The sequence below is a fragment of the Oncorhynchus kisutch genome, linkage group LG5 (genome assembly GCF_002021735.2).
Source record: "Oncorhynchus kisutch isolate 150728-3 linkage group LG5, Okis_V2, whole genome shotgun sequence".
Lineage (NCBI taxonomy): Eukaryota > Metazoa > Chordata > Actinopteri > Salmoniformes > Salmonidae > Oncorhynchus > Oncorhynchus kisutch.
In genome coordinates, this window is record NC_034178.2 from 5,503,668 (window position 1) to 5,570,494 (window position 66,827).

Sequence of the window (66,827 nt, forward strand, 5' to 3'; positions counted from 1 at the left end):
TGCAGAGACACAGATTAGACTCTCATTCTCCTGAACAGACTGAAGACCAATGATAATGTGCTGGATATCCTGATAATGACTAATGAAACCACAGACTTCAGTCTGTTTAATGCAGAACCAGGCCAGGGAAGATTCAACAATACTTACAAAAATACAGTCGACTCTATGTCATTCTATGCTATTTATTTATATTATATTTGTCTCTCTGTCTTTGTGTGTGTTTCTACCTGTGTGTATATGTGTGCGTATGTGTGTACTTCGTCTGACTTTAGATTCTAAAGGGCCGAGGTTCCCATGGCAACTGATTAAAACCCTAATTTAAGCAGGGGGTTTAATTCATTAGCTGGTGTGTGTGTGTGTGTGTGTGTGTATCGGTGTGTGTGTGTGTTTGTTTGTTTGTTTATTTTCCAGAACCAAATGCAAGAGACTAGAGGTGAGTAGAAGCCAGAGCAGAGTGTCTCATCTCTGGCTGGGTGGAGTCCACAGAAGAAGAGAGTAGGGAAAGAAAGAAAGAAAGAAGAGGTATTTGTCAGGTTTAATGGTGCAGAGGAATGAACAAAAAAGAGGAAGAGAAGAGAGGTAATGCAGTCAATTTCAGCACTGGACAGCTCTTAACATAGATACTACTTGAGTATAAATAGACTACCTATTTTAGAGGCTCCTCCAACAGTCTAAAAAGTACACTCACACACACAGTGCACAACTCTACCCCCAGAGAATAGACAGAGGTATCTGATTAGCATCTCTGTTGGCTCCCTTTATGATTTATTATTTTTGATTAGGATCCCCATTAGGTGATGTCAACGGCGATAGCTAGTCTTCCTGGGGTCTGATACATAACAAAAAAGACATTACAGACAAAAATACTTTAGAATTTACATATATTAAAAAAATGTACATACACATTACAGACTTATTTATAAACAAATATTTTTTAAACTACAACTAAAGGGTGTGTGTGTGTGTGTGTGTGTCTCTATGTGTGTGTGTCTATCAGTTATGTCAGTACATACACATACAAATTAGGTCACATGGGGGAGAAGTGTTGTGCCGTCAGGAGTTGCTTTATTTGTTTTTTTAAATCAGATTTGCTGTTCAGTTGACCTATATGACAAAAAACAATTGATGCAGTAAATCTCTCCTCTGCTTTGAGCCAAAAAAGACCGCCATGGATATTGTTGACATTGACCTCTGGGTACATTGAAGGGTATGACGTGCTGCTCTGTTCTGGTTCCAGCTGCAGCTTTTCTAGGTCCTTCTTTGCAGCATTTGACCACCAATAGTAAAAATGAGATCAAACGAGAGCCTGCAGAACTTGTGGTTGACTGTGGTGTTAAAAATGCTGATCATCTCTTTATCACAGACATACCTCTCAACATCTATACAACAATTGAACCAATATGCCTTGACCATGACAAATTACAGTCTAACTCTTTGTTTAGGGATGCAGTGATTTCACTAGCTGTGGTTCCTGACAATATAATGTTGAATCATCAGCATACATAGACCCACAGGTTTTGTTAAATGCCCGTGGTAGATTATTATTAAAAATAGAAAACAGTAAAGGAACAAGACAGCTGCCTTGCGGAATACCACACTTTACATGTTTTACATTCGAGAAGCTTCCATTAAAGAAGCCCCTCTGTGTTCTTTTGGATAGATAACTCTCAACCCATGATATGGTAGATGTAAAGCCATGACAATTTCTTTCAGCCAATCATCAGTCATTTGTGTCAGTGCAGTACATGTTGAGTGCCCTTCTCATGTTGAGTGCTCTGTGACGTAGTAGAGTAGTGGCCGGAGGGCACAGACTTAATGTATTGTGAAATCTGTTGTAAAATGTATTTTAATGTTTAACATTTTTATTATAATGTTGTCCCTGCTACCGCTTCCCCTTCCTGGCGCTCGAGAGCGCCAGGCTGCCCGTCATTACGCACACCTATAAACATCATTACGTGAATCAGTGCACATTGGCCTCACCTGGACTCCTTCACTTTGTTGATTGCCCCCTCTATATCTGTCTGTTCCTTAGTTTGTTCCCTTTGTCAGCATTATTATCGTATTGTCATTTTATTTTTCCCCTGTCCAGACACTGTTCTGGTTTGTTTCATGTCCATGATTTATTAAATGTTCACTTCCTGTACCTGCTTTTCGTCTCACAGCATCTGTTCCTTACAAATGTATACTGCTGCCTTAATTTTTGCTGGACACCAGGAAGGGTATCTGCTGCCTTCGTATCAGCTAATGGGGATCCATAATAAATACTAATACAAATAAGAATGCTGAAAGTCTGTTGTTAAATTGTTCACAGAGAAATACAGTGGCTTGCGAAAGTACTCACCCACTTTGGCATTCTTCATATTTTTTGCCTTACAACCTGGAATTAAAATGGCTTTTTGGGGGGTTTGTATCATTTTATTTACACAACATGCCTACCACTATGAAGATGCAAAATATTTTTTATTGTGAAACAAACAAGAAATAAGACAAAAAACAGAAACTGAACCTTTGTCCCAGTCTCAAATCCCTGGAAGACTGAAACAGGTTTCCCTCAATAATTTCCCTGTATTTAGCTCCATCCATCATTCCTTCCATTCTGACCAGTTTCCCAGTCCCTGCTGATGAAAAACATCCCCACAGCATGATGCTGCCACCACCATGCTTCCCTGTGGGGATGATGTTCTCGGAGTGATGAGAGGTGTTGGGTGTGCGCAAGACAGTGTTTTCCTTGATGGACTATTTTTTTTGGTCCAAGGCCCTTCTGCCCCGATTGCTCAGTTTGGCCAGGCGGCCAGCTCTAGGAAGAGTCTTGGTGGTTCCAAACTTTTTCCATTTAAGAATGATGGAGGCCACTGTGTTGTTGGGGACCTTCAATGCTGTAGAAATGTTTTGGTACCCTTCCCCAGATCTGTGCATCAAAACAATCCTGTCTTGGAGCTCTACGGACAATTCTTTCGACTTCATGGCTTGGTTTTCGCTCTGACATGCACTGTCAACTGTGGGACCTTATATAGACAGGTGTGTGATTTTCCAAATAATGTCCAATCAATTGAATTTGCCTATGGTGGATTCCAATCAAGTAGAAACATCTCAAGGATGATCAATGGAAACAGGATGCATCTGAGCTCAATTTCGAGTCTCATAGGAAAGGGTCTGAACACTTATGTAAATAAGATTTTTCTAAAAACTTGTTTTCGCTTTGTTATTATTGGGTATTGTATGTAGATTGATGAGGGAAAAAAGTATTCAATCAATTTTATAATAAGGCTGTAATGTAACAAAATGTGGAAAAAGTCAAGAGGTCTGGATACTTTCCGAAGGCACTGTATCTGGTCCTATACCATGTGTAAGCGTACAAGTGCGTGTGCACGTACGTGTTTTTGTGTGTGTTTCCATTGTTTGTGCATTATAGCTTTGTGGGAAAACTGTTATCATACACTAATGCACCTGAGAGCTCTGAAATCTATAACCATCATCTAACACACACACACAAACAAACACACACACACACATTGACATTACTGGAAGTGCCTCAGTCTCTCCCTCTCTGATAAACATCTACGAGGAAAGATTCTCATTTTTTTTATCTCTGTCAGGAGAGAGAGAGAGATTGAGAGAGACATAGTGAGAGAGAGAGCGAGAGAGACAGACAAGAGAGAGACAGACAGAGAGAGCGAGAGACAGAGAGAGACATATATATATATAGATATTACCTACGGGTAATGGAGTAGTACTTACATCTATCTATCTATCTATCTATCTATCTTTCTATCTATCTTTCTTTCTCTCTCTCTCTCTCTCTCTCTCTCTCTCTCTCTCTCTCTCTCTCTCTCTCTCTCTCTCTCTCTCTCTCTCTCTCTCTCTCTCTCTCTCTCTCTCTATATATATATATATATATATATATATATATATATATATATATATATATATATATATATATATATATATATATATATACATACAGTGGGGAAAAAATCCTACAATGTGATTTTCTTGATTTTTTCCCCTCATTTTGTCTGTCATAGTTGAAGTGTACCTATGATGAAAATTACAGGCGTCTCTCATCATTTTAAGTGGGAGAACTTGCACAATTGGTGGCTGACTAAATACTTTTTTGCCCCACTGTATATATCTATATATATATATATATATATATATATATATATAAGTAGAGAGAGAGAGAGAGAGAGGTAGATGTAAGTACTACTCCATTACCCGTAGGTAATTCACATTAATGTAAGCTGAGATCAATGTGAAATTGAACTGGAAATGGTTATAATGGTATGTAGGCCAGGCCTGCATGCACATGTTGTGATGTGCTGTTAGGCCCATACTGTAAGATAAAACGGTCATTTATACAGTCGTTTTTGGCATTATCAACAGTAAAATACCTTGAAACATTTCACTGCAGCATACTCTAAATTATGGTTCATAGTGGGAAAATGTTGTGACCAGGGATAGAAGTCCTGTATTTCCATATTTTTGCAGCGCAATTTTTTGGGGGAACACTAGTGGGTGCATGGTATTTTGTTCTGGCTCAGTAACATATTTTGAGGCGTGCCTTGTCAGAGGCTATGTTTGTTGCACCTGTTAGTGGGAGTGCTGTACCAATTTAACTGGTATGCGGTAGTAGTGCCCCATCAATTTAAAATGTATAGGGGACAGATTGCAGTGGCAGTCTTAAACCATTAATGGTTGAGCATTCTGCCATGTCATGTTGGTCTGTTCGGCCTTTTAGTTGCTGCCAGTTTGGAAGCTGGCCTCTAGAAGTGTAAGTACTAAAAAACACCATATATTCATTGACATGCTGTAACCTGCTTGCACCAATTACAATAAAATACTGTGAATATAGAAACCCCATCTCCCCTCAATGAATTTAATTAATTCACTCATTCATTACGATTACAGTAGCATTTACTTTGTTACTGTATAATACAATCAATTATACGGTATTGTACTGTCTCATTACACAGTTCTTGCTTTGATTCTGTATTTAGATTACAGTAGATGTACTGCAATATGAAATACAGTAACTTACTTGCCAATGAGCTGCTTTGAAGTTACTGTGTCCGATGTTGGCTATTATGGCCAGTCTTTCTCCATACATTCCATCACATTATTGTTCAAGCCCAATTCCCAATTTTTATTATTAACAAGTGTGTGTGTGTGTGTGTACAAACGGTCTATACAGTAGATTCTGTATATACAGTACAGTAGAAGAGCAGGAGATAAGTCAGTCTACCGAGGTGTGCAAGGATGCTGCAAGGATGCCGGCTGGCGCGGGTCGCCATGGTAACTAAAACACCGGTTCTCTAGAAATCCGTTGTTGGTGCTTAAGGGCATGAGCAGAGATGAATAAAGTAATGAGATGATGAATTATTGTCGGTAAAGCTAAAGGCCTGGGTAGGATGATTTACATCTGTACATGTGAAGATACAGTAGATAGCCCGCTAGGCCAACCGTGTAGGTAACCTAATGTCTGCGTGGTGTCATCTGTCAACAACCCTCGATTGAGGAATAATTCAAAACGAAGAATATTTGGCCACTTTTACAGACCTACCCGTTTTTAACGTTTAAACCCTTATTTACAAATACCCCAATGGACACCGATTACATTTACATTGGCTGCAGGACCCACCACTCTAGTACTAAACTGTTTCTTGGCGAAGTAACCTACCCTGTAGCCCTATAGGCCTACTGTGGTTTGTTTTAGGCATGTATAATTCAAATAGAATTAAGCATGGCACTAAATCCAAACCAGCTTCTTCTTCGAATACTTCCCCAGTTTCCCACTTCACTCCACTCATTCCTCCTTTCTTTTATTGTCCTTTAGGCTACTTCGTTTTCTTTACTTTAATTAGGCTACCCGGTTATCAAAGACGGAGAGACAAGTCATCCTCCTAAAATATTCCACGCAGCATTATGCGCGTGTTCGGTGGCAGCCCCGCGCCGCAGCTGAGTTCCCGCGGGCAGCACTGTTGAGCGCTGGAGAGGGGAAGCGGTGCGCTTTTTCTACGGTTCTCTCTCTCTCTCTCTCTCTCTCTCTCTCTCTCTCTCTCTCTCTCTCTCTCTCTCTCTCTCTCTCTATCTCTCTCTCATCCACATTGCAGTCCTGTCACGTTCCCTCTGCTCCCCCCATCCGCCTCAACCGCTCCAGGAGAGGCAAGGAGAGAGGGAAGGAAGAGTGCAGCTGAAAAGCAAACAGACATGTCGACATCCAAAGCATAAAGTCTCCCATCGGCTGTTCGTGGATTTCTTCGCGGGACCTGAGTGAGTAAAGACCCCGTCTCCCCACTGCCGCTAAACGGTTCTTAGCGCTAGTGGGAGGGGAAGCGGGAGGCAGACAAAGGCGAATATAAATGGTTTGCGTTAGTGCCAAGGATTTAGTGCCTTGATAGGTTATATTAATGACTATTTGGACATGCAGTAATTCTATAATTACAATTGTGCCCAGTAATGTTACTAATTGACGTTATTGTATGGATGTAGCTATTAATTAACATAGTCTTGATTTTGGAATGGTAGGTTGTGTTTCTAGGGAAGAGGGGCCGGATTGCGCCAGGCAGGGAGAGCTATGTATCGGCCCTGGTTGGACAGTGGGTTCGTGAGGAAAGGTAGACGCTGGGATTATGTGACATGAATATGTGTTGTAGTAAGCAGCTGCCGCGGTCATTGCTGGTTGGTTTGCGCCAGGGTGCAGGGCCGTGGGATGGAGAACAGGGGGAGGAAGGTAAGAAGGAAGGAAACAAGGAAGGAAGAGTCACGAAAGAAAATCAAAGTAGGTCTAACCACACCTGTTCTGGATGCATAGATGAATGGATAGATGAGTGGATGGATGGATGAATAGATTTCTGTGCGAGAGAGAGATGAAAAATGAGAGAGGGTGACAGGAGAGAGAGGGGCCTGAGTTATTAGCCAATCAAGTGGCTAGAGGAAGTAAACAGCGTTGTCTTGTAGGTCAGACAGTCATTATCCAATGAGGACCAAATTGCAATACTTCAGTAGTGTCTATTTAAATATTGATCCAGCACAATATGTTTAACCTCATAATTATAGTGTGAAAAGGATACTAGAGTCCACTGAATACAAACCTGCATGTATTTATCCACTGAATACAAACCTGCATGTATTTATCCACTGAATACAAACCTGCATGTATTTATCCACTCACTCTACAAACCTCTCTACTCTCTCTCTCTCTCTCTCTCTCTCTCTCTCTCTCTCTCTCTCTCTCTCTCTCTCTCTCTCACACACACACACACACACACACACACACACACACGCACACGCACGCACGCGCACACACGCACACGCACGCGCACGCGTGCACACACACACACACACACACACACACACACACACACACACACACACACACACACACACACACACACACACACACACACACACACACACACACACTATCTCTCTCTCTCTCTTTCTCTCCTTCTATTTCTCTCCAGCCAGGGAACACTGTGTGCAGGGTAAAGGAAGGCTTTTGATACAATCAATATCAATAGATTTGAGCCGTTTCACTTGGAGCTCTCCTGTGTGTGTCTGTGTGTGAGAGAAAGAGAGCAAGAGAGAAAGCGACACGATAGCCTTGACTGACTGACTCATGGTTTCTCATCGTTACGCAATCAATCCTCTCTCTTCAGCACAACATTCTGCTCCTCCTCTCCTCTTCCCAGTCCTCTCTTTTGCTTTTCTCTCTCTTCTGCTCCCTCTGCTCATTTCCCCCTCACTCCAATCTTCTATTTTCTTCTCTTCCCCGTCTCTCATCTTCTTTTCCCTGCTCTCAGTCTTCTTTCATATCTATCATCCTCTCCTCTCCCCCTTTCTTTTCCACTCCCCTTCTCCTCTTCTCTCCTCTTGTCCTCTTCCTCTCATTCCATAATCACCTCTCTCTGACATCTCGTCTCAGGTTGTCTGTTTATCGTACTGCAGTATTTTCCCAGCCACTGATTCACATCATTAGCTTTTATTACATTATCCTTACTGTTACATTATCATTACATTTTGTTGCATGGTCCTTGTTGTTACATTACCACTGCACTTTATTGCATTATCCTTATTGTGACATTATCGTTGCATTTGATTACATTGTCCTTATTGTTACATTATCGCTGTTGTAGTTGCTGTTGTTGTTATTATTGCATTATTCATTATTCTTTTTTTACCTTCATTATCATGGCCTTCTTCAGTGCGTGCTAGCTGCTTCTAAACTAATCTCGTCCAGCAGCCAACCGGCTCTCTGTCTGTCTATATGCAGGAGCAATTGAGCCTGAGGACGGCTCTCTGTCTGTCTATATGCAGGAGTAATTGAGCCTGAGGACGGCTCTCTGTCTGTCTATATGCAGGAGCAATTGAACTGGCTAGTAGCTTCTGATTGTTATTGTTTTTTGATTAGTAGCCCATTACCTTCTGCATGGTGGCCTCCAAGTTACATGAATCAGGCAAAGAGAGACTCCTTCTCCTGATGTAATTTCCTGGTTAAAGACAGCATAGAATTATACTGCATCTCTTGTTTTCGAGTGCAGTCTTCTCCTCTCATCCATCCGGCCCTGTGTTTATAATCTATTATTTTATTGTCATCATCAGCATCACTCTGACTGTCATTATGATTTTAAAGCAGCCTCTTATGTCCCGAAGAGGTTTTCAGATCCTCTCTCATGCTATCTGCTGTATTATCATGGTAATCAACCTAATGTATTATAATGGACTTGGATTGCTGTTGTTTGTTCCTTGTTGATGAATGTAATGTGTGTTTTCCACATCACTGTCTGGTATGTATCCTGAACCGTGCTATAACCTCTATATAAATATATATACTATAAATGTCAATTATATTATATTATAATTAAGCAATAAGGTCAGAGGGGGTGTGGTATATGGCCAATATACCAGCTAAGGGCTGTTCTTACGCATGACACAACGCGGGGTGTCAAGACACAGCCTTTAGCCGTGGTATATTGGCCATATATCACAAATCCCTGAGGTGCTTTATTGTTATTATAAACTGGTTACCAAGGTAATTAGAGCAGTAAAAATAAATGTTTTGTCATACCTGTGGTATACGGTCTGATATACCACGGCTGTCAGCCAATCAGCATTTAGGGCTCGAACCACCCAGTGTATAAGAATATTTACTCTGCATTGCGTTGTGCCTAAGAACAGCCCTTAGCCGTGTTATATTGGCCATATACCACATCCCCTTAAATATAGCACTATAACTCATATATCTATATACGATATAAAATTATATTTTCACTCATGTGAAAACCAAGTTTATTCTGGTACCAGTCCAAGTGTTGGTTCCAGGATGTGAAACCAGAGTACTACTAGGAACAGTAACGTTAACGCGATGGTGCCAGTAGTTCACAAACAAAGGGACATGCATAAGCATCATTTTGTTGGGTCTGATAGGATCCCATTTAACAGTAGTCATGTGTGTGTTTCTGTATGCAGTGTGGTGAGGGGTGGGTGTGTGCCGCTGCCCTGGGCTGGGCTGAAGGCAGAGGAGGTAGGATGCTGTGGTTCTCCCTGCTGTCTGTGGTGGTCCTGGGTTGTGTGACCCCGACCCAGACACACACTCACACACACACCCCGACGCCCACCTCCACACACACCCCTATGGTGGACAGCTCGGAGGAGGAGGTGGACGAACCGTGCTTCGAGCCGTGCACGTGTGAGGTCAAAGAGGGAGTGTTGCACGTGCACTGTGATGGGCGGGGCTTCACTAACGCCAGCCAGGTGACTGCACTGCATTAGCTTAATCTAATGTACCTAATTTTATAATATACATACTGCAGTAGTATATTAATAAACAACCCTGTTCTGCACTGTACTGCATTACTGCACTAAATGTAGTGTTTCTGTTTTGGCATATGTTTATTTGTATAAGATTAAATAAAGTCAACCAACCAATCAATCAATCAACCAATCAGGTGTCCCAGTCTTGGCTCCGCCCCTTCAAGCTCAACCTGCAGAGGAACTCCTTGAGGCGTCTCTATAGCAATGGCTTCCTGCACCATAGCAATGCCGTGGCGATAAACCTAGGCAACAACGCGCTGCAGGACATCCGTGCCGGGGCGTTTCATGGTCTGGGGACACTGAGACGCCTCTACCTCCACGAGAACAAACTGGAGGTGTTCCGCAACGACACCTTCTCTGGCCTGGAGGCACTGGAGTACCTGCAGGTAGGCCTGACATCATTACTACCCATTAGAACCATCAATAAACACTGTGGTCAATCCTCATCAATAATCACTGTGATTAGTCTACATCCATACTTACTGTGACAACGATAATCAATAAGTTATGTGTGATCTCCCAAGCCTGATGAGTTCCTGTTTGTGTCAAAATGTCACATTTGAACACTTTGACTTTACCTCTATCCCCTCTACCTACAGGCCGACTACAATGTCATCAAACGCATCGACAGTGGGGCGCTACGCTACCTGCATAAATTACGAGTGCTCATCCTCAATGACAACCTGATCCCTGCTCTGCCTCCTCATCTCTTCAGGTATCTGCTTATTAAACTTATTAAACCTGCTTTACCATGTCCACATCATGGGTCTGTTTCTCACTCTGACCAAGGTAACTGTCTGAAAAAGTTGTTTTCAATCACATTTATAACATGCATCAGTCATGTTCCTTATTCTTCAATAACATGATCACCAATACCAATTCCAATTTTTCGCAGTGTGGAAATGTCATTCCTGAATTGAAATGGAATTGACCCCAGCCGTAATGATCCCTTCCACCCCCAGATCTGTGTCTCTGACCCACCTGGACCTGCGGGGGAACCGTCTGAAGAGCCTGGCCTACGCCGGGACCCTGGAGTACGTGGGCCGCAGCCTGATGGAGCTCCAGCTGGAGGAGAACCCCTGGATCTGTGGCTGTGAGGCAGTCCAGCTGCAGACCTGGCTGGGACACATTCCCTACACCGCAGTGGTGGGGGACATCACCTGCGAATACCCCTTCCACCTGCACGGGAAAGACCTGAGGGAGATACCACGCAAAGAACTGTGTGCCGGAGAGGTGGAGGGAGAGGGGGAGAAGGAGGGAGAGAGGGAGAAGCACGGAGGGGTACAGCCTCCTCAGCATCCGCCCTCTAACCCAAAAGCGAACCCCAAGCCTGGGAGGCCCAGACCAACCAAGCCGTCCTCCATGGTTCACCATCAGAACACACATACCTCATCTTCGTCAACTTCATCATCGGCAGAGCGGAGGGGGAGAGAGAGGTCCCCTCGGCCCACCAAGCGTCCCCGGGCCTCCAGGACGCCCCCCACCCAGCGTAGCCTCCTCCCCAACCAGCCCCCTCCCATCGCAGGGTACCAGACTCGCCCCCCCATCCCTATCATATGTCCTCTGGGGTGCACCTGTAACCTCCACATCTCAGGTACAGTTTGGATGGGACTTCTTTGGCTCAGCAGTATGACATCACACACAGCAGGGTGACTTCCTGATAACAGATATAAACAACATCAAGATTTGAATTTGCCAAGACTGCTACTATTGTGCTATTCACAATGTGGGCAAGCCACAAGGGACACAAACTAACAGGGACAATCATGGCACTATGCACAGGGGACAAATGTGATTTATGTGGTTGTCTGTAAACAGGAAGTCGCCCCACTGTGTCTGATAATGTCATACTGCTGAGACTAGCTTTGCATACTGTATGTGCTCAATGCAAAACACTTTGGGCTGAAATGTATGAAAGAGCTGAACAAAAGTTGATTCAGTATAATTGTTCCAGACCTAGGATTGACAGTCAACTGTAAGGAGAGCGGCTTCAACAACGTGTCCCAGCTCATGCCACGCCCCCTCAACGGACGGAAGCTGTACCTCAGCGGCAACCTCATCCAGCGGATCTATAAGTCAGATTTCTGGAATTTTTCCAGTCTGGATCTACTTCACCTGGGAAACAACCGGATCTCCTTTATTCAGGTTGTCATTAGCCAGAGGATCTCATTTGTTCATGTTGTCATTAGCCAGAGGATCTCCTTTATTCAGGTTGTCATTAGCCAGAGGATCTCATTTATTCAGGTTGTCATTAGCCAGAGGATCTCATTTATTCAGGTTGTCATTAGCCAGACGATCTCCTTTATTCAGGTTGTCATTAGCCAGAGGATCTTATTTATTCAGGTTGTCTTTAGCCAGGAGATCTCCTTTATTCAGGTTGTCATTAGCCAGAGGATCTCATTTATTCAGGTTGTCATTAGCCAGAGGATCTCCTTTATTCATGGTGTCTTTAGGCAGAAAATCTCCTAGGGTTCAGATTGTCTTCAGCCTGAGGCGTCATACACCTGGATAACATTGAGGGGCCCTGTGGCACAATGGACATGAAGTCCCTGTATTTACCTTCTTTTTCTCTCTCGCTCTCTTTCTCTGTCTCTCTCTCTTTCTCGGTCTCTCTTTATCTCTCTCTCTCTCTTTCTGTCTATCTGTCTCTCTATCTTTCTGTATCTCTCTCTGTCTCTCTCTCCTCTCTCTCTCTCTCTCTCTCTCTCTCTCTCTCTCTCTCTCTCTCTCTCTCTCTCTCTCTCTCTCTCTCTCTCTCTCTCTCTCTCTCTCTCTCTCTCTCTCTCTCTCTCTCTCTCTCTCTCTCTCTCTCTCTCTCTCTCTCTCTCTCTCTCTCTCTCTCTCTCTCTCTCTCTCTCTCTCTCTCTCTCCTCTCTCTCTCTCTCTCTCTCTCTCTCTCTCTCTCTCTCTCTCTCTCTCTCTCCTCTCTCTGTCTGGTTCTCCAGGAGGGAGCGTTCTCCAGCCTGCCGACCCTGAGGAGTCTCTACCTGAACGGCAACAACCTGCAGAGGCTTAGCCCACACATGTTCCTGGGTCTACTTAACCTCAGGTAGGACTGACTGTCACACACACACTCACTCACACACACACGTTCCTGGGTCCTGTATGATCATGTCTCCTTGTAGGTACCTGTACTTTGAATACAATGAGATCGGTGTGGTGGAGGCGGGAGTGTTCAGCCCCATGCCGTCTCTCCAGCTGCTCTTCCTCAACGCCAACCTGCTGAGGTCACTTCCTGTCGGAGTGTTCCAGGGCATCTCCCTCTCTCGCCTCAACCTCCGCAACAACCACTTCCTCAGCCTGCCTGTAGAGGGGGTGTTAGAGCACCTTACTGGACTGGTGCAGGTAGGAGGAAGGGATGGGGAGGGGTGTTTGTAGGGGGTTAGGTGTGTGTGCAGACAGGGTGTGTAGCGGGGTGGTGTGTATGAGTATAGATGTGTGTGTGTAACGTGTATGGGCACAGGTGTGTCTGTCAGTCTGTCTGTAAAGGGGATTCTAGAGCATCTAATTTGACTAGTCCAGATGTTCCTCATTTTGTATGACACCAATCACATTTCTATGGAAACAGACTGAAATAAAGCTTTTCCCATCATCTCCCAGGTGGACCTGCAGCAGAACCCATGGGAGTGCAGGTGTGATGCGGCCCCTCTGAAGCGCTGGCTGGAGGGCCTGAGTGCGGTGGTGGTGGTGGGGGAGGTGGTCTGTCACTCACCAGAAGAGACCACAGGTACCGGGGTCTAAGGCTCATGGCAGCACAGTTAACATTGTAATAAAAAGCATAAGCTGGCGCACACCCAGAGAACATTATTTTGTGTAGAGGTGCTTAATAACGGCGAATAAACTGCAAGCTATAAAAACAAAGAGAGACGCACACTCTCTATGTATATAAACGCCCAGTCATTTATTGGGTAAAACAGCAACATCTGAAGGCTCCCGAACGTCTGCCGAAACATTGGTGTTTTACCCAATAAATGAAAACGAGTTTATATACTGTATATATAGAGTGTGCGGCTCTATTTCTTTTTCTAGCACAGTTAACATTACCACACCATTCACCATTCCTCTCCCCTTGACACTTCCCAGGTGTAAAGGAGTGTCTATGTGAATTCATTAATCGGGCACCACTTGTTTGTTCTGAGTCAGCACTTAGCAACAAGGGATAAATACAATGATCACATAATTCTATCTGAAGGTAATTGAGTACTGTTAAATGGCAAGGCAATGCATTCATGGAGAACAGTAGATACTTTATGAACAACGGATTTATTAGGAAATAAACAGGATCATTGTGCTGAATGTAAAGGATGAATGAATAATACAGGTGTTTGTATAATGCTAAATGAAATGAAATGAAGGGAAAAGGTGTGGGGTATTTCCATAGTATTTGATTAAATGGTAAAACGACCAGGAGTTTGAAAGTCCTGAATATGAATAGAGACAGGAATGTTCAGGGGAAAGATAGCCATTAATAACAGATACAAAAGTAACAAACATAGAATACACACTCTTCCTCACATTCAAATCTGGGAAGATGAGATTGAGCTGGACAACTGTTTTAGATATCTGTCTGGAACCAACGGTCTTCAGAAAACTCTCCTTGCACGCAAAGTCCAAAACAAAGGATTTCAGAAGCCATGTTCCCTATAAACTGACGCGCAGAGGAAATAGAAACCTGTGCGAGAAGCACTAGATTGAGCTATACTAGATTTTGCCCCGTTAGTCTACACCGGGGGTGTCAAACTCATTCCATGGAGGGCGTAGTGTCTGTTTCCTAATCAGTGACCTTAATTCATCAATCAAGTACAAGGCCTCCATGGACTGAGTTTGACACCTGTGGTTTACGCTATTAGCGTTTCCTTCTGCTTAGGGAAATGTGATCGAATCAACATATTAGCCGCATTCAATGAAACATACCAAAAACACAAGATTTAGTTTGTGATTTTATTTTAAGCAGAGCGCACCGGAGGAGGATTCTATTGCATTGACAGACACGAGCGTTCGCAAGAAGTTGTGTTTGTTTTGAGATCAATGCATGTAACGTAAACTCACGTAAACACCTACATCGCCTTGGTCTGTACAATTGCCCTTATTTTAGCCCCCCAAAACGTAATACTTCTTGTAATGTCAATACCATTGTAAAGCACAATTTCTCCCCTTTCCAACAGAATCAATTACATGACCTAAACACTGCCCGTTTCTGCATAATTCAAGCAGGCAATGAGCCCTGTCAGGTCTTTTTTTAAATTGTGGGTGGGGAAGCGAAACTAATGCGTGATAGTGAGATGGAGAGATGTAGTGTGGGAAAATTGCTTTTTTCACTCGATCTGTCCAACTTATCACCTTATCGCCTCTAAAATGTAAATAAAACACTATAAAGAGTTTATATAATGTGTCATTACATACCTCTTTGAAGTTTTTTTTTTTTTTAGGGCGGTGCTAAAGTAATCTTAGAAGTAAATAGCGGCTTTGAGAATGATGATCGCATGCAATGATGATGAAAAAAATGACTAGGTATCCCCCCTTACCTCATCACTGTCCATTTCTTGTTTTTAAACGCTGGGAGAAGTGCTACACCTGGTGGAGAGAGATTGTAAGACAGAAATAGTTGCTTTATGCGTGCTGTACGTTATGACATGACACGTTTTTTCAACTTTTCTCCAATACTATAGAGCCATCACCATGTCGATCAACGCTTGAATAGAAACCAAGTTCACACCCCGATTTTGAAGTCAACACAGTCGCTACAGTCCCATAAGTTTTCTTTGTAGCCTCGTTTGAATGTTGCGGTTGTGCACATTTGTACGGAATGGGGTGAGTTTACGTTAGCCACCTGTGCACATTTGTTCATATTCTATGCGCTAGTTTGTGAGTTATTAGCCCAGTTGTGGCTCATTTCTGGTCAGCAATAAGGGAGTGAACGCTTCCTACAAGACCACACAACATGTACATTTCTAGTCAACGTTGAAAAGCGAGTCAGGTAAAGAGCTTTTTTATATCTTAATGGGTGTTGTATTTTGAGACCGGCTTGAATAAGCTAAGAAGCCAATAGGCAATGGGTAGCATATGTTTTTGTCTGACTCTCTGTAATGATAATGGTATGGGAATAATAATGAATTGTATTTTGTCTTGTCGTTTCTTGCATCATACAACACAATACAACAACATTTTCAGTCACATACACAACATGACCAAAAGTATGTGGACAGCTGCTCGTCGAATGTCTCATTACAAAATCATGGGCATTCATATGGAGTCTGTCCCCCCATTTGCTGCTATAACAGACTACACTCATCTGGGAAGGCTTTAAACTAGGTGGGACATTGCTGCTGCTTCCATTCAGCAACAAGAGCATTAGTGAGGTCAGGCACTGATGTTGGGCGTTTAGGCTTGGCTCGCAGCCGGCTTTCCAATCCCAAAGGTGTTCGATGGGGTTGAGGTCAAGGCTCTGTGCAGGTCAGTCAAGTTCTTCCACACCGATCTCAACAAACCATTTCTGTATGGACCTCGTTTTATGCACGGGGGCATTGTCATGCTGAAACAGGAAAGGGTCTTCTCCAAACTGTTGCCACATAGTCGGAAGCACAGAATCGTCTAGAATGTAATTGTATGCTGTAGTGTTAAGATTTCCCTTCACTACAAATAAGGGGCCTAGCCCAAACCATGAAAAACTGCCCCAGACTATTATTCCTCCTCCACCAAACTTAACAGTTGGCACTATACATTCAGGCAGGAAACGTTCTCCAGGCATCCACCAATACCAGATTTGTCTGATGCCAGATGATGAAGCATGATTCATCACTCCAGAGAATGCATTTCCACTGCTCCAGAGTCCAATGGCAGCGACTCTTGGCATTGTGCATTATGATCTTAGGCTTGTGTGCGGCTACTCGGCCATGGAAACCCATTTCAAGCTCCTGACAAATAGTTATTGTGCTGACTTTGCTTCCAGAGGCAGTTTGGAACTCGGTAGTGAGTGTTGCAACCGAGGACAGATGATTTTTGCATGCACTCCCATTCTGTGAGCTTGTGTGGCCTACCTCTTCGCGGCTGAGCCATTGTTTCTCCTACACGTTTACACTTCACAATAACAGCATTTACAGTTGACCGGGGCTGACTTGTTGGAAAGGTGGCATGTTATGACTGTGCCACTTTGAAAGTCACTGAGCTCTTCAGTAAGGCCATTCTACTGCTAATGTTTGTCTATGGAGATTGCATGACCGGGTGCTTGATTTTTATACACCTGTCAGCAACGGGTGTGGCTGAAATAGCCAAATCCACTAATTTGAAGGGTTGTCCACATACTTTTGCATATATAGCTTACTTGTTTGAAGGACACGTGGCTAAAAAGGTAAATGCTTTCAAAAGTCTCATGGAATGTATGCCTCCGTTGAACACTACACATTGGCTGCTACTGTAGGCTGTATCATGGTAATGGTGCCGACGTTTTTTGGGCTCTTAACCAATTGTGCTTTTTTTGTGTGTTTATTTCGCATTGTTTATAACGTATTTTGTACATAATGTTTCTGCTACCGTCTCTTATGACCGAAAAGAGCTTCTGGATATCAGAACAGCGATTACTCACCTCGAACTGGAAAAAGATTTGTTCTTTAATGAGTCTAACGCGAAGGATATTCTCTTGCTCCTGGACCAGGCCCAAATCCCCATCATTCACATGAAGAAAAGACATAGATGCAGATCCGGGTGCCTTGTGAGAATTCGTCGGCGAGTGGGTAACCCACCTCTACCATCCGTTCTATTGGCCAACGTGCAATAAACTGGATGAGCTCCGTTCAAGACTATCCTACCAACGGGACATTAAAAACTGTAATATCTTATGTTTCACAGTCGTGGCTGAACGACGACACAGAAATTATACAGTAGGCTGTTTTTTCTGTGCATCGGCAGGACAGAACAGCTAAGTCCGGTAAGACGAAGGGTGGTGGTGTGTGTCTATTTGTCAAAAACAGCTGGTGCGCAATGTCTAATATTAAGGAAGTCTCGAGGTATTGCTCACCTGAGGTAGAGGACCTCATGATAAGCTGTAGACCACAAACTCTCTTGGTAGATACTATCTATATTTTTCGTAGCCGTCTATTTAACACCACAAACCGATGCTGGCGCTGAGACCACACTCTACGAGCTGTATAAGGCAGTCTTGAAGAGGGCGTGACAACACCTTTTCCCGCTCAGGAGACTGAAAAGATTTGGCATGGGTCCCTAGATCCTCAAAAAGTTCTACATCTGCACCATTGAGAGCATCCTGACCGGTTGCATCACCGCCTGGTATGGCAACTGCTTCGCATCTGACCGTAAGGCGCTACAGAGGGTAGTACGTACGGCCCAGTACATTGCTTGGGGCCAAGCTTCCTGACATCCAGGACCTATATACTAGGCTGTGTCAGTGGAAGGCCCAAAAAATTGTAAAAGACTCCAGTCATCCAAGTCATAGGCTGTTCTCTCTGCTTCCGCACAGCAAGCGGTACCGGAGCGCCAAGTCTAGGTCCAAAAGGCTCCATAACAGCTTCTACCCCCAAGCCATAAGACTGCTGTACAATGAATCAAATAGCCAAATATTATCTATGCATAGTCACTTTACCCCTACCTACATGTACAAATTACCTCGACTAACCTGTACCCCTGCACATTGACTCGGTACCCCATGTATATAGCCTCGTTATTTGATTGAGTTTGAATAGTGGGACAGGGACCTTTTCAGCTATACAAATACACAAAATGAACCTTTAATCAATTCAAATGTATTCTCCTTCATTAGATATTCTAAAATACATTGAAATATGTTGTTTTAGTTGTTCATAACAGCTCTGAATCGGTGCTATATAGCAAATAAACAGCATAGGATGACAGTGGAAGGAATCAGAGGGTTGTGACCTGTAAGAATGGGAGGATGGGGAAAAAGGCTACATTTATGAAAGGGGACAGAATGTGAAACCATATGACACCAGTTAGCTTGAAGAAAGAAGAGAGATTGGATGCACTTTTGTTGCTCTCCACTGTTCTCCTTGGAGAAGGAGTCTTCCTCGGTCTTCATCAGGAGCCTGCTGGGTCTCTGTCTCCTACAGGCGTCTGAGTACCATTTGGAGGTGCATGCCGCCCTTTTTGCAGCAAGAAGGCTGGTTGTCCTATGCTGGAACAGGTTTTTTTTTGTGCTAAATTGTTAAAAAAAAGATATCACATTCACATAAGTATTCAGAGCCTTCACTCAGTATTGTACAAACGGGGGTATGGCTCCTGCTGGGAACTTGCTGTGAACGTGGCCCCCCTCTTCTTGTGTTCTCTGGCCAGTGAAGGGAGGTTCTTGCGTATCTTCAATGTGGTTGATGTCTGGCATGGATGTGTGAAGTTGACGCTCCTCTACACAGGTGTGCAGTGTAGGTGAATGCATGGGGCTCTTCCACTGTTGTTCCTTTATTTGTTTGGTTTGTTGTACTTCAGTGACTTAAAGAAAGTGCCTTTCTTTTCATTGTGTATCTCCGTTGTAGGTACAGACCTTCGCTCTCTTTCCCTGGACCTCCTCTGTCCAGAACTGGACACCCACCAGGCCACAGTGGAGAACCAGGGGGAGTGGAACAGCTCCACAGCCCCAGACGGTGATTTCTCTCTGGGCTACCCCGTGCCAGGCAATGGCCCCCTGGGTCCCATCACCAAGGCTTCCATCCCTCTGTCGGTGTTGGTGCTCAGCCTGCTGGTGCTGTTCGTGTCGGCGTTCTTTGCGGCAGCGGCGCTGATCGCCTATGCCCTGAGGAGGCGGGACAAGCTGCCGTTCCGGCGACAGGGTGAGGTGGATCTGGCCGGGATCCAGATGGAATGTGGGATATTCACCGAGCAGCACCACAGGTTACCGGTACCAAAGACCCCTCCTTCTCCGTCTGCCTTGCAGCATAGCCTTGTCTACGATAGCATCCTCCCCGTCGTCCCTGGCCCTGACCCTAACCTCAGTCCCTCAACACACATGTGCAGTAGCCCAGTCTATAAGAATGAGGATGATTCAGTGGTGAGGCAGCAACAGCAGCAGTTTTCTGCCTCTAAAGAGAAAGGGAACGTGGGAAGACACTTCTCAGGGGGGGGGAGAGAGAGCGAAGGACACTATCGTTTGGTGGCAGAGAGAGAGAGAGAATGGAATATGGAGGTGTCCCCCCCCTCCATCAGTACCGTTGCCGGGGCAGTGGGACCCCCTCTTTCAGATCTCCATGGAAACGGGACCCTCTGCCCAACGGTCATAGACAGCCAGGGCCCCACCCCCAAGGTGGGATTGGTTGACTGCCTGTTTGGGATCTCTGGAATGTCCGCCGCCGTCCCAGAGTTCCGAGACCTGCCGGACATGTATACACGTCCCCCACCACCCCGCTATCCCCACCCTCCACAACCCCCTCAGCCCCCCGAACCCAAAGAGGAAACTAGAGCCAGCCAATCACTCGTGGTTACTACAATGACAGCGTGTGTGGGGCCAAGCAGTAGTAATCAGAGCGAGAACTCTGAGTTTCCGCGAGAGTTGAGAATGAGACTCAGTACCAAGCCGGATTACATGGAAGTCCTGGACAGATCTTATCAGTTCTAATAGATAAATGTTACTATGGAACCGCTGGCGATGACGAGAAATGGCTCCTGTAATATGTCATGTCTTGAACATGTTGATATGCAGAGGTAAACCTGTGTGTGGGGAGAGCTGTTAGGACTAGGAGGAAGTTACTCTTAGATGAGGCTTTGGAAAGGATAAGCTGATCCTAGATCAGTGCCTGAGACTAGCAATTATTTTTTGTACCATTGATGACTAAGTATCAGATCAGGCTTTTTTATTCCCAGCATCACAAAACAAGACAATGTGGTGGGTGTGTGTTCATTGTGTATCTTTGTGATAGGTACAGACCTTCGCTCTCTTTCCCTGGTGGGTGTGTGTTCATGTTAGACAATACAGTGGGTGGGTGTGTGTTCATGTTAGACAATACAGTGGGTGTGTGTGTGTTCATGTTTGCTCTCTAAAGACCTGCTGATGAGACACTCAGTTGCTCTGCCTTTCCAATAACACCATGAAGCACAGTGTGAGAGAGAGAGAGAGAGACTGAGACACAGGGAGGAGTCAGGGATGAAGTGGTAAAGAGAGGGGGGTGTAAACGCAGAGTCCCAGTCTGACGGGTGTCTAATGTAGCATGTAACACTTTCCATATGAAAATAATGTGGAAGAGGTGTTGAAGTGGGTTTACCCTGGACACTACATCCCTGGTATTAGTGTCACTGTGTCTGAGTGTTACTGTGGACCACAGGATGCTGGTGGTACCTTCATTGAGGAGGACGGGCTCATTGTAATGGCTGGAACAGAATAATGGAATGGTATCAAACGTGTTGGGTACCATTCCATTCACTCCATCCCAGCCATTATTATGAGCCGTCCTCCTCTCACTAGCTTCCTGTGGTGTGGAAAGAGGGAGATATGACACAGTCAAGTGCCTTAGCAACTAGCAGCCAGACCTGGGTCTAATACACATGTCCGATACTTTCAAAAAAGTGCTTGAGATGAGTTTGGATTTAGCTTACACACTTATGGGGCTATTCCGTTGGTGCCACAGTTGTACTGGGCAAACTAACTCAAAGGCAGCTCAAGTACAGTATTTGAATGTATTTGACACACGTATTTGACCGGGGCAGCAGCCAGCAAGTGGTCAAGGCTTATTTTTCTAGGAACACAGATCTATTTATCTAAACAGAGGTTTGAATACTAATGGCTAATGGCCGGGACTCAGAGCTGCTCTGGGAAATTGAGGGCCCTATTCAATCAAAAGCTGAAACAGTATTTCCCAGATTATAGTCAAAAGTAGCCTTCCTCATGTGAAGAGACAGAGGCGTATATTTGCATTTGTAAGAGTTTATTTCCGTTTGTATGTTTGCATTTCCTGAATAGGGCATTTCCTGAATAGGGCTCTGAGTGTGTTTGTTCTCAGGTGGAATATAAGGACCTGCGGGATGCGAGAGAACCATGAGACACAGCTATAAACTCCTAAAGGGGATGTTGACTTCACTACTTTCATCGGACAAACGGCAGTGAAGTCACTTCATTGGATTTAAAGTGGGAAAAAGAACAGAAAACCAGGACAAAGCGTTTCGACACGAGAAAGACACTTCAATGAAATATTGATTATTATCTTTTAAAGGAGGTACCTTTTATGCTTTTATCTCCTACAAATATTAGAGGAAATTGTGAATATATTTATTCTTAGTTTCTTGTGTGTTGGAGCTTTGCTACTGTATGGGATCATATTATATCAGTGTATAGCAGAGATGGCCAATCCTCCTCCTGGAGAGATACAGGGTGGTTTCTGCTGGTTACCACAACCACGAAGTCAAGATTGGCTGCATGTAAAAATATGGGATTTTTGGTCTTAATTTAAGGTTAGGGTAAGGTTAGGGTAAGGTTAGGGTAAGGTTAGGGTAAGGCATAAAGTTAGCAGTGTGGTTCATGTTAGGATTAAGATTATTGTTAGGTTATTGTTAGGTTTAAAATCACATTTTAAGAAGAGAAATGGTAGAAATAGGCTGTGGAAGCTAGTAACGACCCTACTGTAGGTATAGGCTTTTGCTCCAGCCCAACATAAACACTCTTCATTTTAGCGATGAAAAGCAGCTTGTTCAGATGGTATCTCTGCAGGAGGAAGTTTGGCCAGCCCTGGTGTAAAGGACAGTTCAGATCTGGTTTAGCCTTCTCTACAGTGACCACATCATATATACAATAAAGGGTGCTACTCTAAAACCATGGCCTGAATTACACTGTGCCTCACACACACACACACACACAAACACTGGCCCAGAGTAGTACATTTAGAGCAGGCTCGTTCTTGCTGTTTGATGTAGTATGTCACGCACACACTCACACAGTCACACACACATACACACACATGCTCCGCTGTCCTCTAATGATGCATGAAGGCAGTGTTTTTAGGTATGAAGTCTATAAGCAGTGTTAAACCCTTACAAACAAAAAGAGAGAGAGAGAATAACAAGCGTAACAGAGAGTAGAAAGAGAGAAGCCTTAGGACATGAAACATTGAAGGATATAGATAGTCTCTAATAGTGTGAAATCTGCCGTATTAATGGTAGGAAATCTATACAATCTATTTGTGAGGAGGACATCGTAGGCTGTGGAGCCTAGGGGCGGTGAGTGTAGTGAGGTGCCATGCGGTGTATTCATTTGGTCTTTGAGGTCTCTGCCGCCTGCTGTTCCTCTGACTGCCACAGGAGGGAGACCAACAATCTGCTCTTAGAGCCACAGTTAGTGGTATCGCAACACAACACAAATGCATATACACACGTCTAAGGTGGTTGGTGGGAGGAGATATCGAAGTATGACTTTTTGCAAATCCAATCCGTTTTCCACGTTGATTCAATGTCATCACATAGATTTTTTGATTGAAATGGTGTGAAAACAGCGTTGATTTTTTCCCAGTGGGGAAACCATACATCATGGCATTATGTAAAATAAATATATTCAAGCACTGAAGGTAAGTCAGATTGACTCAACTTAGTATGTACTTTTCTAATAGCCAAACACCCATGCTTAATAAATTGCAAAGCATGACAGAAACATCAAGCGTATTTTATCTCTGCACATTCAAGATTTATATCCCTCTGTTTGCCTGCTAGAGATCTTATCAGATCGGCTGTCAATCCACTGCACCTCCAGGACCAGGCCATCTAGAATCTTGTCACCAGCCTAACTTGTCATTTAACACATTGTTTTTGTGTTTAATAATCCCTTATGCACAGAAGGACACTTACCATAAACCAGTGCTTCATATCATACAAAACCTGACACATTAAAACAATGTCAATTATCATTTTAACAATACCTCTGTTGTGTATGGGTGGCACACTGGTTGTAGTTGTTTTAAGAGGGACACCTGGGTAAACATGTGATCTGAGGCAAAAACAGAATGACAGAGTGATGTAGAGAGACGGACTACATCAACTGAACAAGTTCCACAGACATATGACCAACAGAAGTGGGATAATGTGTCCCTGAACAAAATCAAAAGTAACAGTCAGTATCTGGTGTGGCCACCAGCTGCATTAAGTACTGCAGTGCAGCTCCTCCTCATGGACTGCACCATATATGCCAGTTCTTGCTGTGAGATGTTATCCCACTCTTCCACCAAGTTACCTGCAATTTCCCGGACATTTCTGGGGGGGATGGCCCCTGCCCTCACCCTCTGATCCAACAGGTCCCAGACCTGTTCGATGGGATTGAGATCCGGACTACAGGCTACTGTCGCATCCTGTAGTAGGCTTTAATATCCACACCATTTCCTGTAGTAGGCTTTAATATCCACACCATTTCCATGGTTTGGCTGCATTTGGTGGATTCAACTAAACAATTTGAACTTTGAAAAAATGTCAGTGCTTGGATGTGAATCTATCTACACATCACTACCTTTTTGTGTAAATTCTCTCCTTTTCCTGTATTTACACGCAGGTATATTCAGATCCTTCTCGAGATTGATTGATGTTGGTGCCAGAAATGTATACGATTTTTGGTAAAACCATGAACAACTGGGCCGCTTGCCGTTTTCAAGAGATTGTTAAATACATTGTATAACTATTTGATTTGAATAACATTACCTCTTGAATAGCATAGTCAGAACTACCCAGACAGTTCTGATTATTCCACATTTAGCTCTATCATCAGAGTTATACAGCTAGTAACTGTTTATCTCTATCATCAGAGTTATACAGCTAGTAACTGTTTATCTCTATCATCAGAGTTATACAGCAAGTCACTGTTTATCTCTATCATCAGAGTTATACAGCTAGTTACTGTTTATCTCTATCATCAGAGTTATACAGCAAGTCACTGTTTATCTCTATCATCAGAGTTATACAGCAAGTCACTGTTTATCTCTATCATCAGAGTTATACAGCTAGTTACTGTTTATCTCTATCATCAGAGTTATACAGCAAGTCACTGTTTATCTCTATCATCAGTTATACAGCAAGTCACTGTTTATCTCTATCATCAGAGTTATACAGCAAGTCACTGTTTATCTCTATCATCAGAGTTATACAGGTAGTAACTGCATGCTTTTCATGATCAGTAAACATCAGTTGATCATATATTTTCAGAGATACGTGATAGTAACCTATTCATTTGACATGAGCTACCTAGCTAGCTAAGCAAACAACGTGTCATTTAGCATAGATTAGGTTGATGGAAAGAGATTGACATTGGCCAATCCGTGTCCTGGTAAAGATGTTAATCAGAACTACTGTTATCACCACCACATTCAGAACACGGCTGCCAGGATCTTGATGAGAAACTGAATGGTGTTGTAATGTATTTGTTCGTCAACATCCTTTCTTGAATTGAAAAGTAATCCAAGAAGTAATCATTTAGATTTTCAAACGTATCTGTAATCTGATTACAATATGTTTTGCTGATAACATAAGGGGTTATGACCCTGACATCAGCTCACCTCAGTGTTATCAATAAGGGGTTATGACCCTGACATCAGCTCACCTCAGTGTTCTCAATAAGGGGTTATGACCCTGACATCAGCTCACCTCAGTGTTCTCAATAAGGGGTTATGACCCTGACATCAGCTCACCTCAGTGTTCTCAATAAGGGGTTAAGGGGTGGCAGCATCATGTTGTAGGGGTGCTTTGTTGCTGGAGGGACTGACGCACTTCACAAAACAGATGACATCATGAGGAAGGACAATTATGTGGCTATATTGAAGCAACATCTCAAGACATCAGTCAGGAAGTTAAAGCTTGGTCGCAAATGGGTCTTCCAAATGGACAATGACCCCAAGCATACTTCCAAAGTTGTGGCAAAATAGATAATGGACAACAAAGTCAAGGTATTGGAGTGGCCATCACAAAGCCCTGACCTGAAGGCTATAGAAAATTTGTGGGCAGAACTGAAAAAGTATGTGCATGCAAGGAGGCCTACAAACCAGCTCTGTCAGGAGGAATGGGCCAGAAATCACCCAACTTATTGTGGGAAGCTTGTGGGAGGCTACCCGAAACGTTTGACCCAAGTTAAACAATTTAAAGGTTATGCTACCAAATACAAATGGAGTATATGTAAACTTCTGACTCACTGGGAATGTGATGAAAGAAAAAAAGCTGAAAGAAATAATTCTCTCTACTATTATTCTGACATTTAACATTCTTAAAATAAAGTGGTGATCCTAACTGACCTAAGACAGGGACTCTTTACTAGGATTAAATGTCAGGAATTGTGAAAACTGAGTTTAAATGTATTTGGCTAAGGTGTATGTAAGCTTCTGACTTCAATTGTACGTTAAATTCATACCTTTTAAAATGGTTCTTTACTGTACTTAGGCTGCAATAAATATACTAGGATGTAATACTTCAAATTGTACTTCAGTGCACTAGGTTTTCATGTAATGAATGTGCTTGCTAAAAGCAAGTCCACCCTAGAAATCCGACATACTTATTATTATTGTTCTCAATAAGGAAGAAGTTAGCTCATATTTCCTGAAAGCTCCACCTGCCTGCCAGTTACCAAAAAAAAAGGAGCGACCAGAACAGAATGGCATTTGTTGGTTCTTCAATGAGGAAATAATATCCATAGGCGGGTGTCACGTCACATAAACATAACCCAAAAGTCAAAGCAGAACTTCCGAAGGGAACCGTCCCCCCCCCAACAGTTTTACCATTTCATGATTTAACAATTTCATGATTTAACAATTAACAATTCACTTGACCTGTATTAAAACTCCCTAGAGTCGATGTCTGCACCCCCTCGGAAATTGTATTTAATCAATTTTTGTCTATTTAAGATATATGTTTTTTCGCGTGTCTCAATCCACCAAATCCGCCGATATCGCCCTTCCGCACCTGCGGTGGAAGGTGGCAGAGCTACGGCTCTGTTTGTCAGACTGTTTGGGCTACACACTAATATGACCCCTCTATGGAAAGATAAGACTCTCTACGACCCCCAAAAGTGTCACGGGACTCGTATGTTGACCGGTACCGAAACAAAAAATCTATGGAAATGAATGGGGCATTGCCACGCCAAAGGCATACAGATAATTCCACAATAAATGTTTCTCAGAGATGGGACAGACACGTTAAAACATACTTCCCATCAGTTTTTCCTTGTAAGAATCCGTTATTCAATGTGTTTCTATGGGCTAATAGCAGTAAGTCCAAATTCAATTAGCTCAGTAGAACTCCAGCTCCGGGCACTTTTAAAGAATAACCAGACGGAATGAGGTCAATATCATTCCAGGATACCCGGGCCAGGTCGATTAGAAATGCCTGCTTGCTGAAGTGTTTTAGGGAGCGTTTGACAGTGATGAAGGGTGGTCGCTTGACCGCAGACCCATTATGGATGCAGGCAATGAGGCAGTGATCGTTGAGATCCTGGTTGAAGACAGCAGAGGTGTATGTGGAGGGCAGGTTGGTTAGGATGATATCTATGAGGGTGCCCATGTTTACGGATTTGGTGTTGTACCTAGTGGGTTCATTGATAATTGTGTGAGATTGAGAGCATCAAGCTTAGATTGTAGGATGGCCGGGGTGTTAAGCATGTCCCAGTTTAGGTCACCTAACAGCACGAGCTCTGAAGATAGATGGGGGCAATCAATTTGCATATGGTGTCCAGGGCACAGCTGGGGGCAGAACGGTAAGAGACTTGTCTCTGGAGAGGTGGATTTTTAAAAGTAGAAGCTCAAATTGTTTGGGCACAGACCTGGATAGTAAGACAGAACTCTGCAGGCTATCCATGCAGTAGATTGAAACTCCGCCCCCTTTGGCAGTTCTATCTTGTCGGAAAATGTTATAGTTAGCGATGGAGATTTTAGGGTTTTTGGTGGTCTTCCTAAGCCAGGATTCAGACACAGCTAGAACATCCGGGTTGGCAGAGTGTGCTAAAGCAGTGAATAGAACAAACTTAGGGAGAAGGCTTCTAATGTTAACATGCATGAAACCAAGGCTATTACGGTTACAGAAGTCGTCAAAAGAGAGCGCCTGGGGAATAGGAGTGGAGCTAGGCACTGCAGGGCCTGGATTCACCTCTACATCGCCAAAGGAACATAGGAGGAGTAGAATAAGGGTGCGGCTAAAAGCAATAAGAATTGGTCGTCTAGAACGTCTGGAACAGAGAGTAAAAGGAGGTTTCTGGGGGCGATAAAATAGCATCAAGGTATAATGTACAGACAAAGGTATGGTAGGATGTGAATACAGTGGAGGTAAACCTAGGTATTTAGTGATGAAGAGAGAGATATTGTCTCTAGAAACATCATTGAAACCAGGAGATGTCATTGCATGTGTGGGTGGTGGAACTAATAGGTTGGATAAGGTATAGTGAGCAGGACTAGAGGCTCTACAGTGAAATAAGCCAATAAATACTAACCAGAGCAGCAATGGACAAGGCATATTGACATTAAGGAGAGGCATGCTTAGTCGAGTGATCAAAAGGGTCCGGTGAGTGGAGAGGTTGGTTGGGGGTCACGGCGATTTAGACAGCTAGCCCGGCCATCGGTAGCAAGCTAGCATAGGATCACACAACAACAACAAAAATAAAAACAATAGATATAGTTATAGAGGCCCAAGAAGAAAACATAATAATAATAAAAATAAATAAATAAATTGTCCGATTGTCTATTAAGATAGCAGCCGATAAGACAGCTAACGGTTAGCAGGCCGCAGATGGGTGTTCAGGTAACGTCGCGACGGAGGAGCCAGCCGGATAACTCCTTCGGGTAGATAACGTCGGCAGTCCAGTTGTGAAGGCCCGGTGGGGCTCCGCATAGGCAGTAAAACGGGTCCGGATAGGTGACTGCAGCCCAGGAGTGATTGATGGAACTCAGGAGTGATTGACGGAGCTGGCTAGCTCCGTAATAATTGATGTTTGCTCCGGAATCGACGAAAGCCGATAGTCACACGGATAGCAGCTAGCTAGCTGTGAGATCCAGGTATGAATGTCCATAGTTAGCGGTTGAAATCCAGGGACATGGAGAGAAAAATTGGTCCAGTATGTTCCGTTCCGAGCCACGCTGCGCTGCGCCGTACAAAACTGCCGATAGATTTTTGAGCTAAAGGATAGCTGATGACCAGAAACCGTGGTTAGCTGAATACTAACGATTTGCCAGTAAAGAAGCTAACTAGCTTCTGAACTAGCTTCTGGATTAGCTTCTGCGCTAGCTTCTGGCTAGTTTCTGGCTAGCTTCTTGGAGTTTCTGGCTAGCTTCTTGGAGGATTACAGATTTGAGGTAAATAATACTTTTTTATAAATATAAATTGGTGAGGCGGGTTGCAGGAGAGTGTTTTGAAGATGAGTTGACGGAAAATTTAAAAAAATGTATGTGAAAAAAGTTGTAAATATACATATATACGGAACACGAGAAGACGAGGACAAAAGACGTCTGAACTGCTATGCCATCTTGGAATGAGTTGCATACATTTGATTGATTGATTGAGTGTTGTGTCTAATGAAGTCCGGGCCATTGTTGTTGACCATGTGGTAAACAGAGGCCTTACCATGGCAGAGGCTGCCAGACTAGTTCATTCCAATCTGAAAAGATCAACTGTCAATTACATCATAAAAACATTTTGCCAAAAGAAACGGTACGTCTGCAGGATATGCACTATACTTTACCATTACATTTACAGTAAATTACATATTGTAATGTATGTAAGTTCAGAAAACATGTAACAGTACTCTTACAGTGTGATCTATTGACAGTACACTCTGTTGTACCCTCAAAATGGACAGAAAACCCCATGGCGGTGGCCGTGGCTGTGTGCTGACCGACGAGCAGTAGAGGGCCGTGGTGGAAATGATGAGAGCCAGAAATGACATCTGGCTGTCAAAAAATAAAGCAGGCCATTGAGGAGAACAATGACACCTTTGCCAATGTGGCATCCATCAGCCTACCAACAATCGCCCGCCTTATGAAGTGGCACCAGGTGTCCCTGCGTGTCCATTTCACTTTTGATTATACATCAGATAGATATTATGAAAATTATAGACTTTCTGTCAATGTTGTTGGGTAATGTAAGTGTATTGCCTAATGTGAAAAATGTGTAATCTACTGTAATTTACTCTACTCTAGCATATTACTTTCAGAACTTCTAAGGGCGATTTGAAACACATATCCTGCATTGTTTGCTCTTGGATTGTTGGATTAACTGATAGTTAAAATGACTAAATTGAAAAGACATCATGTTGTGTTTTGGTGATGATTGATCAAGACAAAGGAGATGATTGTGGACTACAGGAAAAGAGGATAGAGCACGCACCCATTCTCATAAACGGCTGCAGTGGAGCAGGCCGAGAGCTTCAAGTTCCTTGGTGTCCACATCACCAACAAACTAACATGGTCCAAGCACACCAAGACAGTCGTGAAGAGGGCACGACAAAACCTATTCCCCCTCAGGAGACTGAAAAGGTTTGTCATGGGTCCTCAGAACCTCAAAAGGTTCTACAGCTGTATCATCCTGACTGGTTGCATCACTGCCTGGTATGGCAACTGCTCGGCCTCAGACCGCAAGGCACTACAGAGGGTAGTGCGAACGGCCCAGTGTATCACTGGGGCCAAGCTTCCTGCCATCCAGGACCTCTATACCAGGCAGTGTCAGAGGAATACCCTAAAAATTGTCAAAGACTCCAGCCACCCTAGTCATAGACTGTTCTCTCTGCTACCGCATGGCAAGCGATACCGGAGCACCAAGTCTAGGTCCAAGAGGCTTCTAAACAGCTTCTACCCCCAAGCCATAAGACTCCTGAACATCTAGTCAAATTCACTAAGTGCCACACCAGTGCCAATCTCTGTTGTCATCTATGCATAGTCACTAACAACTCTACCTACATGTACATACTACCTCAACTAACCGGTGTCCCCGCACATTGACTCTGTACCGGCACCCCCCTGTATATATTGTTATTTTTTACATGCTGCTCTTTAATTACTTGTTACTTGTTATATCTCTTATTTTTATCCATATTTTTTTTAACTGCACTGTCGGTTAGGGGCTCGTAAGTAACATTTCACTGTAAGGGCTACAATAAAATTGGATTTGATTATACCAATGTTCTCATTACATTTCACAATAAACGTATATTTTGAATCAATGGGTGTGTGGTAGAGATGTTTACAATCTAAATGCACAATGACAGGCTTTGAATGAAAGACTGGCTGCATTACAAGTGTAACCCATTTGGAGTTTGTGAAAATGTACCACATACTTGTGAAAATAGTACCAAAGCAATTAAAACAAACTGTAGCGTTAGTGTGTGCGTGTGTGTGTGCGTGTGCGTGTGTGTGTGCGTGTGTTTGCGTGTGTGTGTGTGTGTGTGTGCGTGTGTGTGTGCGTGCGTGTGTGTGTGTGCGTGCGTGTGTGTGTGTGCGTGCGTGTGTGTGTGCGTGTGTGTGTGTGCGTGCGTGTGTGTGTGCGTGTGTGTGTGCGTGTGTGTTTGCGTGTGTGTGTGTGCGTGCGTGCGTGTGTGTTTGCGTGTGTTTGTGCGTGTGTGTGTGCGTGTGTGTTTGCGTGTGTGTTTGCGTGTGTGTGTGCGTGTGTGTTTGCGTGTGTGTGTGCGTGTGTGTTTGCGTGTGTGTTTGCGTGTGTGTGTGTGTGTGCGTGTGTGTTTGCGTGTGTGTGTGTGCGTGTGTGTTTGCGTGTGTGTGTGCGTGTGTGTGTGCGTGTGTGTTTGCGTGTGTTTGTGCGTGTGTGTGTTTGCGTGCGTAGGCGTGTGCTGTTCATCAGCATTGAAACTGGCATTACTGTCTCAAGTTCACCTGACAGACAGACAAATGGACAGGCAGACAGACAGCATTAGCCTAGGCTACGACAAGACAGACAATTATGAGAGCTTGGGAATAGGAAGTTCTATCTGCAAAAAGATGATTCTGAGAAAGTTCTGAACACTCATTGGTTTGAATGGTGTCAGTAATTTGCATATTTTGAAATGAACATGAATTGTGGTATTAATATAGGTAGAGAACATTGAACAGAACAAGGCTATGTCAATGACTACATTTACACCTGAATGCAGATAGAACCCTATAGCCTCAAACTCTACAAACTGGTTCTACCAGCAAAGATGTGCTGTGGGACAGGTTTTTCCTCTTGGCAACAAGCACCAGTTTGCGATGTATAGGTGGAAACACCCATATGAGATGTCCTTTCCAGGCTCTAGACTTCCCCAACATTGTGTAAATGAAGTGTATTTCTCCAATTACAGTACAGCTTCCACCATCGGCAGTGTGACGCACAGGTGAGAGAGAGAGAGACAGAGAGAGAGAGACAGAGAAAGAAAGACAGAGAGACAGAGAAAGAAAGACAGAGAGAGGCTACTGTCGCATCCTGTAGTACCATTTCCATGGTCTGGCTGCATCTGGTGGATTTGACTAAACAATTTGAAATTTGAATCTATTTACACATCACTACCTTTTTGTGGATACAATTTGGTCCTTTTCCTGGACTTACACACAGGTATATTCAGATCCTTCTTGAAATTGATTGATGTTGGTGCCAGAAATGTATACGATTTTCTAAAACCCATTAACAACTGGCTTCTAGCTGTTTTCAAGAGATTGTTAAATACATTGTATAACTATTTGATTTGAATAACATTACCTCTAGAATTGCATAGTCAGAACTACCCAGACAGTTCTGATTATTCCACATTTAGCTCTATCATCAGAGTTATACAGCTAGTAACTGTTTATCTCTATCATCAGAGTTATACAGCTAGTAACTGTTTATCTCTATCATCAGAGTTATACAGCTAGTAACTGCATGCTTTTCATGATCAGTAAACATCAGTTGATCATGTATTTTCAGATATACGTGATAGTAACCTATTCATTTGACATGAGCTACCTAGCTAGCTAAGCAAACAACGTGTCATTTAGCATAGATTAGGTTGATGGAAAGAGATTGACATTGGCCAATCCGTGTCCTGGTAAAGATGTTAATCAGAACTACTGTTATCACCACCACATTCAGAACACGGCTGCCAGGATCTTGATGAGAAACTGAATGGTGTTGTAATGTATTTGTTCGTCAACATCCTTTCTTGAATTGAAAAGTAATCCAAGAAGTAATCACTTAGATTTTCAAACGTATCTGTAATCTGATTACAATATGTTTTGCTGATAACATACCTGTTTACAGTTACAATTACAGTTTGTAACTGATTACAGTTACATTTTGTAACTGATTACAGTTACAGTCCAAGTGATATTCGTGTTGGGAGGGTCTTTCCAATTCGGCATTCTTGATGGGTGGCCAATATCTGGTGGGTTGAAGAGTTCCTCCTGGAGTGGCAGATGTGGGGTGGTGGAGTCTTTTAAAATAATTTTGTGGGTTTTTGAGAGTCTCTGGATACAATGTGTTCAGAAAGTATTCAGACCCTTTGACTTTTTCCACATTTTGTTACGTTACAGCCTTGTTCTAAAATTGATTAAATAAAACAGTTCTCAATCTACACACAATACCCCCTAATGACAAGCAAAAACAGATTTTTAGAAATGTTTGAAAATGTATTAAAAGTAAAAAACAAAGTATTTTGATCAAAAATTGATAAAAAAAACGTATTTTTGAAGAAATGTTTTAAAAAAAGGTATAATTTTAGTGAATTATATAACACATATGACTGGAGTTATGTCACACATGCAGCTAACACAGACATATGGAAATGTCTGCTCTACCCAAAATTACAAACAATTAATTGCAGCATTACCACAAAAATGGAAGAGGCAAGTAGAAGGGGAAAAAAGTAAGGAACTTGTATGTCGGCCCTGTATTAAAGAACATAAATGGTTAAAGAAAAGTGTGATAAATAAAAACATATACCAATTTCATTTAAGGATAAAAAAAAACTGATCGCTGTGCCATATAAATTGCTAAATAGTTGGGAAGAGATTTTTGATGTACCCATTCCATGGCACATGGTTTATGAATTGATATGCAAAACGCCGGATTCAACATTTCAAATGTATCAATTGAAATTACTATACAAAATTATTGCAACCAATAGAATGTTATATATATGGGGGGGGATACAATCTTCCCAGCTCTGCAGATTCTGCTGTGAGAAGGCAGAGTCATTAGATCATTTATTTTGGTATTGTCCATATGTAGCTCGTTTTTGGTCACAGGTCAAGGAATGGCTGAAGAATTGCAACATTTGCCTAGAACTTACGCTGTAGATAGCAATACTGGGTGATTTGAAAAGTCATAGTCAATCAATCAAAAATATAATAATTATTTTAGCAAAAAAAAACATTTTTAATTTACAATCTGTAGAAGTTGAATAGAGCTGAAGGGTGGGACTAATAACAAGACAACCAATGTAAAATAAAGGGCTTCTGTTAAATGTATATAGGTTTGGAACTTCTGTGAAATAGCACAGTTACAAATAGAAAACAAACTGGATGGACATCAGAAATAGAGGAAAGACTAAAAACAAACTAAATATAACTATTGTACAATAGATTGTGTCTGTAAAATGTGTATAAGATGAATAAACTGAAGGTAAAAACCGAAGTGTTTATTAGTTTACTCCAATTGGGGGAAGAGTGGTAGGATTTAATAATAATAATAATAATAAAGGTATATTCTTACAAAGGTATGTATGTCTGTATAGGTATGTGTATGTGTATATGTGTATATGTATGTCTGTATAGGTATGTGCATGTATATATGTATATATGTATGTCTGTATAGGTATGTGCATGTATATATGTGTATACAGTATGTATGCATGCGTGTATGTATATGGATATATTTACCAAACAAATATATTTTAAAAAATATTTAAAAAATATATATAATAAATAAATAAACATTTAAAAACTGAAAGTATTCAGACGCTTTACTCTGATTATTGTTCTTGGGGGACAATCAATGCTGCAGAAATGTTTTTCCCACACTGTCAACTGTGGGACCTTATATAGACAGGTGTGTTCCTTTCCAAATCATGTCCAATCGATTGAATTTACCACAGGTGGACTCCAATCAAGTTGTAGAAACATCTCAGGGATGATCAATGGAAACACGATGCACCTGAGGTCATAGCAAAGGGTCTGAATATTTATGTAAATAAGGTATTTTGTTTTTTAAAATCGTATGTACATTTAAATCATTTCTAAAAACCTGTTTTCAATTTGATTTGTCATTATGGGGTAGTGTTTAATTAACACATTTTTCTTTTACCAGGTAAGTTGACTGAGAACACATTCTCATTTACAGCAACAACCTGGGGAATAGTTACAGGGGAGATGAATAAGCCAATTGTAAGCTGGGGATGATTAGGTGGCCATGATGGTATGAGGGACCGCTTGGGAATTTAGCCAGGACACCGGGGTTAACACCCTACCCTTACGATAAGTGCCAAATGATCTTTAATGACTGCAGACACCCGTTTAACGTCAGGACACCCATTTAACATCCTATCCAAAAGACGGCACCCTGTGTGTGTGTGTGTGTGTGTGTGTGTGTGTGTGTGTGTGTGTGTGTGTGTGTGTGTGTGTGTGTGTGTGTGTGTGTGTGTGTGTGTGTGTGTGTGTGTGTGTGTGTGTGTGCGTGCGTGCGTGCGTGCGTGGCGTGTGTGTACCTTGACTTTGCACCGTAACTCCCCTTGTGATTTTCCACATGTGAATTTTGGAATTTGGAATTTGACTATGGTGGCAGTGCTCTCTGTAGAGCCAGCTAGTTTGGAGATGAGGTGGTTCTAGGTTTGACTATGGTGGCAGTGCTCCCTGTAGAGCCAGCTAGTTAGGAGATGAGGTGGTTCTAGGTTTGACTATGGTGGCAGTGCTCCCTGTAGAGCCAGCTAGTTAGGAGATGAGGTGGTTCTAGGTTTGACTATGGTGGCAGTGCTCCCTGTAGAGCCAGCTAGTTAGGAGATGAGGTGGTTCTAGGTTTGACTATGGTGGTAGTGCTCCCTGTAGAGCCAGCTAGTTAGGAGATGAGGTGGTTCTAGGTTTGACAATGGTGGCAGTGCTCTCTGTAGAGCCAGCTAGTTAGGAGATGAGGTGGTTCTAGGTTTGACTATGGTGGCAGTGCTCCCTGTAGAGCCAGCTAGTTAGGAGATGAGGTGGTTCTAGGTTTGACTATGGTGGCAGTGCTCCCTGTAGAGCCAGCTAGTTAGGAGATGAGGTGGTTCTAGGTTTGACTATGGTGGCAGTGCTCCCTGTAGAGCCAGCTAGTTAGGAGATGAGGTGGTTCTAGGTTTGACAATGGTGGCAGTGCTCTCTGTAGAGCCAGCTAGTTAGGAGATGAGGTGGTTCTATGTTTGACTATGGTGGCAGTGCTCTCTGTAGAGCCAGCTAGTTAGGAGATGAGGTGGTTCTAGGTTTGACTATGGTGGCAGTGCTCCCTGTAGAGCCAGCTAGTTAGGAGATGAGGTGGTTCTATGTTTGACTATGGTGGCAGTGCTCTCTGTAGAGCCAGCTAGTTTGGAGATGAGGTGGATCTAGGTTTGACTATGGTGGCAGTGCTCTCTGTAGAACCAGCTAGTTTGGAGATGAGGTGGTTCTAGGCTTGACTATGGTGGCAGTGCTCCCTGTAGAGCCAGCTAGTTTGGAGATGAGGTGGTTCTAGGTTTGACTTTGGTGGCAGTGCTCTCTGTAGAGCCAGCTAGTTTGGAGATGAGGTGGTTCTAGGCTTGACTTTGGTGGCAGTGCTCTCTGTAGAGCCAGCTAGTTTGGAGATGAGATGGTTCTAGGTTTGACTATGGTGGCAGTGCTCTCTGTAGAGCCAGCTAGTTAGGAGATGAGGTGGTTCTAGGTTTGACTATGGTGGCAGTGCTTTCTGTAGAGCCAGCTAGTTTGGAGATGAGGTTGTTCCTGGTTTTCACAGCCGATGAAGCCCTGTCTCCTGCAGAGTGTCAGTCAGTGTCTGTAGCCTTGGTGATGACTGTTGACATGTGGGAAATACATATTTGATCTGTACTGTATTTAGTTCAGCAGGCTGCTACAATGGGATATTGGAATGGAATGGGCCTACCAAAAAAGTGCAAACTCTAATTTACACTAATTCAAGCACAGATTGACAATTGTATTGCAAGCCTGGGTAGGGAGAATATGAATATGAATAGGATAGGATAGGATATGAATTGGATAGAATATGAATAGGATAGGATAGAATATGAATTGGATAGAATATGAATAGGATAGGATAGACTATGAATAGGATAGGATAGAATATGAATTAGATAGAATATGAATATGATAGGATAGACTATGAATAGGATAGGATAGAATATGAATAGGATAGAATATGAATTGGATAGGATAGAATATGAATAGGATAGGATAGAATATGAATTGGATAGGATAGAATATGAATTGGATAGGATAGAATATGAATAGGATAGGATAGGATAGAATATGAATAGGATAGGATAGAATATGAATAGGATATGATAGGATATGAATTGGATAGGATAGAATATGAGTTGGATGAAGTAACCGGCAGGTAGCTAGTGCACGCAGGATGAGTGGCAGAGGGGCGGGGAATCTTTTTTCAAGATTCCTTCGTTTCTGATCAATTATGTACTTTGACGGACAATTCGTTGCATTTAAATTACAAGAGAGAAAAGAGGCAGACAATTATATACAAAATAATTAGTAAAAAAAAACTGCTACCAATAAAAAGCACACTTTTTTCATAGGAGGGAAAAAGTGCAGGTGCCCCAGCACCTCTATGGCTCTATCTGTACACCTGCGTGTGTGTAGTAAGCACAGAGACGGAAGAGGAAGAGAGACATCCCACACCCTCATCGGTCAACTAAGCAGACCAGACCTAGCTGCTTATGCATTGGTGCCTATGGGAGAGCCACCCCATTAATTAAGCAGACCGGAATGGACAATGTGTTTTATATGATAAACAGCCTAAGTGGGACATCTTCATTTATCGACCATCTTTGGTAAGAGTACCTGGTCGTTGATCTCATCAGGTATCTTGCTGAGGATGTGTTTCAGAGCTCTGGCCTTCTCATTTAGGTCCTAAAACTCCTGCTCTGGCTTGTCCACTAAGAACTCTATACACACACCACAACAATAACTGCAATCAACCACGGCACACACCTGTCACTTCCCCTCAAGGCAGTGGTTGATTTATTTTATTTGACAGTTTAAGAAATACATACACACAGCACAAAAGTAGAAAGAGATAATACAAAGCCAATGTCTTACTTCCGGTGCCGACAGAGATGGCCGCCTCGCTTCGCGTTCCTAGGAAACTATGCAGTATTTAGTTTTTTTATGTGTTATTTCTTACAATGTTACCCCAGGAAATCTTAGGTTTTATTACATACAGTCAGGAGGAACTATTGGATATAAGAGAAATGTCAACTCACTAACATTACCACCAGGAATACGACTTTCCCGAAGCGGATCCTGTTTGGCCCACCACCCAGGCAATGGATCGGATCCCAGCCGGAGACCCAAAACAACAGCGCCGTAGAAGGGGCAGACGGAGCGGTCTTCTGGTCAGGCTCCGTAGACGGGCACATCGCGCACTGCTCCCGAGTATACTACTCGCCAATGTCCAGTCTCTTGACAACAAGTTAGACAAAATACGAGCAAGTGTTGCCTTCTAGAGAGACATCAGAGACTGTAACGTTCTTTGTTTCACGGAAACATGGCTCACTCGAGACACGATACCAGAGTCGGTACAGCCACCTGGTTTCTTCACGCATCGCTGCCATCAGAAACAAGCATCTCTCTGGTAAGAAGAAGGGCGGGGGTGTATACCTTATGATTAACGAGACGTGGTGTGATCATAACAACATAAAGGAACGCAAGTCCTTTTGTTGACCTGACTTAGAATTCCTCACAATCAAATGCCATTATCTACCAAGAGAATTATCTTCGATCATAATCACAGTCGTGTATATTTCCCCACCAAGCAGACACATCGACGGCCCTGAAAGAACTTCATTCGACTCCATGTAAACTGGAAACCACATATTCTGAGGCTGCATTTATTGTAGATGGGGATTTTAACAAGGCTAATCTGAAATCAAGGCTCCCTAAATTCTATCAGCATATCGATTGCACAATCCGGGCAGGCAAAACCCTGGATCATTGTTATTCTAACTTCCGTGATGCATATAAGACCCTCCCCCGCCCTCCTTTTGGAAAAGCTGATCACGACTCCATTTTGTTGCTCCCAGCCTATAGACAGAGACTAAAACATGAAGCACCCGCGCTCAGGGTCATTCAACGCTGGTCCGACCAATCGGATTCCACGCTTCAAGATTGCTTCGATCACGTAGACTGGGATATGTTACGCATAACGTCGACCAGAAACCGTGGATTGATGGCAGCATTCGCGCAAAACTGAAAGCTCAAACCACTGCTTTTAATCAGGGCAAGGTGACCGGAAACATGACCAAATACAAACAGTGTAGCTATTCCCTCCGCAAGGCAATCAAACAAGCTAAGCGTCAGAATAGAGACAAAGTCGAGTCGCAATTCAACGGCTCAGGCATGAGAGGTATGTGGTAGGGTCTATAGTCAATCACGGAATACAAAAGAAAAACCAGCCCCGTCACGGAGCATGATGTCTTGCTCCCAGACAGACTAAACAACTTCTTTGCTCGCTTTGAGGACAATACAGTGCCACTGACACGGCCCGCTACCAAAACCTGCGGGCTCTCCTTCACTGCAGCCAATGTGAGTAAAACATTTAAACGTGTTAACCCTCGCAAGGCTGCAGGCCCAGACGGCATCCCCGGCCACGTCCTGAGAGCATGCGCAGACCAGCTGGCTGGGGTGTTTACGGACATATTCAATCAATCCTTATCCCAGTCTGCTGTTCCCACATGCTTCAAGAGGGCCACCATTGTTCCTGTTCCCAAGAAAGCTAAGGTAACTGAGCTAAATGACTACTGCCCTGTAGCACTCACTTCCGTCATCATGAAGAGCTTTGAGAGACTAGTCAAGGACCATATCACCTCCACCCTACCTGACACCCTAGACCCACTCCAATTTGCTTACCGCCCCAATAGGTCCACAGACGACGCAATCGCAATCACACTGCACACTGCCCTAACCCATCTGGACAAGAGGAGTATGCTGTTAAGTATGCTGTTCATCGATTACAGCTCAGCATTTAACACTATAGTACCCTCCAAACTCGTCATTAAGCTCGAGACCCTGGGTCTCGACCCCGCCCTGTGCAACTGGGTCCTGGACTTTCTGACGGGCCGCCCCCAGGTGGTGAGGGTAGGTAACAACATCTCCACCCTGCTGATCCTCAACACTGGGGCCCCACAAGGGTGCGTTCTCAGCCCTCTCCTGTACTCCCTGTTCACCCATGACTGCGTGGCCATGCACGCCTCCAACTCAATCATCAAGTTTGCAGACGACACTACAGTGGTAGGCTTGATTACCAACTATGACAAGACGGCCTACAGGGAGGAGGTGATGGCCCTCGGAGTGTGGTGTCAGGAAAATAACCTCACACTCAATGTCAACAAAACAAAGGAGATGATCGTGGACTTCGGGAAACAGCAGAGGGAACAGCCCCCTATCCACATTGACAGGACAGTAGTGGAGAGGGTGGAAAGTTTTAAGTTCCTTGGCGTACACATCACAGACAAACTGAAATGGTCCACCCACACAGACAGCGTGGCGAAGAAGGAGCAGCAGCGCCTCTTCAACCTCAGGAGGCTGAAGAAATTTGGCTCGTCACCAAAAACACTCGCAAGCTTTTACAGTTGCACAATCGAGAGCATCTTGTTGTGCTGTATCATCTCCTGGTACGGCAACTGCTCCGCCCACAACCGTAAGGCTCTCCAGAGGGTAGTGAGGTCTGCACAACGCATCACCGGAGGCAAACTAGCTGCCCTCCAGGACACCTACACCACCCGATGTCACAGGAAGGCCAAAAAGATCATCAAGGACAACAACCACCCGAGCCACTGCCTGTTCACCGCGCTATCATCCAGAAGGCGAGGTCAGTACAGGTGCATCAAAGCGGGGACCGAGAGACTGAAAAACTCAAGGCCATCAGACTGTTAAACAGCCATCACTAACATTGAGTGGCTGCTGCCAACATACTGACTCAACTCTAGCCACTTAAATAATGGAAAAATGGATGTAATAAATGTATCACTAGCCACTTTAAACAATGCCACATAATATAATGTTTACATACCCTACATTACTCATCTCATATGTATATACTGTACTCTATACTATCTACTGCATCTTTCCTATGCCGTTCGGCAACCACTTATATATTCTTATTCATTCCTTTACACTTGTGTGTATAAGGTAGTTGTTGTGAAATTGTTAGGTTAGATTACTTGTTAGATATTACTGAATGGTCGGAACTAGAAGCACAAGCATTTCGCTACGCTCGCATTAACATCTGCTAACCATGTGTATGTGACAAATAAAATGTGATTTGATTTGATTTATTTCCATTGTGTCCCTTACTGTCGTTTCCATTCTGGTCCATGTGGATTTGATATGTTTTTCATGTCATACGTGCTCCCCTGCTGCAAAGCCACTATTGCCCTCTCTGGGACAAATAATGCTGAAAGTTGAAAGTTGAACTTGAGGCCTATTGACTGTCATTAGATACAGTATTTTGCATGTCATGCATGTCTTCATCTCACTCTAAGGATCAGAGGCTGCGTTTAAACAGGCAGCCCAATTCTGATCTTTTGCCCAGTTAAAACTGCATGTGTAAACGTAGCCAGGGAGCAAGTGCGACTACATGATTAACTTTCCCTTCTCTTCAAAGGTCACCTCATTCTTCACCTTCTATAAACTACCTTCCTAGATCTGGTTCATGATGGTGAAGAGGCTTGCGTTCCCTCTACTGATAGCTTCTGCTCTGGCATTCATGGTCTACGCCATCTTCACATTACCCAGGTACCGTGTAGCCTCTGCCGTACAATTAAGAAACGTAATAAAAGTGCCAAAAGGAAAAAATCTGTTCATGATTCTGCAGGTCACAGCCAGGCAACCACCAGGACCACCAGGACCACCTGCACCTCTATCCACACCACATCTCTGACCAGTCCATCACGCCTATCAACGACACCAAACACTTCATGGTGGGGGCCTACAAGGAACATCGTTTGGAGGGAAGCTCCATACGCATCATCAGTATCTTCAGACGAGACTCTGTCCAGCCTCTGTACTGTGTGTTCTACTGTGGGACTCACTGGGCTAATGGAATGAAGGCTGAAGTCCAGATGCACTCTGATCACTTTGGTACCTGCTATTTGGTTTTAGCCCTGCACTGACACACCCGAATCAAAGAAATAAGGGGCTTGGTGATCCTCTGATTAGTTTGTGGATTTACATTTATGTGACTCTGTTCTGTATTGGGATGAAGGTTTCCGCTTCGTGACGACCGACGTCCTTTGTCCGAATGTTCCCGGCTGTAACCCGTCGCACGTGACCCTCGCCACACAAGCTGACACCGGGCTCGCTCAGAACCAAACCTTCCTCCGCATCCAGAACCTTGTGAAAAGGGAGGAAGAGAAGTTTCAGTTCAACTTCACTGTCTGTTGGTCCAATTTATTTGCCGATTATAACAACGTGCTTCAGGTCACCCAGACTCTGGAGATGTACAAGTGGGTATTAAATGGTGGATTGATTGATTAAATGGTTGATTGATTGATTAAATGGTTGATTGATTGATTAAATGGTTGATTGATTGATTAAATGGTTGGTTGATTGATTAAATGGTTGGTTGATTGATTAAATGGTTGATTGATTGATTAAATGGTTGATTGATTGATTCAATGGTTGGTTGATTGATTAAATGGTTGATTGATTGATTAAATGGTTGGTTGTTTGATTAAATGGTTGATTGATTGATTGCTATGTTGCAGGCTGTTGGGAGTGCAGCATGTTGTGGTGTATAACACCAGCTGTGGATCAGACCTGGATAGACTGCTACAGAGTTACACACAGGAGGGCTTTGTGGAGGTAAGAATGAACTGATTGGATGGATGGATACATGGATAGATACATAGATAGATAGTGAAGGGCAGTGAAGGCTGCTGAGGGGAGGACGGCTCATAATAATGGCCGGAACGGAGCAAATGGAATGGCATCAAACACCTGGAAACCATGGAAACCATGTGTTTGATGTATTTGATACAACTCCACCTATTCCACTCCAGTCATTACCACGAGCCCGTCCTCCCCAATTACCTGGCGGATTGTTTGACTGCAGGTGGTGCCCTGGCCTATCGGCAAATACATGAACCCGTCCCGTGGGTGGCAGCCCAGTGAACATGGAGGGGACATCCACTACTATGGCCAGTTGACCACTCTAAATGACTGTGTCTACAGACACATGTATCAGTCACGCTATGTACTGCTGAACGACATCGATGAGATTATAGCTCCATACCAGCATCAAACCCTGCCCCAGATGATGGATGTACTTCAGAGGCAAAACCCAAAGGTAGGGGGAGGACTCAGGGAAGTACTGTGTATGTGTGTTAATTATGATCATTACGTGTGTAGTATGCATATGTTAGGCTGTTTACACAGGCATCCCAATTCAGATTTTCTTGACAATTATTTGGCATATCTGACACCTGATATTTTCCCCAATGTGTAAACAGCAATTACTGATCTTTGGTGTTTGTTTGTTTTTTGACCAATCATATCTGATCTTCTGACAGTTTTTAGAACTGAAAATACCAATTATTGAAAAAAGATCAGAATTGGGCTGCTCGTGTAAACGCAGCAATGGACTCTTGTCTTTTGACTTCTGATTCCACATTCGTATGTGATTCTCATCCTCAGTCTGGATGCTCAGATCAGAATTGTTGTTCTTGCACATGACCTGCCGTTACCAAGATAACCACCCCAACATTGACAGGACATGAATGAGCATTGAGTTTGTGTGTGAATGTGCGAATCTGATATGGGTCAAAATACAATAAAGGTGTGGACAGTGAGAAAGATGTATCAGATATGAAGGGAAAAAAATCAGAATTCCTTCTCTCTCTTTCGCCTTCTCTCACTCAACCCTCCTTCTCCCCAGGCCGAAGTGTTCCTCATAGAGAACCACATCTTTCCTAAGTCCCAGTTTGAGCCCAGTGGAAGGTTTGAACTGCCCCGCTGGAGAAATGTTCCAGGGATCAACATCATGGCGCACATCTACAGAGAGGAGCCAGACTATCGCATCTCCCACCCCTTCAAGATGATAGTACGGCCCAGGTTAGAATCTCCTACCTCTCCAAGAAGATAGTACGGCCCAGGTTAGAATCTCCTACCTCTCCAAGAAGATAGTACGGCCCAGGTTAGAATCTCCTACCTCTCCAAGAAGATAGTACGGCCCAGGTTAGAATCTCCTACCTCTCCAAGAAGATAGTACGGCCCAGGTTAGAATCTCCTACCTCTCCAAGATGATAGTATGGCCCAGAGTAGTATACTAAGAAGCTAGATATACTCAGGGTTTTCTAAAGCTAGTCAGCTTCAGTTAGGTTCACATTCCAGCTCAGGCTTCATCCCTATTACGACATTGGATATGGCTTGTCCTCCTGCTGCTCACTCTAGCAGACTTATAACTGCGCATGCATGTCGCACGTGGCTAGTCAAACTCCGGACTCTTCATTGAGACAATGCTGAAACATAAATCCATTGGGCGAGTCAGCGCTACATGACATTTTTAACCCGATCAACATGAAATAAAAGCTATCTTGCAAATTCTGCAGGTTATGGTGTGAAAAGGGTCATAAGAAGTGCCGTCTTTTATTATGTATCGTTCATGCCATCTTAGGTGTGCTTATTAATGCACAAGCACCTTTTCTCCCCATTCTATAGATAAAATAATTATATTAAGTCATACAAAAGTTAAACTCTGCATGAAGTTTCAAATGCATCCTGTCATTACTAAATGTGTATTTAATATTACAACAACAAAGAATTACACCGAAAAAACACTTGATTAATATTTAATCAGTGGTCCTCCTCATATGAAAGGGATGATAGGAACCTGATCTCATTGGGCCTCAACTCACGGCTCAGATATTTCATTCAGGATGAGTAGAGTTAGCCCTGATTTAGCCTGCCCAGAAATGTACCTGGCTAAAAGTGAGCCACATTTGAGTAAGTGGTTATCGCATGTTGAACTCAGAGTTCGTAGTATAGGGCTCTGGTTAGCACCCCTACAAGATGAAAGTAAGACCCAGGAAAGGATAGAATAGAGCAGACGTCAGTCCACTCTGTCTAACAACCCTTCTGTGTCTCTGACCCCAGGGCAGTGGAGCAGACGTCGGTCCACTCTGTCTAACAACCCTTCTGTGTCTCTGACCCCAGGACAGTGGAGCAGACGTCGGTCCACTCTGTCTAACAACCCTTCTGTGTCTCTGACCCCAGGACAGTGGAGCAGACGTCGGTCCACTCTGTCTAACAACCCTTCTGTGTCTCTGACCCCAGGACAGTGGAGCAGACGTCGGTCCACTCTGTCTAACAACCCTTCTGTGTCTCTGACCCCAGGACAGTGGAGCAGACGTCGGTCCACTCTGTCTAACAACCCTTCTGTGTCTCTGACCCCAGGGCAGTGGAGCAGACGTCAGTCCACTCTGTCTAACAACCCTTCTGTGTCTCTGACCCCAGGACAGTGGAGCAGACGTCGGTCCACTCTGTCTAACAACCCTTCTGTGTCTCTGACCCCAGGACAGTGGAGCAGACGTCAGTCCACTCTGTCTAACAACCCTTCTGTGTCTCTGACCCCAGGACAGTGGAGCAGACGTCAGTCCACTCTGTCTAACAACCCTTCTGTGTCTCTGACCCCAGGGCAGTGGAGCAGACGTCGGTCCACTCTGTCTAACAACCCCTCTGTGTCTCTGACCCCAGGACAGTGGAGCAGACGTCGGTCCACTCTGTCTAACAACCCTTCTGTGTCTCTGACCCCAGGACAGTGGAGCAGACGTCAGTCCACTCTGTCTAACAACCCTTCTGTGTCTCTGACCCCAGGACAGTGGAGCAGACGTCAGTCCACTCTGTCTAACAACCCTTCTGTGTCTCTGACCCCAGGGCAGTGGAGCAGACGTCGGTCCACTCTGTCTAACAATCATTCTGTGTCTCTGACCCCAGGACAGTGGAGCAGACGTCGGTCCACTCTGTCTAACAACCCTTCTGTGTCTCTAACCCCAGGACAGTGGAGCAGACGTCGGTCCACTCTGTCTAACAACCCTTCTGTGTCTCTGACCCCAGGGCAGTGGAGCAGACGTCGGTCCACTCTGTGCTGCGTAACTTCGGGCAGACAGTGAAGGTTCCTCCTAACGTGTGTCATATCATCCATGTCAGAGTTCCCCTACGAGGAGGACTGACCAAGAAGGAGCTGCATGAAGACAAGAGGGTTTGGGACTACGAGAGACAACTGGTGCCTAATGTAGATAAAGCACTGGAGAAGGCAGGACTACTAATCGAAGGAAGGAAGGAGTAGAGATGGAAGAGGAAGCGAGATTTTTTTTCTTCTGGTTTATATACAATCAATGAACTCAGCAGACAAGAACTAGCTGCTATCGCATTGATGCCTACGGGACCAATGTCCCCGATTGCAGTTTAGACTACCAAAATCCAGCAATGGCTGATGAATTGGAATATTTACCTGGAGATAACTCTGCAGATAGCACTGTTCGGTGATTTAAAAAGTCCTAGTCAATCAATGAATAATATAATAAAACTTCTAGCACAATGTTTATCTTTCATTTACAATCTGTAGAAACGATGAGAATAGAACGGTTCAGAACTTTTGTAAAATATCACAGCACAGTTGAAAAATATATTGCAAGTAGAAATCCAATATGGATGGTGTTAAGAGATAGATGGGAGGGGTTGAGTGGAGCTGAAGGGTGGGACTAATAACAACAACAAGATAACTGATGTCAAATATACTGTGTCTGTAAAATGTACATAGGTTAAGAACTTTGGAACAGAGTTCAAAAAAAATATGGCAAATAAAAATCCAACAGGATGGTCTTCAGTTGAAGTCGGAAGTTTCCATACACCTTAGCCAAATACATTTAAAATCTGTTTTTCACAATTCCTGACATTTAATCCTAGTAAAATTTATAGTTTTAGGTCAGTTAGGATCACCACTTTATTTTAAGAATGAAATGTCAGAATACGAGTAGTGATTTATTTAAACTTTTATTTCTTTCATCATACTCCCAGTGGGTCAGAAGTCTACATAGACTCAATTAGTATTTGGTTGCATTGCCTTTAAATTGTTTAACTTGGGTCAAAGGTTTCAGGTAGCCTCCCACAAGCTTCCCACAATAAGTTGGGTGAATTGTGGCCCCTTCCTCCTGACAGTGCTGGTGTAACTGAGTCAGGTTTGTATGCCTCCTTGCTCGCAAACACTTTTTCAGTTCTGCACACACATTTTCTATATGATTGAGGTCAGGGCTTTGTGATGGCCACTCCAATACCTTGACTTTGTTGTACTTAAGCGATTTTGCCACAACTTTGGAAGTATGCTTGGGGTCATTGTCCATTTGGAAGACCCATTTGCGACCAAGTTTTAACTTCCTGACTGATGTCTTAATTTGTTGCTTCAATATATCCACATAATTTTCCATCCTCATGATGCCATTTATTTTATGAAGTGCACCAGTCCCTCCTGCAACAAAGCACCCCCACAACATGATGCTGCCACCCCCGTGCTTCACGGTTGGGATGGTGTTTTTCGGCTTGCAAGCTTCCCCCTGTTTCCTCCAAACATAACGATGGTTATTATGGCCAAACAGTTCTATTTTTGTTTCATCAGACCAGAGGACATTTTTCCAAAAAGTACGATCTTTGTCCCCATGTGCAGTTGCAAAACGTAGTCTGGCTTTTCTATGGCGGTTTTGGAGCAGTGTCTTCTTCCTTGCTGAGCGGCCTTTCAGGTTATGTCGATATAGGACTCGTTTACTGTGGATATAGATAGTTTTGTACCTGTTTCCTCCAGGTCCTTTGCTGTTGTTCTGGGATTGATTTGCACTTTTCGCACCAAAGTACGTTCATCTCTAGGAGACAGAACGCGTCTCCTACCTGAGCGGTATGATGGCTGTGTGGTCCCATGGTGTTTATACTTGCGTATTATTGTTTGTACAGATGAACGTGGTACCTTCAGGCATTTGGAAATTGCTCCCAAGGATGAACCAGACTTGTGGAGGTCTACAATTTTTTTCTGAGGTCTTGGCTGATTTCAATTGATTTTCCCATGATGACAAGCAAAGAGGCACTGAGTTTGAAGGTTGGCCTTGAAATACATCCACGGGTATACCTCCAATTGACTCAAATTTGGTCAATTAGCCTATCAGAAGCTTCCTAAGCCATGACATCATTTTCTGTAATTTTCCAAGCTGTTTAAAGGCATGGCTTGGCTGGCTGTCAACTTAGTGTATGTAAACTTCTAACCCACTGTTATAAGTGAAATAATCTGTCTGTAAACAATTGTTGGTCAAATTACTTGTGTCATGCCAAAGTAGATGTCCTAACCGACTTGCCAAAACTATAGTTTGATAATAAGACATTTGTGGAGTGGATGAAAAACAAGTTTGAATGACTCCATAAGTGTATGTAAACTTCCGACTTCAACTGTAGATGGGAGGGGTGGAGTGTAGCAGAAGGATAGAAGTAAAAAGAAACAAAGATTGTGTTTGTAAAATGTATCCACAGGTTTCCTGGGGAAACGATTATGGGTGGCACTTCCGGCAGAAGTAGCGAAGTACTGAGTAGATTTTAGATGCCAACTGGGATAAGCAATAAGATATTCACTCGCTAGATCATGAAATGTTATGGAGCTCAGGGACAACATGTGCTGTTCGTGGTTGACACAGACACAACTTAATGATTGGCTTAAATTGGAGTGCTTCGACCATAAACCAAAAACTAAATCAGAATGTTCCTGTCAGAGATAGTACAGTTTCCATCACCAAATGACGATGAAGCAAAAATAAATTGTCTCAAAAACATAGGACATTTTGGGGGGGCTTTTTTAAATGTGTTTGTTCGTTTCACTTTGTTGATAAGACACCAATGCAGGATAATTAATCTCTTTAATTTCTACCAGCCACTTTTTTTTTATATATATATATATATATATATATATATCTGCCACTTATGAAATCTATATTAAACGCTTTATAATTGTAAACACTGAGTCAGTGGTAGGCTGACATTAGAAATATGAGACATATTGTGGAACCTTAATCCATGATTATTCTTCATTTATAAAAAATATTAATAGTTTGTTTAACACTTTTTTTTGGTTACTACATGATTACATGTGTTATTTCATAGTTTTGATGTCTTCACTATTTAAAAAATTCAAGAAAAACTCGAATGAGTAGGGGTCCAAGCTTTTGACTGGTACTGTATATACACAAGATTTTCTGGTCTGAAACCAAGATTGAACTCTTTGGCCTGAATGCCAAGCGTCACATCTGGAGGAAACCTGGCACTGTCCCTAAGGTGAAGCATGGTGGTGGCAGCATCATGCTGTGGGGGATGTTTTTCAGCAGCAGGGACTGGGAGACTAGTCGGGATCGAGGCAAAGATGAACAGAGCAAAGTACAAAGAGATCCTTGATGAAAACCTGCTCCAGAGCACTCAGGACCTCAGACTGGGGCAAGGTTCACCGTCCAACAGGACAACGACCCTAAGCACACAGCCAAGACATCGCAGGAGTGGCTTCGGGACAAGTCTTTGAATGTCCTTGAGTGGCCCAGCCAGAGCCCGGACTTGAACCCGATCAAACATCTCTGGAGAGACCTGAAAATAGCTGTGCAGCAACGCTCCCTATCCAACCTGACAGAGCTTGAGAGGATTTGCAGAGAAGAATGGGAGAAACTCCCCAAATACAGCTATGCCAAGATTGTAGCGTCATACCCAAGAAGACTTGATGCTGTAATCGCTGCCAAAGGTGCTTCAATAAAGTACTGAGTAAAAGGTCTGGATACTTATGTAAATGTGATATTATATTTTTTAATTTTTAATAAATCAGCAAACATTTCTCAACCTGTTTTTGTTTTGTCATTATGGGGTATTGTGTGTCTGCATACTTTCCGAACACTATATATTTACAAAAAATATATATGGGGGATTGGAAATGATGCAGGCAATTACGTTGATGGAAGCTACAATCTATCTGCAACATTAAAGCTGATCTACCTAAAAGGATTTTTAAAAACTGAGGGGTAATCTATTTCAGTGTTTCAAGTATTTCAAAAGGAGCATATCATTAGTGTGCCTGCAGGTGGAAAAAGTATACTTAAAGGTAGACTCAGCTAAATGGCATTTCCTCGAGCAGCACCACAAATATTGAAATGCAAGACTTCGCTCTCACACATTCACATACAGTATCTGCGCATGTGAATGGGTTTGCTTCATGCTGTTACAGTGTGGTAGCAATGGAACCAAACTAGCAGAGAAATGTTGCCCCATGCTTCAACGCTCGTAGTTGTTGCGGAAATTGACCCACTTTGCCGTTTATTTGGGGTGGATAAGTAGGCATATTACGCAAAAGTCTAGCAACCCAAAGGTTTTGTGTGTGAATCTCATCATGGACAACTTTAGCATTCTAGCTAATCAACCATTTTCAACTACTTACTACTTTTTAGCAACTTTGTAACTACTTGGCATGCTAGCGAACCCTTCCCTTAACCGTAACCCTTTAAGCTAAACCTTCCCATAACCCTAACCTTAACTCTTTAACCTAACTCCTAACCTTAATCCCTAACTTAGCTAACTTTAGCCAGCTAGCTAACATTAGTGTTAGCCACTTAGCTAACGTTGGCCACAACAAATTGGAAACCGTAACCTATGATATGTTTTTGCACATTCATAACATATTGTTCATTTTACGAATTCCTAACATATTGTAATGTATTGTATGAATTGCAATTTCTTATGTACTGTATTAATTGCATTTCATAACATCTACAAATTGTAATGCGTAACATATCATACAAAATGGATGATGGACATCCACAAATTAATACATACCATATGAAACGTAACATATCATTCTAAATGTGTCTTAGACTTACTTACAGAAAAATACTAAATGTTCTGAGACCAGGTTGTGTTACAGGGAAACTGTGTTATTCTGTTCATTGGACAGCAGAGAGTTCAAAGCCTGAGCAACAGGGGTGTGCGCCTATCATTTAAATTAAGTTGATTAGTTTAGACTCTTGGTGTGTTTTCCTATCTTCTTTAAACTACCAAACGGCAAAGAAATGTTCATTCAGGTTGGGCGTGAGTTTCTGCTTGACTTTGGTTAAGGACAGTGAATTTGTTCATACTTTGTTTGCAAACTCCTGTCACACACAGTTTTTTCTCTTAGATCATTTTGATCAGAAGACACGTGTAACCATGTTGAGTCTTACACTACATGCGTAAAAGTATCTGGACACCTGTTCCTCAAACATCTCATTCAAAATTAATGTGTATTGAAGCATGATTTATCACTCCAGAGAACACATTTCCACTGTTCCAGAGTCCAATGGCCGTGAGCTTTACACCGCTCTAGCCAACGCTTGGCATTACGCATGGTGATCTTAGGCTTGTGTGCGGCTGCTCGGCCATGGAAACCCATTTCATGAACCTCCCGACTAACAGTTATTGTGCTGACATTGCTTCCAGAGGCAGTTTGGAACTCGGTAGTGAGTGCTGCAACCAAGGACAGACAATTGTTACACACTACGCACTTCAGCACTTGGCGGTCTTGTTCTGTGAGCTTGTGTGGCCTACCACTTCTCGGCTGAGCCGTTGTTGCTCCTAGACGTTTCCACTTCACAATAACAGCACTTACAGTTGACTGGCGCAGCTCTAGCAGGGTAGATCTTTGACGTACCAACTTGTTGGAAAGGTGGCATCCTATGACAGTGCCACATTGAAAGTCACTGAGCTCTTCAGTAAGGCCATTCTACTGCCAATATCGGCTGTGGTGATCGTATGGCTGTGTGCTTGATTTTATACACCTGAAAGCAACAGGTGTGGCTGAAATAGCCGAATCCACAAATTTGAAGGGGTGTTACTGTGTTATTCTGTAATGTCACATGTATTTCATGTACACTGTAATTGAGTGTTAATTCTTTAGTGACTAATACATCCTATTAGTTGAATTGAGTAAATGCATTCCACATTTTAGAGGAATTATTTGATTGACTATTTAGTAGGTCTATCGGTAGTTGTTATTAGGGTCTCTCTTTAAATAATAGGGCCAATGTGTGACATTGGGATTAACATTTCTAAATGGTTTGAAACAAGATCAAAAGGATTTTCATGCAGTTCCACATCTATACTTAGAGGAATAAAAGGGAATACATGCAAATTATCCCATTACTCCACCTATACAACAACACTGGACTAGGACTATACATCCTGTAAGTAGCCCATTACTCCACCTATACAACAACACAGGACTAGGACTATACATCCTGTAAGTAGCCCATTACTCCACCTATACAACAACACAGGACTAGGACTATACATCCTTTAAGTAGCCCATTACTCCACCTATACAACAACACAGGACTAGGACTATACATCCTGTAAGTAGCCCATTACTCCACCTATACAACAACACAGGACTAGGACTATACATCCTGTAAGTAGCCCATTACTCCACCTATACAACAACACAGGACTAGGACTATACATCCTGTAAGTAGCCCATTACTCCACCTATACAACAACACAGGACTAGGACTATACATCCTTTAAGTAGCCCATTACTCCACCTATACAACAACACAGGACTAGGACTATACATCCTGTAAGTAGCCCATTACTCCACCTATACAACAACACAGGACTAGGACTATACATCCTGTAAGTAGCCCATTACTCCACCTATACAACAACACAGGACTAGGACTATACATCCTGTAAGTAGCCCATTACTCCACCTATACAACAACACAGGACTAGGACTATACATCCTGTAAGTAGCCCATTACTCCACCTATACAACAACACAGGACTAGGACTATACATCCTGTAAGTAGCCAATTACTCCACCTATACAACAACACAGGACTAGGAATATACATCCTGTAAGTAGCCCATTACTCCACCTATACAACAACGCAGGACTAGGACTATACATCCTGTAAGTAGCCCATTACTCCACCTATACAACAACACAGGACTAGGACTATACATCCTGTAAGTAGCCCATTACTCCACCTATACAACAACGCAGGACTAGGACTATACATCCTGTAAGTAGCCCATTACTCCACCTATACAACAACGCAGGACTAGGACTATACATCCTGTAAGTAGCCCATTACTCCACCTATACAACAACGCAGGACTAGGACTATACATCCTGTAAGTAGCCCATTACTCCACCTATACAACAACGCAGGACTAGGACTATACATCCTGTAAGTAGCCCATTACTCCACCTATACAACAACGCAGGACTAGGACTATACATCCTGTAAGTAGCCCATTACTCCACCTATACAACAACGCAGGACTAGGACTATACATCCTGTAAGTAGCCCATTACTCCACCTATACAACAACACAGGACTAGGACTATACATCCTGTAAGTAGCCCATTACTCCACCTATACAACAACGCAGGACTAGGACTATACATCCTGTAAGTAGCCCATTACTCCACCTATACAACAACGCAGGACTAGGACTATACATCCTGTAAGTAGCCCATTACTCCACCTATACAACAACGCAGGACTAGGACTATACATCCTGTAAGTAGCCCATTACTCCACCTATACAACAACGCAGGACTAGGACTATACATCCTGTAAGTAGCCCATTACTCCACCTATACAACAACGCAGGACTAGGACTATACATCCTGTAAGTAGCCCATTACTCCACCTATACAACAACGCAGGACTAGGACTATACATCCTGTAAGTAGCCCATTACTCCACCTATACAACAACACAGGACTAGGACTATACATCCTGTAAGTAGGGTTCATTCAGACACTGGCAAGTCTAATTCAAGGACGTTCAGGGACGCTTTCAAGCACTTCATTTTAATTTTAGAGGACCTCAATGTTATGCAATTGTATAATTGATCTGCTAATAGAGCAGTAACACACCAGCGCACGACTTTTCTGGAGAAAAAAGAACATTGCCAGCGCTGCAGACAGATATTTGGTCTGCTAATACAGGACTTGGAAAGGACCAGTGCACTACTTTGGGAAGAAAATGTTTTATATTTCCCTAGTCCCTCATCCAAGAGTCTATGTGGGATTCAGCACCCCTACTTCCCGTGGCTATGTAGATATTAGATCCAATGTGGATCCAGGCACCACTGTCTTCACCAGTTTAAGGAATGAGACACCAAAATATCCTGGACATTCCTCGACAACACCTTTAAATGCGCTTTCACAACAGCTGTTCGTCACTTGACTGTCATTCAGAAAATTGCCTTCTGGATCAGATGATGAAGTGTGAATATATCATGGCGTAACTCATCAGCTGGACACCAAATGTGCATCCAACAAGTATTATGCATAATCATTGAAGAACCACGTTATTGACAATATCGATTTAGGTTTTAAGTATCAAGGTAAGGTGACTCTTTCAGGTTAGAGGCATTCGACCTTGCAATTAAATACATCATTTTGGATTTGTGTGCCCATGAAAACTGTTTTCACGCCATAAGATAAGGAGACACAAAACGTTATGTAGTTACGCTGCATTTCTGATATCTCTATATAAAAACTGTCCAACAGCTAGATCCAGGATTCTTACAGGGTTCAAGTTCAATGTATAATTTAACAGATTTTCTAATATATTATATAATGACAACTTACACTACCATAAATGCAAGGACAGAAAGTCATATTTTGTCACATGATTTTGGACAAATCCTTCAAGACACCAACCATGATAGTGTGTGAAACAGGTTTTAAATCAACTCATGAATTTGACTGAATATAGCTATGATGCCCCCTTCTATCTTCATGTAATGACATTTTAAAAATGATCAATGACTTATCAACATCTGTAACAAGTTGTCCAGTGTAGGAAATCCTCCCTGCTACCCTAGTACATAGAAATACCCATTTACACATCCCTGATCTACTTGCCTCAATAAATTAAATTCTAGAACATTGGTCGCCAGGATTAGCTATTTGTAACTAGCCTCTTCATACTTGCATAAAGGTGCGAGATAGACACATGTTCATTATAGTCATAATGAGTTGTGATGCCATGGTCGCTGCCTTGACTAAGATCCTCCAGAAAAGTACAGGGCCTGTTTTATTTATTCGCATAATAATGAAGTCAGATTGATGAATGTAGTTTATATTCAACCTCATTTTCATTCAAATACAGTATATCCAAAGTGTACTCTATTTTCATGTGGTGAAAAGTATACTTCATGAGCATACACTTGATTTTCATATCTCAATAAGTGTACTGTACTTCAGTATACTTACAAAAAGTATACTTTTCATGTCTTCAAAAAAGGTCTTTAGTATACTTACAATAAATGAACTAGAATATCATGTACTTCAAAGTACTAGATTTTCATGTAGCGAGTGTTTGCAAAAAGCAAGACCACACTAGAAATCTGACATACTTATTATTGTTCTCAATCAGGAAATATAAGGTAACTACTTCCTTAAAGTTATACCTGCCTGCCAGTAAACAAAAAAGCTCTTCAATGAGGTACTTTCCAATATTCAGCTACTTGTCTTTTCAAATAAAAGTATATCTGAATACTTACTTTGAAATGTATGTGAAAGTAATTGAGATATTTAATTAGTAATTTAACCCAGGTCTGGTTCCACCAATACAATCCTTTCAGAAATACACAAGAGGAGAGGGGTTAGGGGCTAAGCACTAGATCTCTGGAACAGAAAATGGAACAAGTTTAGGTTTTATGATGAGGCAACTGTCTGTGTAAACAGACAATAAAACACTATCTGATGTACTCCATTCATGGAAAATCCCATGGGGTAAATGGGTAGTCTTAAGAAAAATCTCTTCTTGTCTCCCCCTAAACACAAACTGCATAATTAGGAAATGATTTATTGAACATTTGCCACCAGACATACAGTATCAGTTAAATATAGACAGCTTCAACCTGGAGCCATTTCTATCCCTTCATCTTTAAACATCAGGGACAGACTCCTTTTACAAACCCTCCTCTCTCCTCAGTCATGCTCTCTGTAGCTACACACACAGACAGTGTGGGAATGTTACTTTTTGAATCCCAAATCGATCCCTCCCTAGTCCGCCCCTACCCCGAAGTCTTTTGGTTTTCAGTCTTCTAATAGAGAGTAGAATACGGGTGCATCTCAATAATCAAACAAGGTTTCCTCTCCTCACACCGCTCCCTTCCTCTGCACTACTCTGTAAAGACTGGACAGGTGAAAGGTCATACCCAGTAGGGTTAGAACATCATATTGCTTTCTCTTAAGAGAGGGAGACACTTGAGATGCACAGTAGGTAGTGAAAGCCGTTTCCGTTCTGAAAGCATGATTAAGAGGCTAAATTGCCCCTAAACACTGACACAGGGTCAGATACAGTGAGCTCAAAAAGAATTGGAACAGTGAATTTTTGCTGCCGTTGTCATTTTGGCTCTGTACTGCAGCACTTTGGATTTGAAATGATGAGATTAAAGTGCAGACTGTCATAGAATACACTTCTACATTGATGTGGATACTACCATGATTATGGATCATTCTGAATGCATCGTGAATAATGATGAGTGAGAAAGTTACAGATGCACAAATATCATACCCCTAAAACATGCTAACCTCTCACCATTACAATAACAGGGGACGTTAGCATATTTTAGGGAGGGGGGGGGGGGGTGATATTTGTGTAGTCACAAGCTTGATGTAGTCATTGTGTGATATGAATATGGGACCAAATACTTTTTACTACTTTAATACACAAGTTAATTTGTATGAAATACTTTTGGTCCCCTAAAATGGGAGGACTACGTATAGAAAATGCTGTAATTTCTAAACAATTCACCCGATATGGATGAAAATACCCTCAAATTAAAGCCGACAGTCTGCACTTTAACCTCATAGTCATTGTATCATTTCAAATCCCAAAATGCTAGAGTACACAGCCAAAACAACAAAAAATGAAATACTTTTGGAGCTAACTGTATTCTTCATCCCAGTAACAGGTAAAGTTAGGATTGGGGAAAGGTAATCTGATCCTAGATATGTGGTTAGGGGCAACTTCTACCTTGAGCCTAACGTAAAGTAATCACATGAATATATATTATCAAAAATGGCAATTATTAGTCTGACAAATGCCTCGTCTCCTCTACTTCTAACAAGACCAGGTGTGTGTTCAACAAGTAGGGCCAGGAAGATACCAGTATCATTAATAACATGGCAAGAAACAAAAAGCTCATTTTACATCTTTAGATAAAGAGCCCTAATGTTAGAAACAAATATCATTATCTTGTCACATTTATTTAATTTCTAAGATATAGCACAGAATATTTTACATACAGCAAGTTTTTATAGGACCAAAGAAAAATTGAAAAAAATATTGTCATACTGTTATCGTCACAGCCTGATCAGCAAGACTGTCCTAAAACTTTTAAAATGCTGATTCACACAATTAAACAGTAGCTAGGGATAACTAAAAAAGCTATCACATATGCTGAAGTTCTTCAGCTAGCTTTTGGCCATTAAAACATTCACTAACGTTAGCTAACAGTTTAAAAGCTGACGTATTTCACTGCTAACATCAGCCTTTTTGAACGCACCTCAAGGGTATAAATTACAACTGTCTGGTCAAAATCAAGCCTCTATTGTACATTTAAATCTGGTAGAAGGTGCTCTCCGATCATATGCCATTTTTAATGTTGCTTTGTTGGAAGATTGGATGGCCTCTCCAAGGCAAGCCTACACACACATTCAGACAAAGACACAAACACAGGAGACATAGATTAGAAATCACTGGCCACTTTAAGAAATGGATCACTAGCCACTTGAATAATGTTTTCCGTATCTAGCATTACTCATCTCATATGTATAAACCGCACTCTTCTACGGTATCTTAGTCACTTTTAAATTGTGTCTACATATTGCATCACCCATTTCATATGTATATACTGTATTGCATTCTAGACTACACCCCTGTGTCACGACTCCCGCCGAAGTTGGCTCCCCTGCCTGTTGGGGCGGTGCTCGGCGGTCGTCGTCACCAGCCTGCTAGCCGCCACCGATCCCCTTTTCCCTTTTCTGTTAGTTTAGTCTTATGAGTTACACCTGTTCCTGTTTGTGATGTCTTGATTTGCTTTCCTATTTAAACTTGTGTAGCCCGCCCTTGTTTGTGCGGGATTAATTTTAGTTCACGTCTTGTATCGGAGGCGTTGTTGTGCTCCGGACCGTTGCTACCCTGTGTTTTGGGTTGGACTGTGTTTTCCGCCCTGTGTTTTGGGTTGGACTGTGTTTTCCGCCCTGTGTTTTGGGTTGGACTGTGTTTTCCGCCCTGTGTTTTGGGTTGGACTGTGTTTTCCGCCCTGTGTTTTGGGTTGGACTGTGTTTTCCGCCCTGTGTTTTGGGTTGGACTGTGTTTTCCGCCCTGTGTTTTGGGTTGGACTGTGTTTTCCGCCCTGTGTTTTGGGTTGGACTGTGTTTTCCGCCCTGTGTTTTGGGTTGGTCTGTGTTTTCCGCCCTGTGTTTTGGGTTGGTCTGTGTTTTCCGCCCTGTGTTTTGGGTTGGACTGTGTTTTCCGCCCTGTGTTTTGGGCATGACCATTTTGTGCCGGATTAAAGTGCATTTCTCCGTGAACCCTCTGCTCTCTGCGCCGGATTCCTACCTTCCCCTCCTTGTCAGCCGTGACACACTGACTGTCAAACAGCCATCTCCAGCACATCAGAGGCTGCTGCCTATAGACATATTAGGAATCACTGGCCATTTTTAAGGAAATGAAACACTAGCCACTTTAATCAAGGACGTAATGTCTCTCCGAATCTTGCATTATTAATCTCATATGCGTAAACTGTACTATTCTGCGGTATCTTAAGTCACTTTAATTGTTTGTAAATATTGCATCACCCATCTCATATGTATATACTGTACTCTATACTATGCCACTGTATCTTAGTCCAATGCTGCTCTGACATATGTATATATATTCTTAATCCATTTCTTACTCAGATGTACATGTATTTTGGGTATATCTTGTGAAACTGTTAGATGTTAGTGCACTGTTGGATCTAGAAGCACAAGCATTTCGACTACACCCGCAATAACATCTGCTAAACACGTGTATGTGACTAATAAAATTAGATTTGAAGAGAGAGGAGGCTGTCAGTGGACATATAGACAGTAGCACCAGCATAATAAACAATCTCCCACCATAGAGTTCGTTAGAGATCTCAACTTTGTGTCTGTCCCATTATGGCTTCTGTGACAGCCTCAATGGCACTGCCTGTGCTATCTCCATTTTGAAGTAGTCAATTGTCTTCTTTGTTGTGTTTTTAAAAAAGCATAAACTTTATAATGGTGAATTACTGCCACCTGCAGTACTGGAGTCCTGAACCAAATCTTGTGCATCATTCATTTATTGTGGCCACTAGATGGCAGTGATACAGCTTAAAGCCATTTACAAACTGGGTAACCCAATTTGAAGAAGCAGCCAATGCTCTGCTCATTCATTGGCTGATACCTCCCAACCCATAGGAATCGCCACACACTTGTCTACTTTAAAATTATGGAAGCCCTCAATGCCAATGTTCATGCAACAACAGGTTATATCCAACTAGAACTCTCTAACTATGTCTCACACACTCTTATTGTACCTATACGACGGTCTTGAAGGTCCGCAGAATGAGGTTGGTTTGGTGGATCAGTCTGTTCGCACTGATGAACACGTTGATCGCCCTGGAAACAAGGATGGTTCATTTATATTGTTATTTAACGACTGCAAATAAAACAAAAACGCAATGTCAGCAAAACAGTTGTTCAAAATAGCCCTGACATTTCAAACCTGATTAAATCATTGGTTTCTCATGGTCATCGTAAAATAAACAGTTAGTAAGAACATTCCCACTACTAATATTATTAGTATTAATGTACACTGAACAAAATATAAAACGCAACATGCAACAATTTCAAAGATTTTACTGAGTTCCAGTTCATATAAGGCAGTGGTCACCAACCGGTCGATGGCGCAATTGGCGGTGCACTTGATTCAGAAGCCCTGCGCACCGGCAGATCTGTGGCTAAATCGAGTGTACCTACAACTTCCAGCAAAGTTTGATACAAGCTACGTGAGATTTCATCACTTATAAAAACCATGAGCAGAGAGAGACTGACAAAGAATACAGCAAAGAGCTGCTGTTTTATGACTTTTTATTCAGCACTGTCAATACTGTTTTTATTCAGCACTGTCAATACTGTTTTTATTCAGCACTGTCAATACTGTTTTTATTCAGCACTGTCAATACTGTTTTTATTCAGCACTGTCAATACTGTTTTTATTCAGCACTGTCAATACTGTTTTTATTCAGCACTGTCAATACTGTTTTTATTCAGCACTGTCAATACTGTTTTTATTCAGCACTGTCAATACTGTTTTTATTCAGCACTGTCAATACTGTTTTTATTCAGCACTGTCAATACTGTTTTTATTCAGCACTGTCAATACTGTTTTTATTCAGCACTGTCAATACTGTTTTTATTCAGCACTGTCAATACTGTTTTTATTCAGCACAATTACAAAACATAAAACGTACTCTGTACTACCACTCGCGCTGCAGCTGTGATTAATTAGTAGCCAAGTGTATCGATAGCCCTGCGGTTATATTGTTATTAGCCCTGCGGTTATATTGTTATTAGCCCTGCGGTTATATTGTTATTAGCCCTGCGGTTATATTGTTATTAGCCCTGCGGTTATATTGTTATTAGCCCTGCGGTTATATTGTTATTAGCCCTGCGGTTATATTGTTATTAGCCCTGCGGTTATATTGTTATTAGCCCTGCGGTTATATTGTTATTAGCCCTGCGGTTATATTGTTATTAGCCCTGCGGTTATATTGTTATTAGCAGCTCATCGTGTCTATTTGAATATATCGAGGAATATTTCATTTTCTCTGGTCATAGGAACAACATGAATTTGTTGTTGTTTGACTTGTTTTGCCATCAGGTGGAAGACGGTGTCCCCTATATCTGGTCAGTCTCACCGGAGGCAAGGCAAGGAACGACTAATGCCGTGTTCAAAACAACTAGGAACTCGGAAATTTCAGAATTCTGACTTCAGTGCGTTCAAGAGAACAGGGAACTCGGGAAAAAAACGAAATGCGACTGGGAAAAATAGTTTTGAACTGGGGATTGAGTTGATCAGGCTATTGATTGTGGCCTGTGGAATGTTGTCCAACTCTTCTTTAATGGCTGTGGAAAGTTGCTGGATATTGAAGAGAACTGGAACAGTTGCCAGGAATTGTGTACAGATTTTTGCGACATGGGGCCGTGCATTATCATTCGGAAACATGAGGTGATGGTGGCGGATGAATGGCACGACAATGGGCCAGATCTCGCCACGGTATCTCTGTGCATTCAAATTGTCATCAATAAAATGCAATTGTGTTCGTTGTCCATAGCTTATGCCTTGCCATACCATAACCCCACCGCCACCATGGGGCACTCTGTTGACAACGTTGACATCAGTAAACCACTCGCCCACATGACAATATACACGTCTGCCATCTGCCCGGTACAGTTGAAACCGAGATTCATCCGTGAAGAGCACACTTCTCCAGTGTGCCAGTGGCCATCGAAGGTAAGCATTTGCCCACTGAAGTCTGTTACAACGTCAAACTACAGTTAGATCAAGGCTTTGGTGGCGGACGACGAGCATGCAGATTTTTTTTTTTAAATCTTTATTTAACTAGGCAAGTCAGTTAAGAACAAATTCTTATTTTCAATGACGGCCTAGGAACAGTGGGTTAACTGCCTGTTCAGGGGCAGTACGACAGATTTGTACCTCGTCAGCTCGGGGGTTTTGAACTTGCAACCTTCCGGTTACTAGTCCAACGCTCTAACCACTAGGCTACCCTGCCGCCCCAGATGAGTTTCCCTGAGACGGTTCAATTTCTGCAGAAATTCTTCGTGTTGTGTAAACCCAGCTGTCCAGGTGGCTGGTCTCAGACATACCCGCAGGTGAAGAAGCTGGATGTGGAGGTCCTGGGCTGGTGTGGTTACATGTGGTCTGCGGTTGGACATATTGTCAAATTCCCAATTCTCTGGCAAGAGCTCTGGGGGAAATTCCTGCAGTCAGCATGCAAATTGCACGCTCCCCCAAAACATGGCATCTGTGGCAGTGTGTTGTGTGACAAAACGGCACATTTTAGAGTAGCCTTTTATTGTCCCCAGCACAAGGTGCACCTGTGTAATGATCATGCTGTTTAATCAGCTTCTTGATATGCCACACCTGTCAGGTGGATGGATTATCTTGGCAAAAGATAAATGCTCACTAACAGGGATATAAACAAATTTGTGCAGAACATTTGAGAGAAATACGCTTTTTGTGCATATGGAACATTTCTAGGACCTTCTATTTTAGCTTATGTAACATGGGACCAACACTTTATATGTTGCGTTTACATTTTTGTTCAGTGTATTTTTGCTGTGGGTTTAGTAAGTGCTGTTTTGTGAAGGAAAAAAATCCCCCAATCACAATTCAAGGCTTTCGATAAGCATATAACCATCTATTCAGCTTCCTTATGAATCTACACTACATTACTCACTTTCCATCTTTGAAGTATGTTTTGAGGGTGTCGCTGAAGCTTTTGGAGTATTTGACAAACTCCTTCTTCTGGTGCTCAAGAGCCTGGACACACAGAATAGACAGACAGCTGTGAACATCGCCTTCACAATGATATCAGCTCTCCTTGCAGCCATTGATCACATTAAAGATAAGGAAGAAACACACTGAGTGTACAAAACATTAGGAGCACCTTCCTAATATTGAGTTGCAACCCCTTTTGCCCTCAGAACAGCCTCAATTCGTCGGGGTGTGGTCTCTACAAGGATGTCGAAAGCGTTCCACAGGGACGATGGCCCATGTTGACTCCAATGCTTCCCACAGTTTGTGTCAAGTTGACTGGATGTCCTTTGGGTGGTGGACCATTCTTGATACACACAGGAAACTATTGAGCGTGAAAAACCCAGCAGCGTTGCAGTTCTTGACACACTCAAATCTGTGCGCCTTGCACCTTTAACCATACCCTGGTTAAAAGCACATCAAATTTTTTCTTACCCATTCACCATCTGAATGGCGCACACACACAATCCATGTCCTTCTTGAACCCGTCTCCTCCTATTTGTCTACACTGATTTAAGTTCATTTAACAAGTGACATCAATAAGGGAACATAGCTTTTCACCTGGATTAACCTGCTCAGTCTATGCCATGGAAAGAGCTGTTTTGTCCACTCAGTGTATATTCCACATCTCTGTGTGTCTTACCCTACGGTTCTGGTAGTGGTATTTCTTAAAGACGTTATTGACTGTATCCAGGAGCTCCTTTATAGCACTGGCGATGTCTCTATGGAAAACAACAACCAACACCAATCAAGAAGCAGGATGTCAAGGGCATGCTCATGAAGGTGTGTGTGTTAGTGTATACTGTGTGCGTGTACTCACTTAATTGTCTGTAGGAAGCGTACCCTGTCGTTGATCTCATCAGGTATCTTACTGAGGATGTGTTTCAGTGCTCTGGATTTCTCATTTAGGTCCTGGAACTCCTGCTCTGGCCTGTCCACTAAGAACTCTACACACACACACACACACACACACAGGGAATAGGACATAGGAGTATATTTTAATAAACAACTATAAACATACTGAATCTCTTGTAAGCAGATGCTTAGTGCTGGTACTTTTCTACACTCACACACCTTCCACGTCATCTGCAGCCATGCGCAGCAGAGACTCTGTGTAGTTTATCTGAACGTTTTTCTTCTCCAGAATTTTCATTATGATGTCCTGAGTTAGGCCTGGGTTCTCCCTCTCTGCCTAGCAACACCAACACACAATTACACCTGTTGATTATTCAAGCTGCCCATCCTTGCAACCAGAGCCCAGCGGTTACGTAAGGGCAAAGGTCATACGTTTATGAGGTAAGGGGTTAGATGTCAGGGATCGTGTGTTTGTGTGTCTTACCTTGATGAAGGCTGCCCTCAGTGTCTGGGCAGCTGACAAGTTGATCCTCTCCAGCTGCCAAACCAACACACACACACATCGTTAGAGGCTGACAAGAACAAACACACTCATCCAGGGTTCGACATACAAGGCTGCCTGCTGGTCCGGGGAGGTTTTGGAAGCCCACTGGGCAAGTCAATCATCCACACCAGTGGCCCGCTTGGGTCAGTGAGAAAAATATTAATATATTGTATTAAGGCTATATAATTGATGAAAAAACAGGAATTCCTGAAGCTGCTAGTTCGTTATATACACACAGCCTCATTTGAGTGGAATCATCTGTCGGGCAGCAAGAGTGCGCACCATTTATTCCAAACGCTCTTCAACGTAAAAGCTGTTGGGTTCTTAAACGGAAGTTGTACCATAGTCCCATGTACCAACACCACAGTCGCCTCCAAACTCATCACCAAGCTCACGACCCTGGGACTAAACATCTGCCTCTGCAATTGGATCCTGGACTTCCTGATGGGCCACCCCCAAGTGGTGAGTGTAGGCAACAACACATCCGGCACGCTGATCATCAACACGGGGGCCCCTCAGGGGTGTGTGCTTTGTCCCCACCTGTACACCCTGCGTGGACGTGCATGACTCTAACATCATCATCAAGTTTGCTGACAACACAACGGTGGTACGACTGATCACCGACAACGATGACGCAGCCTATAGGGAGGAGGCAAAGAGACCTGACAGCGTGGTGCCAGGACAAAAACCTCTCCCCCAATGTCAGTAAGACAAAGGAGCTGACCGTGGACAACAGGAAACGGAGGGGTGAGTACGCCCCCATCCACAGACGGGGCTGTAGTGAAGCAGGTCGAGAGCTTCAAGTTCCTCAGTGTCTAAATCACTAAGGAATGATCATGGTCCACACACACCCACACAGTTGTGAAAAGGGCATGACAGCACCTGCCCTCAGGAGGCTGAAAAAATGTGGCCTGGACCATTGAGAGCATCTTGACAGGCTGCAACACCGCTTGGTACGCAACTGCAAGGCACCTGATCTACACAGGCTGGTGAGTATGGCCCAGTACATTACTGGGGCCAAGCTTCCTGCCATCCAGGACCTCTATACCAGGCGGTGTCAGAGGAAGGCCCTAAAGATTGTCAAAGACTCCAGCCACCCTGGTCATAGACTGTTCTCTCTGCTACCATACACAAGTGGTACCAGAGTGCCAAGTCTAGGTTCAAAAGGCTTCCTAACAGCTTCTACCCCCAAGCAGCTAATCAAAGGGCTACCCAGACCCCTCTTTTACGCTGCTGCTACTCTCTGTTTATTATCTATGCATAGTCACTTTAACTCTACCTACATGTACATATGACCTAAATTACCTCGACTAACCGGTGCCCCCCGTATATTGACTCTGTACCGGTAACCCCCTGTATATAGCCTCCACATTGACTCTGTACCGGTACCCCCTGTATATAGCCTCCACATTGACTCTGTACCGGTAACCCCCTGTATATAGCCTCCACATTGACTCTGTACCGGTGCCCCCCGTATATTGACTCTGTACCGGTACCCCCTGTATATTGACTCTGTACCGGTACCCCCTGTATATAGCCTCCACATTGACTCTGTACCGGTGCCTCCTGTATATAGCCTCCACATTGACTCTGTACCGGTAACCCCCTGTATATAGCCTCCACATTGACTCTGTACCAGTACCCCTGTATATAGCCTCCACATTGACTCTGTACCGGTACCCCCTGTATATAGCCTCCACATTGACTCTGTACCGGTACCCCCTGTATATAGCCTCCACATTGACTCTGTACCGGTACCCCCTGTATATAGCCTCCACATTGACTCTGTACCGGTACCCCCTGTATATAGCCTCCACATTGACTCTGTACCGGTACCCCCTGTATATAGCCTCCACATTGACTCTGTACCGGTACCCCCTGTATATAGCCTCCACATTGACTCTGTACCGGTACCCCCTGTATATAGCCTCGCTTGTTATTTTACTGCTGCTGTTTAATTATTTGTTACTTTATTTTCTATTTTTTACTTAACACTTTTTTTTCTTTTTTTTTTACTTCTTAAAGCATTTTTGGGTAAGGGCTTGTAAGTAAGCATTTCAATATAAGGTCTACACAATGATTCTCTACCCTATACTTGTTTGTTTTGTCACAAACTGAAATTAGGCGAACTATTCGAATTTTAGCAACCAGGAAATGGCGGGGAGATTTCTGCATAGTGTATCGTTAACTCCCCATTGTTGGAAAAGAAAGAACCCCTAAGTAAGAATTTCACTTTTAGTCAGTGGTGTAAAGTTACTTAAGTAAAAATACTTTGAAGCACTGCTTAAGTAGTTTTTGGGGGTATCTGTACTTTACTATTTTTGACAACTTTTACACTATTACACTACTACTTTTACACTACATTCCTGAAGAAAATGATGTACTTTTTACTCCATACATTTTCCCTGACACCCAAAAGTACTCGTTACATTTTTACAGGAAAATGGTCCAATTCACCCACTTATCAAGAAAGCATCCCTGGTGCCTCTGATCTGGCGGACTCACTAAACACAAATGCTTTGTTTGTTAAATTAATATCTAAGTCTTGGAGTGTGCCCCTGGCTATCTGTAAATGTTAAAAATATATATATTTTTAAATATGCTGAGCCATACTCACCACCCTTTTGCATAATATAAGGACTTTGAAATAATTAATACTTTTGATACATAAGTATATTTGAGCAATTCCGTTTACTTTTAATACTTTCACTCAAGTTATTTTCTATTAAGGTATCTTTACTTTTACTGAAGTATGACTTTTCAGTACTTTTTCCACCACTGCTTTTAGTCTACACCTGTTGTTTACCAATCATCTGACAAATACAATTTGATTTG

General features: G+C 42.9%; 3 protein-coding genes across 5 annotated transcripts in view; 2 read left to right on the forward strand and 1 right to left on the reverse strand.

Annotated features, from left to right (window-relative positions):
• The first annotated feature begins 6,105 nt into the window (after window positions 1-6,105).
• On the forward strand, window positions 6,106-23,369 carry LOC109879732 (SLIT and NTRK-like protein 3). The gene is made up of 10 exons (XM_031824242.1): window positions 6,106-6,270; window positions 9,469-9,753; window positions 9,948-10,199; window positions 10,413-10,528; window positions 10,776-11,407; window positions 11,768-11,958; window positions 12,759-12,862; window positions 12,939-13,158; window positions 13,414-13,540; window positions 19,314-23,369. Exons 2-10 carry the CDS (start codon window positions 9,529-9,531, stop codon window positions 20,387-20,389), a joined length of 2,943 nt encoding a protein of 980 aa, XP_031680102.1. The 5' UTR covers window positions 6,106-6,270; window positions 9,469-9,528; the 3' UTR covers window positions 20,390-23,369.
• An 8,680-nt stretch (window positions 23,370-32,049) lies between these two features.
• LOC109890382 (uncharacterized) lies at window positions 32,050-46,855 on the forward strand. 2 transcript variants are annotated; one of them, XM_031824243.1, is made up of 8 exons: window positions 32,050-32,283; window positions 41,560-41,690; window positions 41,770-42,035; window positions 42,160-42,400; window positions 42,662-42,758; window positions 43,009-43,242; window positions 43,831-44,006; window positions 46,008-46,855. In XM_031824243.1, the coding sequence occupies exons 2-8, from the start codon at window positions 41,608-41,610 to the stop codon at window positions 46,237-46,239; spliced, it is 1,329 nt and encodes a 442-aa protein (XP_031680103.1). In that variant the 5' UTR covers window positions 32,050-32,283; window positions 41,560-41,607; the 3' UTR covers window positions 46,240-46,855. The 2 variants fall into 2 exon arrangements, with proteins under 2 accessions (XP_031680103.1, XP_031680104.1); XM_031824244.1 differs by having other exon boundaries at window positions 45,048-46,125.
• An 8,948-nt stretch (window positions 46,856-55,803) lies between these two features.
• LOC109890554 (programmed cell death protein 10-B) overlaps window positions 55,804-66,827 on the reverse strand; it is a 13,032-nt gene continuing 2,008 nt past the window's right edge. Inside the window, exons 3-9 of one of the 2 annotated variants that reach the window (XM_020482478.2) lie at window positions 63,933-63,986; window positions 63,668-63,785; window positions 63,414-63,540; window positions 63,237-63,315; window positions 62,517-62,599; window positions 59,571-59,652; window positions 55,804-57,666 (exon numbers count right to left, since the gene is read on the reverse strand). In XM_020482478.2, coding sequence (XP_020338067.1) covers window positions 59,571-59,652; window positions 62,517-62,599; window positions 63,237-63,315; window positions 63,414-63,540; window positions 63,668-63,785; window positions 63,933-63,986 — 543 coding nt within the window. In that variant the 3' untranslated portion in view covers window positions 55,804-57,666. The remainder of the gene's footprint in view (window positions 57,667-59,570; window positions 59,653-62,516; window positions 62,600-63,236; window positions 63,316-63,413; window positions 63,541-63,667; window positions 63,786-63,932; window positions 63,987-66,827) is intronic. The other variant, XM_020482479.2, reaches the window with a different exon arrangement.

What these genes read in the sequence shown, in the direction of transcription:
- LOC109890382 (XM_031824243.1), top strand. Translation starts at nt 41,608, where the DNA reads ATGATGGTGAAGAGGCTTGCGTTCCCTCTACTGATAGCTTCTGCTCTG. An exon ending in TTCAGAGGCAAAACCCAAAG is followed by an intron (nt 43,243 to 43,830) that starts GTAGGGGGAGGA and finishes CCTTCTCCCCAG; the next exon opens with GCCGAAGTGTTCCTCATAGA. An exon ending in AAGATGATAGTACGGCCCAG is followed by an intron (nt 44,007 to 46,007) that starts GTTAGAATCTCC and finishes CTCTGACCCCAG; the next exon opens with GGCAGTGGAGCAGACGTCGG.
- LOC109879732 (XM_031824242.1), top strand. Translation starts at nt 9,529, where the DNA reads ATGCTGTGGTTCTCCCTGCTGTCTGTGGTGGTCCTGGGTTGTGTGACC. An exon ending in GCTTCACTAACGCCAGCCAG is followed by an intron (nt 9,754 to 9,947) that starts GTGACTGCACTG and finishes TCAACCAATCAG; the next exon opens with GTGTCCCAGTCTTGGCTCCG. An exon ending in CTGTAACCTCCACATCTCAG is followed by an intron (nt 11,408 to 11,767) that starts GTACAGTTTGGA and finishes TAATTGTTCCAG; the next exon opens with ACCTAGGATTGACAGTCAAC.